This window comes from Malaclemys terrapin, chromosome 1 (genome assembly GCF_027887155.1).
Source record: "Malaclemys terrapin pileata isolate rMalTer1 chromosome 1, rMalTer1.hap1, whole genome shotgun sequence".
Classification (NCBI taxonomy): domain Eukaryota; kingdom Metazoa; phylum Chordata; order Testudines; family Emydidae; genus Malaclemys; species Malaclemys terrapin.
Genome location: NC_071505.1, coordinates 347,205,197 through 347,260,317, shown reverse-complemented (window position 1 = coordinate 347,260,317; position 55,121 = coordinate 347,205,197). Strand labels below are relative to the sequence as shown.

The window sequence follows — 55,121 nt, the reverse complement described above, 5'->3', positions numbered from 1 at the left end:
CAGCACCGGCAGCTGAGAAACGTTTATGGAGTGCTAATGGCTGTATTCTACACCCTGATCATCTTTGGCGTGCCCCAGCTGGTCGCCTGGTTGCACCGAAGATGCTAATGCCCTATCTTGCTCGTGTATACCACGGAATGGCTCACGTGAGCAAAGGGGGGATGGTTGCTGCGGTTAACCGAGATTGGTGTGCGTTCGGGTTCCCAGTCATTGCACATCACTACTGTCAACAATGTGTGATTTGTCAGCAGCATAACATTGGTAAAGCTGTTAAAGTTAGGCAGGCAGCTCACCCTCCCCCTTGGGGACCTTTTGTAAATATTCAGATTGATTTTATTCAACTGTCTAAATGTTGTGGCTATGAATATGTATTGGTTTTGGTGGATGTATTTTCAAATTGGGTTGAAGCTTTTCCCTGCAGGAAAGCAGATGCCAGGACTGTTGTGAAACTTCTGCTTAAAGATTTTGTACCACGATTTGGCATCCCTGTGAGTATCAACAGTGACCGTGGAACTCATTTTACTGGACAGATTGTAAAGGAGTTATGTGCAGCTTTGCAGACTCAACACAACCTTCACTGTCCCCACCATCCGCAGTCTGCTGGGACAGTGGAACGCCAGAATGGAATTCTGAAAAATAAACTGGCCAAGATTTGTGCTGAAACAAACTTGAAGTGGCCAGATGCCCTTCCTCTGGCACTAATGAGTATGAGGGCCACTCCCAATCGAAAGACTGGACTCAGCCCTCATGAGATTCTGACAGGGCGCCCGATGAGACTACCAACTGCGCCCCCACTGACCCTAGCTCAGATGGACATTCATTTAATGGATGACACAATGCTTAAGTATTGTCAGGCACTAATGAAATGTGTTAAGTCTTTCTATACACAGGTGAAAGAAGCACTACCCAAGGATCCTGTGCAGCCCTGCCACTCGCTGGAACCAGGAGACTGGGTCTACATAAAGGTCCATCAGCGAAAGACTGCCTTGGCTCCACGCTGGAAAGGCCCTTTCCAAGTCCTGTTAACCACTAACACTGCTGTGAAGTGCCAAGGACTGCCCACCTGGACCCATGCTTCGCACTGCAAAAAGACCCCTCCGCCTGGAGAGGATTCTCCAGCTGCTGATCAGCCTATTTCTCCTGCTAACTCTGCTGTGCCTCCTGGACAGCAGGGAAAGAGGACAAGGTGAAGTGCTAGTAACCTCTCCCTTGTCCACTGACAGATCTACTGTGCCTTTGAATTCTTTTACAGGAATCACACCAGTACAGGGTGAAGTGCTAGTAACCTCTCCCCGGTATTATGGTGAATCACAACTGCTTTTGAAGAAGAAAAGAAGAAACACTCGCTCTGCTGAAACCACCAAAGTCCAGAACTTTCTAACTACAAAAGACATTAAGAACTGGCCCTGGTGGAAGAAACGAAGTATTGTTTATTGGCAAGGAGGGAACTGTGGGGAACGTTCCTGGGAATGTGGGGTCCAGTGGTGGGGTGGATTCTTTCCAGGATCAGGGCTTTGTGCTTATGGACAGGTACCTTCAGGATGCACTGCCCTCCCTAATTGGCTTTCAGATGATGAATATCAAAAACGCCTTGCCACTACAAAGACTACACCTACCACTAGTCCCTTGACCCTTGCCACCACCACTGTAACTTATCCAGATACAAACAGTACTACACATTCCAATGAAACTCATTGGCCAAGACTTTCACATCTCAGTGATTTACTGAAATTTTGCTCAGAGAAATTATTCTTTAAAGTTCAAGATAATGTATATGAGCAAACAATTGAATGGAAAACAAATGGATCTGTAGAGATAAAAATACATGATATCACTACTAGTGAACCCCAAGAATTAATAACTGCAATTGATGGGTTCTATAGTGAAATAGATATGATGATTGTTCCTGGAATTTGTACTGTGTTAAATGAAAGAGGCCCTTATTGTTATTTGATCACCCAATTAGTGAACAATCGAACAAGCACTCAAAGAGTTTGTTCTGCCACTGGAAATTTTACCTGCATAGAAATGATTCCAGTGACTGATAATGTGACTTGTACCTTACTGCAATACACTCCATCTTATACCATTAATGTTAATGCCTCCCGGAAATACATAAAGGTGTTTGACCAACAGATGTGGTATAGTACTACACCAAAGAGAGATGTAGTAGGATATCGATGGACTGTGATTAACACCACACTGGGAACTGTTAAATTTTCATTGCCCTTATCCAGTTTCCAGATTACCTCTACATACCCGAACTGTTCACAAGGGGCTGCCATTAGATTAGCACAACAGAGGGCTTGGGTTATTTCTTCTAGAAAGAGAAGAGACTTGACCGGATCCCTGTGGGATGGGGCCAATAGTGCAGCAGCAGTTTGGAATATTTTTAAGAATCAGGAACATGATGAGAAATTGGGCCAACTAGAGAAGGCCATAGGCCTTGTTTCTGGAGCACAACTAACCCAGGTACAGGCTGGAGTTGGTGAGTTACATGTTATCTCCGCCCTTAGTTCTATGACCCAGAAGTTACTGACAGAGATGGTATTGAATATCACTGAGGCTGGGAAGGCATTGCAGTGGGATCTAGCATGCTCAGAGATTCAGGATTTCTTGAATGACCAGCTAATGGCCATTCGGAATGATCTAGAGCACCAGGCTTGGCCCACTGCCCTTACAGACACGTCAGGAGTGCCATCTGACCTGTGGCCATGGAGACATACTTGGAAACTTTCTGGGTGGAAGTGTGGACGTTCTCAGTGCTCCTTCCAAGCATATGGACCGGTACAGGGGGTGTGGGCTCCCACATACCGTATCCTGCCAGGTCCATGGGGAGGATGCATATGGGATTGGGTAATTCATCGAGACATCTGGGAAATTAGACCACCTGGTATGCCCAATCGATTTTTAGTTAGTGCTCCTAGGATTACACCTGACATTTGGATGGGGTTAGGTAACCTGTGGACATTCTGGCCATTAGAACCCCCACAGCTTCAGTGTACACGTAAACTGAAGCCAGGAGAAGTTGTCACTGTCTATGACTACGTTTGCTGGGAGGGTAGGGGACAAGGAACTACCCTGACAGGACACTTACTCTTCCAAGCTAATGGTAGCTGTGTGTATGTTAATGACACCATATCACAAGACATACATTTTAATCTCATTACCACTGCAGGCAATCATATCATTTACTGGCCTGCAGATAGAGTTTTTCAAGTAGCCCTTAGGTTCCAGATACCCTTTAATTGGACTAGCTTACTATCTGATAGATTTCAAAACTTGCTTTCATTGTTACCTGAGATTCAGAAAATCTCTGAGGTACAAGGGCAAATTCACATGCTTCAAAATGTATATCAAGTAGAAAAGTATGCCTTTCACACTGCTTATAGAGTAGCTACCTTATGTACTAAATATGATGTATTGTGCTTTATGACAAAGGCTGTACAACAACCCCATTATAGTATTGCTATGGGAATGTTATTGCTTGTATTGTTATTAGTTAGTTTAGGATTATGTTATTGTTGTTGTAAAAGACGTAATAATAGTAATACCTTTCATGTTCATGCTAATCATGCATTATCATTGCATCCAATCAAAACCCCTAAGGTTGAAGCATCTAATTTAGAATCTGAAGTCCAGGACTTGATGCAAATAGAGATTTGAGAATGTTTGTTGTACTAGAAGTACAAAAGGGGGGGGTTGTGGAAGCAGAGAAAAGAACTGACAGAAGGGAACTGCAATGCATGATGGTTGTTAGCAAGAGTCAGGCTTCGTTAGCAAGAGACAAGTCTTTGTTAGCAAGAGTCAAGCTAGCTGTGACCCTGATAACCCTGGCGAGATTTGTAGAAGCGAGGATTGTGTGAGGATTGTGTGAGACGGGTGAGAAAGAGCTGTGTAAGAAGTCATTGTGACCTCAGTATAGATAAGGTGTAGAAGACCTTGTGTAGATAAGGTATAGAAACTAATTGTATGTAGGCAAGAGTCAAAACAAGTAAGGAAATGAGATATCAAGATGGCCTATGTATAAACAAAATGCAGCTGTCCCTCATTATTTCTGTAATGAAAGGTATAAATGCTTGCTGTAATTAGTTACCAGAGAGAGACCTGCTTGCTCTCTCCTCTGCACATGTGAGAGTTAATAATAAAGCCTCTGACTTGCTGTACCTAAACAAAATAGTGAGAACTCAGTTTTTCTCCGACACTACCCACCCTGTGGAGGTGGGCCCGGGCCCTGCTATGCCCCGCCGGACGTTCCTCCATGCCCCCCCTGGGGAGCACGCCCCACAGTTTGGGGATCTCTGCTCTAACTGTAAACGTGATTATTAGAAACTGTAGGTTATAAATGTACAAACCAGTTGGTCAGACAGCAAATATGAGAAAAGTGTTTGTACAAGAACAACGTGTGACTCAAACATAGTGGGGGTGTCCCCTCCTTGAATTGGTACCAAAACAGTTATGATGAGTTACCCTCCCAGGCTTTGCTTCTCTATGCTCTAAACTATACTGACCTGGGATAAAATCACTTGTATTTCAACAGCTTAAAAACACCCCCTTTGCCCACTAAACACTGACACCAGCTTAACTCTAGAGGGCAGTGTCTGGTGGTACACGGTTCAATTATGTACAAAATGGCGTCTTCTCTTTTGAAAACAAACGAAGGGATTTCAGACCCGACGAGGCGTTTTTTATGGAACTCGGTAACGTCAGAACAACAAAACGCTGCTCTGAATTGTTCTGAGCGCCCGGCACTGAGACACTCTTCTGAGAGGCTCCTGGCTAATTTAGTGCATTCCCCAAATCTGCTCTTCTCTGGATTTCTGAATTCTGAAGCATGTTCTTCAGACAGAACCCTAAGGAAATCACCGGGCCTCAGTCAACGCATGCAACACGTGCTTTGTATTTCGCCAAGTTCAGGCAAAAATCCTGTGTCTCCGAATATATCTGGGAATTCATAAGTGACTGCGAATTCAGTGAGGTCTGGGTTTCCTGGTTCTACTGTTGTTCTGATTTTTACTGGCTGGCAGAGCAAATCACCTAAAACAAAGAGGTCAGTGCCGACCTGGATAATCCCCTGCAGAAATGGCCTCTTTTTCCTCCAGGTCACCTACCCACAGTGTGCTCACCGCGGCCTTCCCATGCTATCCCCCCGCATCCGCCCTGCAGTCTTTGTGTGTACTCAGTTGTGAGTACACAACTCAGTTGTGTGTACTCAGTTGATGTGTTTATTTCAAGGCTTTCGGCACCTGTTTCCCACCTTTGCGGGTCTACACACCAGTGGTTCTCCTCAATAATTCCAGGTTCAGCCACCCAGTCCCCCCGCATGTACATATCCTGCTAGCCAATTTCTACCTCCTCTTTCCTCCCATGATGAACCCCATTGTGTATGGTGCGAAAACCAAACAGATTCGTGACCGGGTGCTTCTCCTGTTCCGAGAAAAAAGCTTCTAGGCTGACCAGGAGGGGGCTGCTGAGCGATCAGGAAGCAGAGGATGCAGGAGAGGTTTTCTGAGTAACGTAGACAGCATGTTAGTGGGGGCTTTGTGTACGCTGGGATGGGAACTCCACCTCTGACTCACAGGGAGAAATACACCGTCTCCTGTACGAGCTTAGCGGTGCTGGCCAGAAGGTGATCTTGGCCATGACCTTGTCATCACTTGACCCTGTGTGTGGAGTGTGTAGGAGTGTGAAGGCTCCTTGCATGTTCTCTTGCTTCGCTGGAACATCTGGCCTTTATTATTGATACATCCAGCTACAGCCAAGGTTGTACATGCTGCAGGAACAAATGCTGTATCTGCCCCTGATGTTCCATCAGCTCTGAGATGCAGCAACACACCCAGGGCCATTTAGGCACCAGAATATGTGCTGAGTGCTGGGCTCTTCTGTCCCAAACGTGCCACCATGGAAGCTGCTGGTGCCAACCTTTTTTGTTGTTGTTGTAAATCTGGCCTCAATTGTGGTTTCTGAACATTTGAGAGTCTGTCCCCAGTGGTTTAACTCCACCACACATCAGCAGAATGCACCAGGTTGAGAGAGGGGGGCGAGGAAAGGCGTATCTACCTCAAAGAGCACTTCGAAAATCCCCGAATCCTCACAAGAGTGATCTCAGGCACAAAGTATTCAAAGTTCACTTTCTGATACTGACAATAAATATGAAACAGAGTAGTGTGTGTGTGTGTGTGTGTTGTGTGTGTGTGTGTGTGTGTGTGTGTGTGTGTGTGTGTATAAAATACTCAGGAAAAAGTCTTGCTCTACTTTGCTATCACCTTTGTTCCTGTTTTCTAATATATTCTCGATAGCATATAGATCTATATCACATTCATAATCTGTATTTTCTGCACCGTATATATATATACTAGTAGTACGCATTAAGTTCCAATAACATTAACCACAAACACAATAAAAAAGAACTAGATAAGTTAAAACAAGAACTAGGATAGGTCATGGAGGATAGGTCCATCAATGGCTATTAGCCAGGATGGACAGGGATGGTGTCCCTAGCCTCTGTTTGCCAGAAACTGGGAAGGGTGGCAGGGGATGGATCACTTACAATCATAGAATATTAGGGTTGGAAGAGACCTCAGGAGGTCTGTGACATTATTGACACCAACTGTGACAGTATAGACCATTGTTGCAACCAAGATCCTGTAGTGACACCAAATCTTGTACAAAGGAGGTCAAATAAGGTGTCTATGAGGAGGTTATGATTTGCTGGTTATGTTTATGCTATCTGGTTGCATGTATCATTTTTGTATTTAAAGTTATAAGTATTGGCTCTATACTGTCTGTAGTTCAAACTTGTGCTATGCTTCTGGATGACACCCCAGGCAATGTGGCGTCAGCACTGCCTAGCCTGCTGGATGGCCCATTAAGGACCATCAGCTATACAACTGACCCATTGAGAGAAGGCAAATACGCCTTGTGACTCAGCAAGGCATGCAGGGACATGCTTATGGACAGAACGCTAAGGGTTTTTCATGCCATGTGCTGGACAGCTTGTCCTTGGGACAAAGAAAGCAGAGGCCACATGGCAAGAAACTATAAAAGGCTGATGCCTCATCTTCATCTTATCTTCAATCCTGCTTCTTACTTCTGGAGGAACCTTGCTACAAACTGAAGCACTGAACAAAGGACTGAATGACCCATCCCAGCTGTGGATGTACTCCAGAGATTTGATTTAAACCTGCAGTTTATTCCATTACTGCTACAAGCCTGAACCAAGAACTTTGCCATTACTGTATGTTATTGACTCCATTTAACCAATTCTAGCTCTCATCTATATCTTTTTCCTTTCATGAATAAACCTTTAGATTTTAGGTTCTAAAGGATTGGCAACAGCGTGATTTGTGGGTCAGATCTGATTTGTATATTGACCTGGGTGTAGGGCTTGGTCCTTTGGGATCGGGAGAACCTTTTTCTTTTACTGGGGTGTTGGTTTTCATAACCATTTGTCCCCATAACGAGTGGCACTGGTGGTGATACTGGGAAACTGGAGTGTTTAAGGGAATTGCTTGTCAGACTTATGGTTAGCCAGTGGGATGAGACCCAAAGTCCTCTCTGTTTGGCTGCTTTGGTGTTCCTGAGAGGTGGAGAACCACCAGCCTGGGGCTGTAACTGCCCTGCTCTAAGCAATTTGTCCTGAATTGGTACTCTCAGTTGTGTCCCACCAGAGGCAGCATTGTTACAAGGTCATCTAGTCCAATCCCCTGCTCAAAGCAGGACTTGATGAACCTGTTCTGTTCATTCCCTCTGGGGCACCTGGCATTGGCCGCTGTTGGAAGACAGGATACTGGGATAGATGGACCTTTGTTCTGACTCAGCATGGCTGTTCTTATGTTCTTAACATTGATATCGCTGATACTGGCCCATACCATAATGCTGTTCATTCACTTATGCTAAGTATCCCATAACACCTTGCATTTGATTAACAAAACATTTCGCACAAGCAGATAGAAAACTTGTCAAAATCAAGATACATTAGTTTCTCTGTCTTAGTACAAGCCAGGGAAGTATCTTCACAGATCAGTACCTGGAATGCTAATATCTAAAACAAAGCTAAGGATGGAACAGAACATAACAAAATAATGAACCAAAGTGTGGTCAAACGATACAATTTATCAACAATTCCAGGTAGTTTGAATCACCACCCATAGATATCACTGCAGAGATCCTATGGCCCATTTTCCCTAGAAAACTTCTGATTTCTGGCACTCTGTGGAGTAGCATAACGAAAAATGGTCCCTCGGCCTCGATGACATAGCTCCCCCATGGCTCCCCACCCCTGGCTGAGGCCCTTTCCGCATACTGCAAGGGGGGAATGGGCGGAGTTTGGAGGACTATGGGGGTGCTGCCCCCCCAAACTGCATACATTGACAAGGTCATGGCCAAGATCATCTTCCGGCCAGCAGCGCTAAGCTCATGTAGGGGACTCTGTATGGCTTGCTGTGAGTCGGAGGTGGAGTTCCCATCCCAGCGTACACAAAGCCCCCAGAAACATGCTGTCTAAGTTACTCAGAAAACCTCTTCTGCATCCTCTGCTTCCTGATCACGCAGCAGCCCCCTCCTGGTCAGCCTAGAAGCTCTTCCCTCGGAACAAGAGAAGAACTCGGTCATGAATCTGTTGATCTTCACACCATACACAATGAGGTTCATAATGGGAGGAAAGAGGAGGTAGAAATTGGCCATGTATTGGTATGTGTGGGGCTACTGGGTGGCTGAACCTGTGAATTATTGAGGAGAGAACCACTGGTGTGTAGACCACTAAGATGGCGCAAAGGTGGGAAACAGGTGCCAAAAGCCTTGAAATAAACACATCAACTGAGTACACACGGAGACTGTAGGGCGGATGCGGGGGGATAGCATGGGAAGGCCGCGGTGAGCATACTGTGTGTAGGTGATCTGGAGGAAAAAGAGGCCATTTCTGCAGGGGATCATCCAGGTCGGCACTGATCTCTTTGTTTCAGGTGGTTTGCTCTGCCAGCCAGTAAAAATCAGAACAGTAGAACCAGAAAACCCAGACCTCACTGACTAGGCAGTTACATATGAATTCCCAGACATATTCGGAGACACAGGATTTTTGCCTGAACATGGTGAAATACAAAGCTCGTGTTGCATGCGTTGACTGAGGCCCGGTGATTTCCTTAGGGTTCTGTCTGAAGAACATGCTTCGGAATTCAGAAATCCAGAGAAGAGCGGATGTGGGGAATGCACTAAATTAGCCAGGAGCCTCTCAGAAGAGTGTCTCAGTGCCGGGCGCTCAGAACAATTCAGAGCAGCGTTTTGTTGTTCTGACGTTACCGAGTTCCATAAAAAACCCTCGTCGGGTCTGAAATCCCTTATTTCGTTTTCAAAAGAGAAGATGCCATTTTGTACATAATTGAACCGTGTACCACCAGACACTGCCCTCTAGAGTTAAGCTGGTGTCAGTGTTTAATGGGCACAAGGGGGTTGTAATAGTCTCTGCTGAGGTTCGGCCCTCAGCGGGGCTGTGGGGTCTCCCACCGCCTCGCTCTGGTCCGCCGTCAGTCCTGGTCCAGCGGCAGTCTGGGATAGCAAACACACGGTTAGGGGCTCAGGCCCCTAAGCAGGGGCTGAGTCAATGTTTATAGCAAGAGGTCCCAGCCTCTCTAGGCCAGGAGGAAGGGGGAGTCTGCCACCCAAAGAGTGGGTGGCAGGGGGGACGCAGGCCCTCCCACTCCACTGCATCCCAGCCTGGGGCCCTAGCAGCGGCAGAAACTCGCTGCTGTCAGTGGGGATCCTGGCTGTAACACACTGACATTGGGTCTGGCAGTGCAGCAGCCAGACTGGGGTCAGCTGCCCCCGGGCTACTTCCACACTCTCCCTCGTAGGGTACCTGGGCCGTACTAGTGTCCTCGGGGCTCTCTACCAGCATCGGTTCCTCCGGGTAGGTAGCGAAGGGCAGGCTCGGCCCCTCCTCGGGGTAGCTGGAAAGGGGCAGGCTCGGCCCCTCCTCAGGGTAGCTGGAAAGGGGCAGGCTTGGCCAGTCCTCCTCAGGGTACTGGGTGAGGGGTAGGCTCGGCTGGCCTGGTGAGTCAGCAGGCCGGTCGCGGCCTGCTGCTGTCTCCCAAGCGGGAGCTCGGCCACAGACGTCTGCTCTCTCCGGCGGCTTGTCCTCCACTGAGCTCTGCAGGCGGGCTTTTATACTTCCGGGTCGGCGCCGTGACCTCGGAGGGGTGGGGGCTGGACATTCGGTGGCTCCGCCCATGTTGGTGTTAGGGGAGGTTCGGCCCTCAGCGGGGCTGTGGGGTATCCCACCGCCTCGCTACTGGGGTGTTTTTAAGCTGTTGAGTTACAAGTGATTTTATCCCAGGTCAATATAGTTCAGAGTATAAAGAAGCAAAGTCTGGGAGGGTAACTCGTTATAACTGTTTCGGTACCAATTCAAGGAGGTGACTCCCCCACTATTTTGAGTCACACGTGATTCTTCTTGTACAAACACTTTTCTGATATTTCACTTCTGATCAACTGGTTTGTTCATTTATAACCTACAGTTTTTAATAACCACGTTTACAATTAGAGCAGAGATCCCCAAACTGTGGGGCGCACTCCCCTGGGGGGGCATGAAGGAACGTCCAGGAGGGCATGGCAGGGCCCAAGCCAGGCCCCACCGGGGGTGGAGAGGATGCACCACCCAGACTCTTCCTGCCCCCATGTCTGCCCTGGTACCACCCCCAGCCATGTCCCTGGCTCCCGGCCTTGCGCCTGGCCCCGTCCCTAGCTTCGGCAGGGGTCTGCACCCAGCTGAGGTCCCAGCTGCCGGCCCCCACCAAGGCCTGGTGGCTGCTCCACTCCTGGCCCTGCGCCAGCCCCCAGCCTCAGCCACTGGCTGTGGCTCCATTCTTGGCCTGGTGGCGAGGCCAGGTGTGGAGCTGCACCTGGCCATGGCTCCACTCCCAGCCCCAAACCCACCCCCAGCTGCGGCCCCAGTCTTAGCCCCCACACACCTGTTCACGTTGTCCCCCCACCCCCGAGCCACAGCCCTGCTCCCAGCCCAGCTCTGGGACGTGGGGAGGGACGTGGGGTGTGGACAGAGGTAAGGGGGGCATGACCCTCAAAATTTTGGGGACCACTGAATTAGAAACTTCTTTCAAATATTCTATGTCAGGCAGAAATCACCTGAATTCACATTTCTAGCTGTCTTTCACACATAATATAAAGAAAACTCTTATATATGTTTAGAAGCAAAGTAGAAGCTGTAAAACTACATTCCAAGATCTGTGTAAGCAAACAGGGAGATCATAGATGTTTTATAGCGAGAGAGGCGTCATTTTAGCCACACATGTTAGACTGGCATTCAGTTGCTGCTTAAAGTCAGAGGTTTCCTAAAGAGTTTATTGAACTAGCTTAAATCTTCATTTCATAAAGCAAGCAAGTAAAAGTGCTCACGTGGGGTATAGCCCTGGAGAGGAGAGACAGTAGCATTTATACGAATCCTATGCAGAGAGCCTGGAAGCAAGCGAACTTAGATTTCAAACGCTCTGATGCACAGAGATACTAGAAGGGTTCGGTTACGTGGCTTGTTTAAATATTTTAAGAGTCTTCTCTCTCCCGCTTCCTCTTGGAGACTTTTCTTTGGATTTTTTCTTGTTGTTTTTTCCCTCTAATATAAAATACAAATTATTTGACCACACCGCATTTTACTCTTTATTTCTGGAAATAGAAAGCAGCTCGGATCTCATATTATTTTAGCCCTATACACCCGGCTTGATGAGCAATTAGGGACCCTCCTTCAAAACACATAAGAACAAATACAAATCTTTGAAATATGAAGATTAGACATTCTCTGCTTCCCCGTCCCCATGCCCCTAACACGCACACAGACTTAAAATGAACTGATTCTCCAGACCCCGATGGCATAGGCCAGGTCTACACTAGAGAGGTTTGTTGGCACAGCTATTCCAGTCAGGAATGTGAAAAATACACACCCCTGATAGACATAGCCATGCCTGGAAAACCCCTGTGTAGACACAACTGTGACACTGCATCCCAAAGCACCCCACATTTACCATGGTGATGGAATTATGAAACGTTTTGTACAAAGTATGCCTTGTGAGGTATCATTCTAAAAGTCCTGATCTGCTAAACATTATATCTCGGTGGATTGTATGTGTGATCATTGTATATGAAGCTATGCAATCTTGTTATTTGAATTACTTAAATGTGATGTGAGGCTGGAAACACCCAAAACCAGCCTGTCAGTTACAACAATGGAGTAGCCAGACTGCGTTAAGCGCTGTCATCAACACCCATCTAGGGAAGATTTACTAGCACAGGAACTCTGTATAAGGAAAAAGTACATGCAGCCTGTGCCTCAAGACTCTGTAAGCCTGCTTGTATCATCAGTCAGGGTGAGATATTGCTGATTCAAATCCTATCTAGTTTGTATTAGGCTTAGATTGTGATTTTGTTTGATTTCCAAGGTAAGCTGCTTTGATGTGTTCGTTATCACTTATAATCTGTCTTTCTGTAGTTAATAAACTGATTTATGTTTTATCTTAATCAGTGTGTTTTTGAGTGAAGTGTTTGGGAATCTTAGCTCTGTTAGCAAAGGCCGGTGCAGATCTTCCCCACATCGAGGGGGGAGCGGGCTAATTAATGAGCATGCACCATACAGATCCCTCTGCAGTCTGATTCTGGGTTTATATTCCAGTAGGGGTGCAAGGCTGGGGAGCTGGGAAGTTGACTGGTGCCTCCAATGATGGTCCATGAGTGGCTTAGGTAAAATACTCAGGTAACTCAGTTGGGGGTGTGGAGCCACCTGCTCTTGTGTTGGGTGATAACAGGACCTGGATGGGCTGGCTATAGGTTATCAGCAGGGCACTGTAAGAGACCAACCTAACGGAATAGTTAGGGGACACAGCGGTTCCAACAGCTTCCAAGCTTCAACAACGGAGTACATCCCATCACAACAACTATATCCACAATAGAGTCCTTTGACAATATAGTTTATATCATTCAAAGAGGAGGTTTCCTTATACTAATAAAAGATCTCCTTTTGCTGGTATACAGAAGGTTCTGCTGGTGTAGTTATACCGGCAAAGGCTTTCTAGGGTAGCCTACACTAATATGTGATCTTACCCTGACAGATGGGGACCAATGAACTCCCACTGTAGCCAATGAGAATTGTGGGAGTTCATCACATCTGAGGACTAGCCTCACAGTTCTTACAGAACTTTTTGATCCTTCTGGCTGAAAGGGGCTAAAACAGGATCCTAATTCACACTCATTAACGACATGAGCCCATTGAAGCGAATGGATGGACTCCCATTGATCTAGAGAGACAAGGTGTGGGAGGTAATATCTTTTATTGGACCAATTTCTGCTGGTGAAAGACACAAGTTTTTGAGCTATACAGAGTTCTTCTTCAGGTCACTGATTTTGTAAGAATTGTGTTGGGCCTTATTTCAGCCAAAAATGAGGTGCTGAATTGTATTGAAGTTCTGTTCAAGATTCTTCAGTTAGATTGAAAGATAATAGGGTAGGGAACTGTCTATGAGCGAAACGCCATGTCATACGCATTGCAACCCAGGAAATCATCTTATTAAAATTGAAATAATCTCATTGTCATGGAGGCAGTAGGGTTTAGTGGATAGAGCACTGCCCCGGGATGCCAGAGACCTAGGATTAATTTTTAATTCAGTCATTGGGTGGCTGGGTGAGGTTAGGTAAGACACTTCACCTCCCTACATTAAAGGAGTGAGTCGGCCTAGCCCTCTTGCAAGTGATGCAGGACCACAGCCAAGTGTATCTTCCATGGTGACCACCACAGCTCAGGGAGAACATGGGGACTGTATGCTGCACCTCCTGCAAAGGTGACGGCATTCCCACACCAGCATACACAGACCTTTCACTCCATGGTTTGTGAAGAGCTTTAAAATTGTTCAGGATGCACGATGCTGCAGAACGATACATCAGAATTAACAATCCCTGTGCATTTAAGGGGATGGGGAACTTGCAGATGGGTTTCCCAGCACTAAACTCCACACAAGGTGCAGCCTAGAAGCTTTTGCCTCGGAACAGGAGACGGACTCTGTCACGAATCTGTTTGGTTTTCACACCATACACGATGGGGTTCATCATGGGAGGAAAGAGGATGTAGAAATTGGCCAGCAGGATGTGTACGTGTGGTGCGACTCCCTGGCCAAACCTATAAATTGTTGAGGAGAGAACCCCTGGTGTGTAGACCACTAAGATGGCGCAAAGGTGGGCAACACAGGTGCCGAAAGCCTTGAGCTGCTCTTCCTTGGATGCCAGGCTTAAAACAGTCCTCAGGATCTTGACATACGATAGGGAGATGAACATCAGATCCAGACCCACGATGAAGAGAGCTACGATGATCCCATAGATGTTATTGAACCTGGTGTTGGCACAAGCCAGCTCCAACACGGCCATGTGCTCACAGCAGCTATGGGAGATGACGTGGGACCGGCAGTAGGGCAGCCTCCTGAGGAGGAAGGGCAGAGGGAGCATTAGCAGAACAGCCCGGGCCAAAGCCGCCAGCCCTATCTTTGCTATCACTGAATTGGTCAGGATGGTGGCGTACCTCAGGGGGTTGCAGATGGCCACGTACCTGTCAAAGGCCATGGCCAGCAGCACAGCAGATTCCAGGATGGACAACGAGTGAATGAAAAACATCTGCACCAGGCAGCCGTTAAAGCTGATCTCCCTGGAATTAAACCAGAAGATGCTCAGTATTTTCGGTATGGTGGTTGCGGATAAAACAAGGTTGATGGCGGCCAGCATGGCAAGGAAATAGAACATGGGCTTGTGTAGGGAGGGCTCTGTCTTGATAACATACAAGAGGGTGGTGTTTCCTAGAAGGGTCACGATGAACACTGAGGAGAAGGGGATGGAGATCCAGAGGTGCAGTGCTTCCAGCCCCGGGATGCCTGTCAGGAAGAACACTGATGGATCAGCACCTGTGCCGTTGGAGCTTAACAGGTTGTCTTCTTGTGGCATCTTTTGCAAGTCTGACATCAATGTCTTTCCTTTCAATAAAACATAACACATGGAATGAACAGACCCTGTAAATGAAATACACGCTAGGGGCCAGTCTCAGCTCTGGAAGAAGTGGATTGACCTCTTGTGGAGTTCATCAGTCATGTTGCAATAACACTAATCACACAAAGCCTTATATTTTTTCTGTGCAAAATCATTTAGAGTTCTTAGAATGTCATTACAAGTCATGAGTTACGAACCCCACTTGGTTACAGGTATCCTACCTGGTGTACCTTGCTGCTAGAAGATGCACATTGTTTAGTGTGCATTCTGCCATGAAGTACCAAGTATATCTGGCCGCACGGCACATATTTTCAGCCTAGAAATACCTGGCATGTTAAGCTGCATGTAGCAAGATGTGCCTGGTACATTCAGCAGCACATTCTGGGTTTTCAGCCTGGATGTACGTAGTACATCGGGGAATATGCATGAGTAGTGCTATTTTGATCTCAGCGATGACCAAGGGTACATCTACAAAAGCAAGTGGCAGCCCCCAACAGCAAGTCTCAGAGCTCGGATCGACAGACTCGGGGCACCTCGCTAAAACAAGCTGAGTATAGATGCTGTAGCCCACCAACTTCAGAGCCCGAGCCCCAACATCTACACAGCTATTCTTAGCGCGGTACCCCGAGAAGCATGAGCCTGCATTAGGTGAATTGATGGAAACTATAGTTAAGAACAGAATTATCAGACACATAGATCAACAAGATTTGTTGGGGAAGAGTCAACCTGGTTTTTGTAAAGGGAAACCATGTCTCACCAGCCTAGTAGAACTCTTTGAAGAGGTCAACAAACATGTGGGGAAGGATGATCCAGTGACATAGTGTATTTAGATTTTCAGAAAGCCTTTGACAAGGTTCCTCACAAAAGGCTTTTAAGAAATGTAAGTTATGGGATAGGAGGGAAGGTCCTCTCCTGGGTCAATAACTGGTTAAAAGACAGGAAACAAAAGTAGGAATAAATATCAGTTTCCACAATGGAGAAAAATAAATAGCACTTCTCCCCAGGGATCTGTACTCAGAACCAGGGCCGGCTCCAGGGATTTGGCCGCCCCAAGGAGCCAAAAAAAAAAAAAAAAGCCACGATTGCGATCGTGATCTGCAGTGGCAATTCGGCGGGAGGTCCTTTGCGCCGAGTGGGAGTGAATTGCCAAATTGCCGCCGAATAGCTGGACGTGCCGCCCCTCCCCGAAGTGGCTGCCCCAAGCACCTGCTTGCCAAGCTGGTGCCTGGAGCAGGCCCTGCTCAGATCAGTGATGTTCAACATATTCGTAAATGATCGGGAAAAAGGAGTAAACAGTGAGTGAGGTGGCAACATTAGCAGATGATACAAAATTACTCAAGACAGTGAAGTCCAAACAAGACTGTGAAGAGTTACAAAGGGATCTCACAAAACTGGGTGACAGGCCAACAAAAGAGCAGATGAAATTCATCGTTGATAAATGCAAAGTAATTCCCATTGGAAAACATAATCCCAACTATACATAGAAAATGATGGGGTCTAAATTAGCTGTTACCACTCAAGAAAGATCTTGGAGTTATTGTGACTAGTGCTCTAAAAACATCCACACGATGTGCAGCGGCAGTCAAAAAAGCAAACAGAATGTTAGGAACCATTTGGAAAGGGATAGATAATAAAACTGAAAATATCATAATGGCACTGTATATTTGAATTGGAAAAGATGACTAAGGGGGGATATGATAGAGGTCTATAAAATCATGACTGGTGTGGAGAAAGTGAACAGGGACGTGCTATTTACTCCTTCTCATAATAAAAGAACCAGGGGTCACCCAATGAAATTAATAGGCAGCGGGTTTAAAACAAACAGGAGGAAGTACTTCACCCAGCACACAGTCAACCAGGGGAACTTGTTGCCAGGGGATGCTGTGAAGGCCAAAAGTCTAACTGGGTTCAAAAAACAATGAGGTCCGTTCCTGGAGGATAGGTCCATCAATGGCCATCAGTCCAGATGGTCAGAGATGCAACTCCATGATCTGGGTGTCCTAAGCCTCTAACTGGCAGAAGCTGGGACTGGATGACAGAAAAAGGATCACTCAATTATTACCCTGTTCTTTGCCTCTGAAGCATCATTGCCTCTGAAGCATCTGGCATTGGCCACTGTCGAAGACAGGACACTGGGCTAGTCAGGCCAATGGTCTCACCCAGTATGACCATTCGTATATAGCATGTTGTACAATACTTGTCAGAGGGCTCAAAACTAGTCAGTCACACAGCGAAAACTCCCTGCTCCCAGGCCTAGAAAGCACTCCAGCCCCATCCACTGAAATACTGCAGGAGTGTCAGGCTACGCTTACACTGTTTCTGGCTTGGGGAAAACTAGAAATGTCACACCGAGAAAGTCTGACTTATGCATTGTCTTCTTGAAGCTTTGTCTACACTTGGCATGTAGGTCTGTGTAGCTACACACTGCACTGAAAAGCAGGTGTGTAGCTACACATGGCAGTGAAGGGCTCTGGCAGTGGGGAGGCAGCGGGGAAAGGGTCCTCACTTCCAGAGCCTTTCCCCACTGCTGGAGCCTTTCATTGCAATGGGGAAAGGCTCCGGCAGCAGGGAGGCAGTGGGACACTCAATGGTGGATATGGGAGCACGGCGTGGGTGTGTGGAGAATTGTATAGGGCAGGCCTGCACAACATGCGGCCCGGGGGCCGCATGCGGCCCATGTGGGCTCACTGTGCGGCCCACGGGGGGTGAGTAGGTGGGCCCACTGTGCGGCCCGCGGGGGGTCAGTAGGCAAGCTGGAGGGGTGGGGGGCTGAGGAGACAAGCGGGCGGGCAGTGGCGGGGGGGCAGGTGAGTCGGCGGTGGGGGAGAGGGGCTGAGTGGGTGAGCCGGGGCGGTGGGGGGCTGAGGAGGTGAGTGGCAAGTCGGTGGCTGACCTGTTCTACTGATCTGGTCTGGCTCCCATCCCCTCTCCAAGGGTTGCAGCTGTCTGGAGGTGCTGCCTTCCACCTCATTCATTCTTCATTGAGGTGCTTCTTCATTCACACCTCATTCATTCAACAGGGCAATTGATTACAAAGTGGGGGGAAGATCTTATTTTACTTCTAGCAAAAAGACATTTTTCTTTTACCTTGATTATACTACCTTAGGGGCCTGCTATAACATATTACCAAGGTTCCCAAGCTGACGCTGGGGAAGGAGGGTTTTTTTCCATGGGGCAGGCAGCGCTGGGGGGGGGTTGTTTTGGGGGGGCTGGGCGGCACTGGGGGGTGTTTCGGCAGCGCGGGAGGGGTTGTTTCTGTGGGGCAGGCGGCGCTGGGAGGGGGTGCTGTGTTTCGGGGGTGGCTGGGTGATGCTGGGGGGGGGTCGGTGGCGCTGGGGGGGGGGGTTCGGCGCGGCCCGGGGGGGTTCGGCCCTCAGCTGTTTTCTTTGGAGTAATATGGCCCTCGCCACTTTACGAGTTGTGCAGGCCTGGTATAGGGTGTAGACCTTAAAGTTCCGCCAGACCCGTACTCTACGTGTCTAAGCAGGGCCTCTCCATCCACACGGCTATTCATCCCCATGCTAGCTGGGAATGCAGTGTCAGCACTCCACATGCTGCTGTAAAGGTGGACATACCATCAGTTCCAGAAGCAAAGAGATTCAGATGAATCCCTTTCTGCCTATTCATATTGCAGCAGGAGGGTTGTAGTGTGGTACATGGCTGCGGCACACATGTATTCAAAACAGACTTTGGAGAGAAGAAATCTTATGATATAGTCCAAATCAACAGAGATGCAGAGACTATTTTGAGACAGGGAAAAAATATTACAAGATGCTACAGCCCCTATTTATCTAAGGTGGTAGAAAAAAATAATTATTTCATTAACTGAGAAAAAATTGTGATCAAATAATTATGGAGCCATAGATTTTAAGGCAAGAAGGGACCATTCTGAGCACCTGCTCTGACCTCCTGAATAACACAGACCACAGAATTTCACCAGGTGAGTTCTGCCTCAAGCCCATAACGTCTCTGGGAGCTAGAGCGTATCACTGAGAAAGGCGTCAAGTCTTGATTTAAAGACTTCAGGCGATGGCGATCCAACCACATCCCTAGCTAAGTTGTTTCAAATGTTAGTTCGCCTTCCTCTTCGAATGTGCACCTTGTTTCTAGTCTCAATTTGTCTAGTCTCAGTTCCCAGCCACTGGATCTCATTCTGTCTTTGTCTGCTAGATTAAAGAACCTTCTGCAGTCAGAAATCTCTTCCCTTCTATGGACTTAGAGACTGTGATCAAGTCACCTCTTAACCGTCTCTCGGATAAACTAAATAGCCTGAGCTTCTTTAGGTATCAGAGGGGTAGACGTGTTAGTCTGAATCTGTAAAAAGCAACAGAGGATCCTGTGGCACCTTTAAGACTAACAGAAGTATTGGGAGCATAAGCTTTCGTGGGTAAGAATCTCACTTCTTCAGATGCAAGTCATAGTCTCTGGCTATAACCCACATTTTCCAGATCTGAAATCATTCTTGTAGCTCTTTCCTCCTGGGTGGCTGTTCATATCGACATCTACATGAAAAAGTGCGGGCCAAACCCTCAGCAGAGTGCATGGAAGTGTAGGCTATATTGTACTCGTCCACAAAAAGTGTGCAAATCCCCCCAACCGATGTGTGCACCAGGGGATTTACATACCTAAATTGGGCAGGTACAAAAATGCTCACACAGTGTGCAGGACTTCACCCTGTGTGTAAGGGCTCTGCTTGGACTTGATTATGAAGACAAGTGAAAACTGATTTGGGAAAGAGATGGATAATGACATCTTACATGCCTCTTTTATCCAGAAGAATCCCCCAAACCTCATTCTAGACAGACCCACTCACCCATTGCAGACATGCAGCCAGCTCTGGGGTGGAACATAAGCAGCAACACTACACAATTGCAGCTGCTACCACTTCCTCTTTGGGTAGGAAGAAGGGCCTCCCTGCATAGGCATATTTCAGGGGCAGCTCCAGCCAGGACAACGGGGCCACACTTGGGGGACAAATTCCGCCCCTCCCCCAGGCTTGCAGTGCTGCGCCCACTGTGGGGTCGCTGCTGGCCCGTGGTGCCAGGCACTTGCCCTGGTGTCTGTTCAGTTCTTCCATATGGACCCAGCGGGGGGTGGGGGATTTAACCATGGCCACACGGTGGCTAATGTGCAGTGTCCACAGCCAGGGGCCCTTGGAAGCCATGGCTGCAAAGCACCCAGCCTCCAGGAGCTCGGGGTGGAGCCAGGGCTGCCCCACTCCTGCGTGTGGGTTTCCTGATGACTCAGAGCCAGCCCCGTGCTCGGTCACATGGTGCCGCCGGGCCCCTTCCCTGTGAGGCAGCTGGCCGGAGCCAGGCCAGTCAAGTGAGCGCAGAGGCCAGGAGAACTGCATGCTGCATCCCGTGGGGAGAGGCAGGAGCTACAGCTGGGCACGGCAGGGCGAGGGACGCCTCTTTCCGGGGGTGGGGCCTGCCCGGGAGTGGCGTGATCAACCTATTTGGGGGGTGGCCAGACCTTTACATTGTGCCCCCCCCCACTACAAATATATGCAGGTTGATAGTGCCCCCTCCTGCCTCGCCCACCAGGCCGGCAACCTGTCCCCCCCTCAGATGGACCAAATGGGAAATCAGGCCAGGGGCTGTGAGCATCAGCCTGGCCTCCCCGGGCCGCCTTGCATCCATCAGGGATGGGGCACTGCAGGGCGTGCACGGCCCCTCGCCTGAGCAGGGACCAGGGCCAGCGAGAGGGCGACGGGACCAGGCAGGTGCCACAGCCTGACCCCACCAACACCCTGTGCCTCAGCAGCTCGCTGTGTGCCTGGATCTCATCACCGGGGGTTGGCAACTTTCTAATGCCTGAGAACCGAACGTCTCTGCCACACCCCTTCCCCTGAGGCCCCGCCCCTGCCACGCCCCTTCCCCTGAGGCCCGCCCCTCCCACACCTCTTCCCCTGAAGCCCCCCCACCTTTTCCTCTGAGGCCCCACCCCTATGCCATCCCTCCCCCAGAGGCCCCGCCCCCTGCCCACCTGTACCCTCCCCATCGCTCACTCCCCCATCCCCCGGGACTCACCTCTTGCCTGCAGAGCTGGGCTGGGAGGAGCTGACGTGGAGCCTGCCCAATCGGGGCACAGCAGGACATGGCAGGGTCAGTCCCCAGACCGAGGGGCTGGGGTGGGGAAATCGGGGCACACTGGGGGCTGGTACCTACTTTGGAGCCCGGTCCAGGAGCAGCCAGTTCTGTCCATCAGGCTGGGTGCCGGGAAGAGCAGCAGCTTCTAACCAATGCCGTTCTCCGGGTTCCAACAGCAGCGGCTGCTCTTCCCACCCCCTGGGGGCGGAGGCTCATTACTGCAGGTGTAACCCTTCTGCCAGGCAAAGCCAGCCGCAACCAGGGCCCGGTTCAGTATCTGGGGGTTCCTTTCCATCGATACAACAGAAAACCACCCAGTAACCTGGGAAAATTACACACCACCCCCGGGCACCTCTGAGAGGCAAAACTTCCCCTCTTGCAAGCACAGAGTCTGAGTGTAAGATAGAAACTTTTAATAAAAGGATTAATTTGGGAAAACATCACAAACAGGGTTCATAAACATAAATCCTGAGGAACAGACCCACCCCCAAGTAAGTTGGGCAGTGGCCTTTTCTCCTCAGGTTCTTAAGTCCAGCAGCCCAAAAGTCCCTTTAGCGTGCCCATCCCTTCTCTGCGCCCCACTCACAGCTGCTGTCCTTGGTCAGGGCAGACCCAGAGTTCAAAGGTGCGTCTGCAGAGTTCAAGGAGGCACCTTACTCACTCCGCTGCTCGGGCACTCGTCCATCGCCCCTCTCCACCAGCCAAACCGCTGCCCGCTCGCTGCGCCTCTCCGCTAGCCACCCTGGAGGCTGCTCACCAGCCACTCATTCACCCGCTGACTGTCTGTCATCTTCTGCTGCCCCCGCCCCAATCTCTGCACATCAGTCTCTTATTCATTTTCAGCTCTTTGCAGGCTAGGCAGAGACACTGCCCCATCTCAAGTGATTTCAGCGCTCAGCGATGGAGCATTTAAAATAACAAAAGAGGATCCTAATGAAGCCTACTTAGCTCTTTCTTTGAACAGTGAGGAGGAACAGGTCAAACCAGACTTGGGACTCCTCGGGAGAGTCCACACCTCCTCTCTGGGATATCTGTCCCCACTCCTCTTACTTTCACAGGGCTCTGGCAGCCGGGGCTCTGGCTTAACGAGGTCCTTTCAGCTGACGGTGACCCCACACTCTTTTGGGACAGGTTGAGCACAGTCCTGCTTCCCTGTATTCCTATGCTAATTACAACATTTTGGTAACAGCATTTCACTACCGCTGCATTCAGCACTAAAGTGATTTGCACCCAACACCAGCCAAAATGTACGACTTTGACACCTCTCAATCTGCTCAATATCTAAGCAGAGCAGGAGCAAACTGTATTTACATAAACACACCCAAAGTCTCTCCCCCTCCCAGCTAGCTGTCAGACCCTGCTTCCACAGGAATTCTAGTGTCTGGTCAGGGGACAGTTTCCCTTCTTGACCGGACATTCTGGTCAAAAACTGGACACCAGAAAACCCTGTCATCACCTGGCAGCCCTGCCGCAGGCACCCCCCAGTAACCTGGTGCACCTCACAGGCACCCCCCACCCGGGAACGATGCAGGGGCCACCAGTGCTGGGCAGAGGGACACACTTGTGCCAGGCCTGGCTGTTACCTATGTTGGTCCAGATCACGGCATTGTCCAGCTGGAAACAGAGTGTCACTGCCCAGCCCCAGCCCCTGGGGGGCAGCAGGGCCGATACTCCAGGGGGTCCAACAGCCACGGATCATGGGGTGGGGCGGCTCGGAGCAGGAACAGCCATGAACCCTCCTGCCACCTGGCAACCACCTCCTCTTGGGGCCGGCCCCTTCTCCTCGCCCACCCCCGGCAGCTCCGCTTTGCCGTCTGCCACCTGCCGGAGTCGCTGGGCTCCTCTGGCCCTGGGCGGGGACCATCACCGGACACCACCCCACCAGCAGGGGGTCTGGGGCCGGCTCCTGGCACAGGACTCCTCACCGCTGTCCCCTTCCCAGGTGTACATGGCGGTGCCGGGTGCCTTGTGGCTAGGAGGGGCCTGCCCGGGATGGGGGCTGTGACTCGAGCTGTTCAGGGGGGCAGCTGAACCTTTAAATTGTGCCCCCCCACTAGCAACATATCCAGTTTGGGGGGCAGCACCCCTCATAGTCCTCCAAACTTCGCCCATGCCCCCTGGCACTCTGGGGAAAGGGCCTCAGACAGGGGAGGGGAGCCACGGCGGAGCTATGCGCTGGAGGCCGAGGGACCATTTCTCTTTATGCTATAGTTAAGTCCAAAGCAGACTGTGAAGAACTTCAAAAAGATCTCACAAAACTAAGTGATTGGGCAACAAAATGGCAAATGAAATTTAATGTGGATAAATGTAAAGTAATGCACATTGGAAAAAAATAACCCCAACTATACATACAATATGATGGGGGCTAATTTAGCTACAACAAGTCAGGAAAAAGATCTTGGAGTCATTGTGGATAGTTCTCTGAAAATGTCCACGCAGTGTGCAGAGGCGGTCAAAAAAGCAAACAGGATGTTAGGAATAATTAAAAAGGGGATAGAGAATAAGACTGAGAATATATTATTGTCCTTATATAAATCAATGGGACGCCCTCATCTCGAATACTGCGTGCAGATGTGGTCTCCTCATCTCAAAAAAGATATACTGGCACTAGAAAAGGTTCAGAGAAGGGAAACTAAAATGATTAGGGGTTTGGAACGGGTCCCATATGAGGAGAGATTAAAGAGGCTAGGACTCTTCAGCTTGGAAGAGAGGAGACTAAGGGGGGATATGATAGAGGTATATAAAATCATGAGTGATGTGGAGAAACTGGATAAGGAAAAGTTATTTACTTATTCCCATAATACAAGAACTAGGGGTCATCAAATGAAATGAATAGGCAGCAGGTTTAAAACAAATACAAGGAAGTTCTTCTTCACGCAGCGCACAGTCAACTTGTGGAACTCCTTACCTGAGAAGGTTGTGAAGGCTAGGACTATAACAAAGTTTAAAAGAGAACTGGATAAATTCATGGTGGTTAAATCCATTAATGGCTATTAGCCAGGACGGGTAAGCAATGGTGTCCCTAGCCTCTGTCAGAGGATGGAGATGGATCGTAGGAGAGAGATCACTTGATCATTGCCTGTTCTGTTCACTCCCTCTGGGGCACCTGGCATTGGCCACTGTCAGTAGACAGGATACTGGGCTCGATGGACCTTTGGTCTGACCTGGTACAGCCTTTCTTATGTTCTTATGTTCTTACTCCACAGGGTGCCAGAAATCAGAAGTTTTCCAGGGAAAATGGGCCATAGGATCTCTGCAGTGATATCTATGGGTGGTGATTCAAACTGTCTGGAATTGTTGATAAATTGTATCGTTTGACCACACTTTGGTTCATTATTTTGTTATGAAATATACTCAAGATCCCAAATAACCAATGTCAGGCAGGTTGATTAATATGGCGCAGGAACAAGGTTCGATCTGATACCAGTCTCCACAGAGCCGTCCCACGCAGGGATACTGCATTCACCTTACACAGACGGTGCGCTCCCCCCATTACAAATTTCAGCTGCTATTCTTTATATGATTTTACAAGTGACACATTTTGACAAGTTTCCTATCTACTTGTGCCAAATGTTTAGTTAAGGTAATGCAAGGTATTATGGGATATTAAGCATAAGTGAATGAACAGGATTATGGTACAGGCCAGTTTCCGCTATATCACTCTTAAGAACATAAGAACAGCCATGGTGAATCAGAACAAAGGTCCATCTATCCCAGTATCCTGTCTTCCAACAGCGGCCAATGTCAAGTGCCCCAGAGGGAATGAACAGAACAGGTTCATCAAGTCCTGCTTTGAGCAGGGGATTGGACTAGATGAACTTGTAACAATGCTGCCTCTGGTGGGACACAACTGAGAGAACCAATTCGGGACAAATTGCTTAGAGCAGGGCTGTCACAGCCCCAGGCTGATGGTTCTCCACCTCTCAGGCACACCAAAGCAGCCAAACAGAGAGGACTTCGGTCTCATCCCACTGGCTAACCATAAGTCTGACAAGCAATTCCCTTAGACACTCCAGTTTCCCAGTATCACCACCAGTGCCTTCATTATGGGGATGAATGGTTATGAAAACCAACACCCCAGTAAAGGAAAAGGTTCTCCTGATCCCAAAGGACCAAGCCCCAGACCCAGGTCAATATACAAATCAGATCTTACTCATAAATCACGCTGTTGCCAATCCTTTAGAACCTAAAATCTAAAGGTTTATTCATGAAAGGAAAAAGATAGAGATGAGAGCTAGAATTGGTTAAATGGAGTCAATAACATACAGTAATGGCAAAGTTATTGGTTCAGGCTTGTAGCAGTGATGGAATAAACTGCAGGTTTAAATCAAGTCTCTGGGATACATCCCCAGCTGGGATGGGTCATTCAGTCCTTTGTTCAGTGCTTCAGTTTGTAGCTAAGTTCCTCCAGAAGTAAGAAGCAGGATTGAAGACAAGATGGAGATGAGGCATCAGCCTTTTATAGTTTCTTGCCATGTGGCCTCTGCTTTGTTTGTCCCAAAGACAAGCCGTCCAGCACATGGCATGAAAAACCCTTACGTTCTGTCCATAGGCATGTCCCTGCATGCCTTGCTGAGTCACAAGGTGTCTCTGTCTTCTCTCAGTGGGTCAGTTGTATAGCTGATGGTCCTTAATCCATCCATCCAGCAGGCTAGGCAGTGCTGACGCCACATTGCCTGGGGTGTCACCCAGAAGCATAGCACAAGTTTGAACTACAGACAGTATAGAACTTTATACTTTAAATACAATACTTATAACTTTAAATACAAAAATGATACATGCAACCAGATAGCATAAACATAACCAGCAAATCATAACCTCCTCATAGACACCTTATTTGACCTCCTTTGTACAAGATTTGGTGTCACTACAGGATCTTGGTTGCAACAATGGTCTATACTGTCACAGTTGGTGTCAATAATGTCACAGACCTCCTGAGGTCTCTTCCAACCCTAATATTCTATGATGCTAAGTGATCCATCCCCTGCCGCCCATTCCCAGCTTCTAGCAAACAGAGGCTAGGGACACCATCCCTGCCCATCCTGGCTAATAGCCACTGATGGACCTATGCTCCATGAACTTATCTATTTTTTTTAAACTTATCTAGTTCTTTTGCTACAATATTTCTGGTTAATGTTATTGGTACTTAATGCCTACTACTAGTATGTATATATATATGGTGCAGAAAATACATATTACGAATGTGATATATATCTATATGCTATCCAGCATATATTAGGCAACAGGAACAAAGGTGACAGCAAAGTAGAGCAAGACTTTTTCCCAAGTATTTCATTAACACACACACACACACACACACACACACACACACCACTCTGTTTCATTAATTTATTGTCAGTATCAGAAAGTGAACTGTGAATACTTTGTGCCTCAGATCACTCTGGTAAGGATTTGGGGAGTTTCGAAGTGCTCTTAGAAGCAGATACAGCTTTCCTCGCCCCCCTCTCTTGACCTGGTACATTGTGCTGATGTGTGGTGGAATTAAACCACTGGGGATAGACTCTGAAATGTTCAGACACCACAACTAAGGCCAGATTTACAAAAAAAAAAGAAAAAGAAAAAAAAGTTGGCACCCAGCAATGGTGGCCCGTTTGGGACAGAAGAGCCTAGCACTCAGCACTTATTCTGGTGCCTAAATGGCCCTTGCTGTGTTGCTGCATCTCAGAGCGGACGGAACGTCAGGGGCAGATACAGTTCCCAACCCAGCGTACACAAAGCCCCCACAAACATGCTGTCTAAGTTGTTCAGAAAACCTCTCCTGCATCCTCTGCTTCCTGATCACTCAGCAGCCCCCTCCTGCTCACCCTAGAAGCTCTTCCCTCGGAACAGGAGAAGCACCCGGTCACGAATCTGTTTGGTTTTCACACCGTACACGATGGGGTTCATCATAGGAGGAAAGAGGAGGTAGAAATTGGCCAGCAGGATGTGTACGTACGGGGTGACATGGCGCCCAAACCTGTGTATTGTTGAGGAGAGGACCACGGGGATGTAGAATACTAAGATGGCACAAAGGTGGGAAACACAGGTGCCGAAAGACTTGAGCTGCTCTTCCTTGGATGCCAGGCTTAAGACAGCCCTTAGGATCTTGACATATGATAGGGAGATGAACATCAGATCCAGCCCCACAATGAAGACAGTTACGATGATCCCATAGACATTATTGAACCTGGTGTCAGCACAGGCCAGCTTCACCACGGCCATGTGCTCACAGTAGCAATGGGAGATGACGTGGGACCCGCAGTAGGGCAGCCTCCTGACGAGGAAGGGCAGAGGGAACGTTAGCAGAACAGCCCGGGCCAAAGTCGCCAGCCCGATCTTTGCTATCACTGAATTGGTCAGGATGGTGGCGTACCTCAGGGGGTTGCAGATGGCCACGTACCTGTCGAAGGCCATGGCCAGCAGCAGAGTAGACTCCAGAGTGGAGAACGAGTGAAGAAAAAACATCTGCACCAGGCAGGCGTTAAAGCTGATCTCCCTGGAATTAAACCAGAAGATGCTCAGTATTTTCGGCACGGTGGTGGTGGATAAAACCAGGTCGATGACGGCCAGTATGGCGAGGAAATAGAACATGGGCTTGTGTAGGGAGGGCTCTGTCTTGATAACATACAAGAGGGTGCAGTTTCCTACAAGGGCCATGGTGAACATCGAGCAGAAGGGGATGGAGATCCAGGGGTGCAGAGCTTCCAGCCCCGGGATGCCCGTCAGGAAGAACACGGACGGATCAGAGCCTGTGCCATTGGGAGCTGACAGGTTGCCCTGCAGGAGCATCCTCCAAAAGTTTCACATCAACGTCTGTCCTGTCAATAAAATATATGAGATGGGTGAACAGACACGACACACGTGAGATGCCGCACTCCACTCTGGCTCACCGGGTGCAACTCCTTTGGGAATGGATGACAAGGTCTGGAGCTGATAGAAACATTGGTTGGGTGGTAAATATCGATGAGTTCAAATTAACGAAAGCCTGGATCCAGGGGTGTAAGTACAAAATGGTAAGATATCACCTACTGGAGGGCTCTTTAATCTGGCAGGCAAAGGCAGAACAAGTTCTAGTGACTGGAAGTTGAAGCCTTTAGAATGCAAACTGTAAATAAGATGCAACCATGCAACTGGAACTAAGCTGGAATTAACCAGTTCAAGAGAACCATCAGTAGCTGTAGTAAGTTCTCCATGGCTTAGGGTCTCTCAATAGAGATTGGATGTTCCCAGAGAGATGTTCTAGCTCAACCACACGTTACTGGGCTGCATGCAGGAATCATTGGGTGGGATCTGTGGCCTGTGATATGCAGGAGGTCAGGCTAGATGGCCATAATGGACCCTTCTTGCCTTAAAAATCTACCACTCTATTATTTCAACAGGCACTGGGTCCACTTCTGTCACATCTGGAGTTGGCTCTACACATCAGATCTGTGACACCAACCCTTTTCTTCAGAAGACTTTCCAATTTTCCCTACATGCCCTTGCATTACCTTTTGTGTTATCATGAGCCGTCACCATGGTACCTGAGTTCTTGTGGGAGACACGATGAACTTCATACTCCATTTTCATCTGTAGCTTTCAGATTTCAAATGATTTATTTTGCTATTTTGGAGCATTAGGCACTTGTGCAAGATCAACCCGGATTGGCCCCAGCCCACAAAACATATCAAGCAAATCAGCCAATCTAGAAATTAGCAAAACCCTTTCCTCCCTCAGACAGCGACCACTACACTTGCCCAGTTGTGAAGTTAGGACGGTAGATATGGGCTTTGCAGCATGGTTAGGGTATTTCTGACCAAGGTTGAGTAGGGACTGAATTCCAAGGGAAGCCCCCTGACCCCAGCCTACCCTCTCTTACGCTGGGGAATAGGGAGGGGAGGGGGGTGAACTCATTGCCTTTGTTACCAAGCCCTCTCCTCTGCCCGATCTTTATCACTGCTGACAACACCTCCAGCCTCGCAGTCACTCAGGGCTACAACCTGGTAGACGTCTTTGACCCCTCTGACCTGCGTGTGCAGGGCGTGTCCAAGTCCTGTCACGTCACTCTCCATCATGTTCCTAAGATCCGACCCTTCTATCTACACAACAAAAACTCTCCTCCATCTCCAGCCCCTCGTCATCTCCAGCCTTGGTTCCGGCAACCTCCTCCACTCTGGTCCACATGCCCCTTCTCGCACACCCAAAGACCGAAATCCCTCCACAGGCTCCTTGTCCTCATCCTCAGGGCCCTTCACAGCTCCACCTCCTTACTGATCCACTCAGTTCTCTTCTCGTGTTGTCCCCTCTCCCCTCCACTCTGCCAGGGATGGAGCACCCACCTGTCTGCGTCTCCCATGCTGCATCCCTAGTATAGAACAGCCCCCCTGAACCGGCCCGTTCCCCATTCCTGCTTCGTAGCCATCCTCAAGACCCACTCGGCCAAGGAACAATGGACCATCAGGTAGATTTGATGTGCATGTATTTAACATAACAGATGCATATCATGGCAGGAAAAAAATGGTCCATATTTTGGTTTGAATTCCTTTATCTCCCCCTCCGTATGTTACAGAGAGCTTAATGTTAATACAGAAAAGTATCTGTGTGTGCACGTGTGCGTGTGTGTGTGTGTGGGTACAGTGCCTTGCACATTGTGAGTGCTATCTGAAGATCAATAATTCTCAGTATCTAGAGAATGTACAAAATCCCCCCAAACTTGCCAATCATTTGGTGGACAAATTTTAACACATGGATCCTGGCTCCATCCCATCATTAGCTCTTAGGGATTTCCACCTTTGTTTGCACCCACAAGGATCTGCCAGCAGGAATGTGGGCACGGAGGCTGCTACACACCTGATTTGTGGGGACAGTTATTTCCAGGTGCAAATTATGCCTTCAGCAAGGGAGGCCAGTTTTTTTTAAAAAGCAAGACTCAAACGTAATACACATAGTCTCTTGCACATAAACTGCATTCCACAACCCCTTTCAGAATCCAGGCACCTTAACAGAAAGGAATTAGGACCAATGCTGAAGTCAAGAGAGGTCATCTGCCTGTGAAACGTCTAAAGAGCCACTCAGCACCACATCCTCAGTCTTGGGTGTTGAAAGTATTTGCCTTCATCCATGCTTGGGCACAGAGCTTGATTCTTAGGAGGTGCTGAACACCCATCAGCTCCCATTGAAAACCAGATCACTCGTTTAGGTGAAAACCAGATCATTCATTCTAAATATAGACCATCGCTGCCCAGCGCTAGGCACCCAAGTGTGATCAGTTGGGACACAATACGAATCCGCAGATGAAACAGGAAATTCAAATATACAGCAGCAGAATTTGGATCAGGTTTTGAACTTGCCCAGAATGTGGGTGTGTTTGGATCTGAGGTTCTGCTTCAGACCCGTCTCTGGCTACAGAACTGCATAATTCCTTTGCCCACACGAATCGGACTCCGTGGGCGAACTCACCAGAATCCTGCAGTGCTCCCTTCCTTTCCTCGGGCCTCGCTCTGCCTCACGGGCTGTGTGAGGTCCACAGGCTCACCCACAGCTGCCTGCATTTGGTGGATTTATAGCCACGGTGAGAGAACTTGGCTCCTCCCCGCAGGGGGGTCTCGCAGTTCAGCTGGGAATCTCTGCTTCCACTTTGTCCTCCCCGCCCATCCCTGGCAGACAGAGTTAACTCTTTCTCTTCAGACTTGGGAGAAAAGAAACTGTTCCTGCGTCGTGGGAATGAGAGATAGAAAAGCCATTTTCGGTCCCTTCTAGACCAAGATCCCTCAGCCACTGCAGAACTGATCACTACGGTACATTCCTCACTGCTCGGCCCAGTCTCGTTTTAAACAACCCAAGCAATGAACCCTCCACTACTTTCCTTAGGAGGCTGTATCCACCCTGGGGAGTCCATTAGTGCCCAGAGTACCTTCACCGGCTACGCAACAGGGTCACCCTGGCCAGACAAGTCAACTTCACCTGCTTTCTGGTTGAATATTTAACAGTCTGCAGTCACTACGAATACAAGCTAGCTACTGAACGCCACTCACGGGGAGAGGCCTTAGGAGTGCAAAAAGGCAATACAGCCTCACAGATATTTACTCCGCAGCCGGGCGCCTTAGGTTATTATTTTTAGTTTGCATTGGGAAAGTGCTGAGAGACCTCAGCCTGGAAACCAAGCCCCCTTGTGCCAGGTGCTGTACACACGTGTAAGGAAAAGGTGCCCTACAGAGTTTCCCATCTGTGTCGGTGTTTCAGTTCCCGGGTGCGGTAAACTTGCTGAGGAGATGAAATCTCACCTCATTCAGCCCCACACTCCCCTGAGGCATTCAGTAACCCTGTGAACAACGCAGACCAATGGGCAGACATTCGGCACAAGTGCATCCTCTTGAGTATAACTAGGTCTACACTGAAAAAAACCCCCAAACCATGGCAGTATCTCAGAGCCCAGGTCAATTGACTCCGGCTCGCGGGATTCAGGCTGCGGCACACAAAAGAGAAGTGAAGATGTTCCCGCTCAGGGTGAAGTCCGGGCTCCAGGCCTTCCCCGTTCACCAGCTTTCAGAGCCCAGGTTCCAGCCCGAGCAGAAATGGCTACTATCTTTAGCCCTGTACTGTGAGCCCGAGTAAGTTCACCCAGACTCTAAGACTTGCTCCGTGGGAGAGGCGGGTTTGCGGTGTAGACATAACCTAAGAAGGGGCAGTTTCATGGCAGTGCTGGCACTTCCTGACCACAGTCCACCTGCCAATATGGCGAGGCAGCCATTCTGGTGAGATTTCAGCTCTTCCGCTTCCATTTCTAGCTGGACCTCAAAACGGATGAGGAGCAGTGAAAACAAAAAACAATTCAGTGGGGTGGAGTTCCCTTGGCTTTTCAAAACCTTCATAAAAGCACGCTTACTTGTATCAATCTTTCATCAGCCAGAAGCGCTGTGTTCCCACTGATTTATTCCGGACACCGCCTGGAGTGAAGCAGTTAAGTCACCACTGTTTTGGGTTCTGAAACCCCTGGGTAACACCCTCTTAACCAGACAGGGCACTGATGACTTCAGATTCAAACCTAAACAGAGCCCTGAACATGCAGGGACAAGTCTTCAAATGTCATAGACACTTCTGCACATGCAGCCCTCAGTTGTGCAGGTCCCCTCATGCAGACATGCCTTTTGGGGTATTTGCACATTTAAACTAGGCGCGCACATGCACACACACACACACGCACACACACACACACACACCCTAGCACATCCTCTCTTGAAGATCAATCCCATACTATTGAATAGCGATGTAGCTATCAAGTCAAGGGCCTATAATATAGGAATGGATTAATTTACTGTTACTATTTGTGGCTATTCCCTATGCCTGATAGCAGATTTTCCTCTGTGATGAAGAAAGGCTCCGAATTCCCAGCTGGGGGAGTAAAGAGGATTTCTTTCAGAGTAACAGCCGTGTTAGTCTGTATCCGCAAAAAGAAGAACAGGAGTACTTGTGGCACCTTAGAGACTAACAAATTTATTAGAGCATAAGCTTTCGTGGACTATAGCATCCGAAGAAGTGGGCTATAGTCCACGAAAGCTTATGCTCTAATAAATTTGTTAGTCTCTAAGGTGCCACAAGTACTCCTGTTCTTCTTTTTGAGGATTTCTTTAAGATGTATAAATACTCTCACGTGGGTTGTCCTGGCAGACTGGAGAATCACGCAGACTGGGTGTGACTGTAGCATTCACTGAGGGTGAAGAAGATACAGACAGATCGAGGTGAGTTGGGGCAGTACTGATTTAATCAGGGGCCCTGTTAATGCATCATTTTAAAATGCAATGGGAAACTTTGGGCCAAATCCTGTTCTCAGTCACGCTGGTGTAAATATAAAATGGTCCCACTGATTAACGCAGAGCTACTCTGGATTTACAGCAGTGTAACTGGGCAGAATTTGGCTCTTTATGAATGAGCTATTTAATAACATGGAAAAAAGACCTTATGAGAATGTGAAGTACTCCAAGTTCCAGAAATGCCAATGAAAACAGAACCTGAATTCTGCTCTCTGTGAATGAATTTGTTAGTCTTTAATGATTTGATTGCAAACTATTCCTCATTTTACACAACCACAAAGGTTCTGTTCTACAGCAGACCCATTTCAAGTGATGTCAGCTCTTAGTGATGGAGCACCTAAAATAACAAAAGAGGCTCCCCATAAAACCTGTTTAGCTCTTTTGTTCAACAGTGGGGAGGAACAGATCAAACCACTCTCAGGCATTCTAGGGAGAGTCCCAGAATAGGATAGCTGTTCTTCCTCATCCGTACTGTCATAGGGCTCTGGCAATCGATCCCCTGGCTTAATGAAGTTCTTTCATGTGAGGGTGACCGCCCCACTCCTTTGGGAGAGGTTAAGCACCGTCCTGCTTCCCTGTATTCCTATAACAATTACAACATTTTGGTAACAGCATTTCACTACCGCTGCATTCAGCTAAAGTGATTTGTACCCAACACCAGCCAAAATGTACGCCTTTGACACCGCTCTATCTGCTCAATATCTAAGCAGAGCAGGAGCAAACTGTATTTACATAAACACACCCAAAGTCTCTCCCCCTCCCAGCTAGCTGTCAGGGGAGCATTCATTCAGACCCTGCTTACACAGGTAACTGGAGTTCTAGCGTCTGGTCAGCTGACAGTTTTCCTCTTCAACCGGACGTTCTGGTCAAAAAACGGACACCCGGCAAAAACCCTGTCATCACCTGGCAGCCCTGCCGCAAGCACCACCTAGTAAACTGGTGCACCTCACAGGCCCCCCCCCCCGCCCGGGAACAAAGGAAGGGCTCGGGGGCCACCAGTGCTGGGCAGAGGGACACACTCGTGCATGGCCCAGCTATTACCAATGTTGGTCCGGATCACAATATTGTCCAGATGGGAACAGAGTGGCACCACCCAGCCGCAGTCCCTGGGGGGCAGCAGGGATGATACTCCAGGGGGCCCAACAGCCACAAATCATGGGGTGCGGCGGCTCGGAGCAGGAACAGCCATGAACCCTCCAGCCACCTGGCAGCCACCTCCTCTCGGGGCCGACCCCTTCTCTTCACCCACCCCCGGCAGCTCCACTTTGCCCTCTGTCACCTGCCGGAGACGCTGGGCTACTCTGGACACCACCCCACCAGCAGCGGGGCTGGTGGCCAGCTCCCGATACATGACTTTTCATCACTGTCCCCTTCCCAGGTGTTCATGGCAGTGTCGGGTGCCTTGCGGCTGGAAGGGGCCTGCCCAGGGTGGGGGCTGTGACTCACGCTGTTCGGGGGGGGGCTGAACCTTTAAATTGTGCCTCCCACTAGCAACATATCCAGTTTGGGGGGCAGCGCCCCCCATAGTCGTCCAAACTCCGCCCATGCCCCCCTGCACTATGGGGAAAGGGCCTCAGGCAGGGGTGGGGAGCCATGGCAGAGCTATGTCGTGGAGGCCGAGGGACCATTTCTCTTTAAGCTACTCCACAGGGTGCCAGAAATCAGAAGTTTTCCGGGGAAAATGGGCCATAGGATCTCTGCAGCGATATCTATGGGTGGAGATTCAAACTATCTGGAATTGTGGATAAATTGCATCGTTTGACCACACTTTGGTTCATTATTGTGTTATGAAATATACTCAAGAGCCCAAATAACCAGTGTCAAGTAGGTTTATTAATATGGTGCAGGAAAAAGGTTCGGTATGATACCAGTCTCCAAAGAGCCGTCCCGTCACCTTATACTGATGGTGTCCTCCCCCAGTTACTAAATGCATACTAGTATCTATATGGTGCCTATAATCCATATTATGAATGTGATACATATCTATATGCTATCCAGTATATATTAGGCAACAGGAACAAAGGTGATAGCAAAGTAGAGCAAGACTTTTTCCTGAGTATTTTATTAACACACACACACACACACACAGAGACAATACTCTGTTTCATTTATTTGTTGCCAGTATCAGACAGTGAACTTTGAACACTTTGTGCCTAATGTTAGAGGGCTTTCCCTTCACCCCCTCCCCTGGTTCTTGTCACGCAGACAGAAAGCAGAAGACCAGAAGTCCAAAGTGCAGGTAATTTGGTGTTTATGGGGGTTAGTTCCAAGCAAACATATCCATAAGTCTACATGCCGGCAGAGTCTGTTTTCCAGTGTTCTGTTCTTCCCCATTCCCTGCTTCCATTCCCCATTCCCTATTCCCCATTCCCCCCTGCTCCTCCTTAGCAGGTCCAAATATACCTGCAGTGCATGCCCCTAGTCACACCCCCTACAACTTATGGTCATGTTCCGTTTTGGAGGGTTGTGAGTCTGCGATCTTCACCCGAACTCTTTTCTACCCCATGGGAGGGGTAAGGAGTGAGGTTGTGATTCTTTGGCTTTTAGTGTTCTTATGCCTCTCCCCTCCCCCCCCCCCCCCCGCCACCTCTCTTTCCCCTCCTAACTGCTTCCATGACCTTGCCTTGAGATAAAGAGTTGAGGCAGTCTTCAAGTGGGCGCTCATATTTGACATTCCCACCATGCCCAGTAACCCTTTAGTTGTATCCCTTATCTTTTCCCATTGTACTAAAAGCCCCATCTGGTTCTGGGAAATGCAACACACAGTGTCTTTGTTCATTGTTCTTTATACATACTAGTATAAGATATTAGTATCAAAAAGTCAACCCCAAAATTCTATCTCAGGCTGACAAACAAGCCTAGAGACTAACACCAGAGATCACTCTGGTAAGGATTTGGGGAGTATCAAAGTGCACTTTGAAGCAGATGCACCTTCCTCACCCCCCTCCCTCGACCTGGTGCATTGTGCTGCTGTGTGGCAGGGTTAAACCACTGGGGACAGACTCAAATGTTCAAGTTTTCCAGGGAAAATGGGCCATAGGATCTCTGCAGTGATATCTATGGGTGGTGATTCAAACTATCTGGAATTCTCGATAAATTGTATCGTTTGACCACACTTTGGTTCATTATTTTGTTATGAAATATACTCAAGAGCCCAAATAACCAATGTCAGGCAGGATCACTGTTAAGAACATAAGAACAGCCATGCTGAGTCAGACCAATGCTCCATCTATCCCAGTATCCTGTCTTCTGACAGCAACCAATGTCAGATGCCACAAAGGGAATGAACAGAACAAGGAATCATTAAGTGATCCATTCCCTGTCCCCCATTCCCAGCTTCTAGCAAACAAAGGCTAGGGACACCATCCCTGCCCATCCTGGCTAATAGCCAATGATGGACCTATCCTCCATGAACGTACCTAGTTCTTTTTTTAACTTATCTAGTTCTTTTATTACAATATTTGTGGCTAATGTTATTGGTACTTAATGCATACAACTAGTACATAGATATGGTGCAGAAAGTAAATATTATCAATGTGATATATATATATATGCTGTCCAGCTTATATTAGGCAACAGGAACAAAGGTGATAGCAGAGCAGAGCAAGACTTTCTCCCGAGTATTTTATTAACACACACACACACAGAGACAATACTCTATTTCATTTATTTATGGTCAGTATCAGAACGTGAACTTTGAACACGTTGTGCCTGAGATCACTCTGGTAAGGATTTGGGGAGTTTCAAAGTGTTCTTTGAGGCAGACACACCTTTCCTCGCCCCCCTCTCTCTTGACCTGGTGCATTGTGCTGCTGTGTAGTAGGGTTAAACCACTGGGGACAGACTCTCAAATGTTCAGACACCACAACTAAGGCCAGATTTCCCCAGTTGGCACCAAGCAGCTTCCATGGTGGCACGTTTGGGACAGAAAAGCCCAGCACTCAGCACTTAGTCTGGTACCTAAATGGCCCCAGGTGTATTGCTGCATCTCAGAGGTGACTGAACTTCTGGGGCAGACACAGCATTTGTTCCTGCAGCATGCATGTCCATGGCTGTGGCTGGGTGTGTCAGTAATAAAGGCCAGATGTTCCAGCAAAGAAGGTGCAAGGTGCCTTCACACTCCTCCATACTCCACACACGTGGCAAAGTGAGGACAAGGTCATGGCCAAGATCACCTTCCAGCCAGCAGTGCTAAGCTCGTATAGGGGTCGGTGTATTGCTCCCTGTGAGTCGGAGGTGGAGTTCCCATCCCAGCGCACACAAAGCCCCCAGAAACATGCTGTCCAAGTTACTCAGAAAACCTCTCCTGCATCCTCTGCTTCCTGATCACTCAGCAGCCCCCTCCTGGTCAGCCTAGAAGCTTTTCCCTCGGAACAGGAGAAGCACTCGGATGCGAATCTGTTTGGTTTTCACACCGTACACGATGGGGTTCATCATGGGAGGAAAAAGGAGGTAGAAATTGGCCAGCAGGATGTGTACGTGTGGGGCGACATGGCGCCCGAACCTGTGTACTGTTGAGGAGAGGACCACGGGGATGTAGAATACTAAGATGGCACAAAGGTGGGAGCCACAGGTGCTGAAAGCCTTGAGCTGCTCTTCCTTGGATGCCAGGCTTAAGACAGCCCTTAGGATCTTGACATACGATAGGGAGATGAACATCAGATCCAGCCCCACGATGAAGACAGTTACGATGATCCCATAGACGTTATTGAACCTAGTGTCAGCACAGGCCAGCTTCACCATGGCCATGTGCTCACAGTAGCAATGGGAGATGACGTGGGACCTGCAGTAGGGCAACCTCCTGAGGAGGAAGGGCAGAGGGAGCATTAGCAGAACAGCCCGGGACAAAGCCGCCAGCCCGATCTTTGCTATCACTGAATTGGTCAGGATGGTGGCATACCGCAGGGGGTTGCAAATGGCCACGTACCTGTCGAAGGCCATGGCCAGCAGCAGAGCAGACTCGAGGATGGAGAACGAGTGAAGGAAAAACATCTGCACCAGGCAGCCGTTAAAGCTGATCTCCCTGGAATTAAACCAGAAGATGCTCAGTATTTTCGGCACGGTGGTGGTGGATAAAACCAGGTCGATGACGGCCAGCATGGCAAGGAAATAGAACATGGGCTTGTGTAGGGAGGGCTCTGTCTTGATAACATACAAGAGGGTGCAGTTTCCTAGAAGGGCCATGGTGAACATAGAGCAGAAGGGGAGGGAGATCCAGGGGTGCAGAGCTTCCAGCCCCGGGATGCCCGTCAGGAAGAACACGGACGGATCAGAGCCTGAGCCATTGGGAGCTGACAGGTTGCCCTGCAGGAGCATCCTCCAAAAGTTTCACATCAATGTCTGTCCTGTCAATAAAACATATGAGATGGTGAACAGACACGACACACGTGAGATGCCGCACTCCATTCTGCCTCACGGGGTGCAACTCCTTTGGGAATGGATGACAAGGTCTGGAGCTGATAGAAACATTGGTTGGGTGGTAAATATCGAGGAGCTCAAATTAAGGAAAGCCTGGATCCAGGGGTGTAAGTACAAAGTGATAATATATCAGCTACTGGAGGGTTCTTTAATCTGGCAGGCAAAGGCAGAACAAGTTCTAGTGACTGGAAGTTGAAGCCTTCAGAGTGCAAACTGTAAATAAGATGCAACCATGCAACTGGAACTAAGCTGGAATTAACCAGTTCAAGAGAACCATCAGTAGCTGTAGTAAGTTCTCCATGGCTTAGGGTCTCTCAATAGAGATTGGATGTTCCCAGAGAGATGTTCTAGCTCAACCACACGTTACTGGGCTGCATGCAGGAATCATCGGGTGGGATCTTTGGCCTGTGATATGCAGGAGGTCAGGCTAGATGGCCATAATGGACCCTTCTTGCCTTAAAAATCTACCACTCTATTATTTCAACAGGCACTGGGTCCACTTCTGTCACATCTGGAGTTGGCTCTACACATCAGATCTGTGACGCCAACCCTTTTCTTCAGAAGACTTTCCAATTTTCCCTACATGCCATTGCATTACCTTTTGTGTTATGACGAGCATTTCTTTCAGTGCCGTCACCATAGTACCTGAGTGCTTGGGGGAGACACGATGAACTTCATACTCCATTTTCATCTGTAGCTTTCAGATTTCAAATGATTTATTTTGCTATTTTGGAGCATTAGGCACTTGTGTGAGATCAACCCGGATTGGCCCCAGCCCACAAAACATATCAAGCCAAAACCAGATAGTCTAGAAATTAGCTAAACCCTTTCCTCCCTCAGACAGCGACTGCCCCATGACTCCTACACTTGGCCAGGTGAGAAGTTAGGACGGTAGATATGGGCTTTGCAGCATGGTTAGGGTATTTCTGACCAAGGTTGAGTAGAGACTGAATTCCAAGGGAAGCCCCTGACCACAGCCTACCCTCTCTTACTCTGGGGAGTAGGGAGGGGAGGGGGGTGAACTCATTGCCTTTGTTACCAAGCCCTCTCCTCTGCCCGATCTCTATCACTGCTGACAACACCTCCAGCCTCGCAGTCACTCAGGGCTACAACCTGGTAGACGTCTTTGACCCCTCTGACCTGCGTGTGCAGGGCATGTCCAAGTCCTGTCACGTCACTCTCCATCATGTTCCTAAGATCCGACCCTTCTATCTACACAACAAAAACTCTCCTCCATCTCCAGCCCCTCGTCATCTCCAGCCTTGGTTCCGGCAACCTCCTCCACTCTGGTCCACATGCCCCTTCTCGCACACCCAAAGCACGAAATCCCTCCACAAGCTCCTTGTCTACATCCTCAGGGCCCTTCACAGCTCCACCTCCTTACTGATCCACTCAGTTCTCTTCTTGTGTTGTCCCCTCTCCCCTCCACTCTGCCAGGGATGGAGCACCCACCTGTCTGCATCTTTCATGCTGCGTTCCTAGTATAGAACAGCCCCCCTGAACCGTCCCATTCCCCATTCCTGCTTCATAGCCATCCTCAAGACCCATTTGGCCAAGGAACAATGGACCATAGGATAGATTTGATGTGCATGTATTTAACATAACAGATGCATATAATGGTAGGAAAAAATGGTCCATATTTTGGTTTGTATTCCTTTATCTCTGTGTGCATGTGTGAGTGTGTGTGTGTGAGAGAGAGAGTGTATGTGTGTTTGTACAGTGCCTTGCACATTCTGAGTGCTATCTGAAGATCAATAATTCTCAATATCTAGAGAATGTACAAAATCACCGCAAACTTCCCAAACATTTGGTAGAGGAATTTTAACACGTGATTCCTGGCTCCATCCCATCATTAGCTCTTTGGGCTTCCCACCTTTATTTGCACCCACAAGATATGCCAACAGGAATGTGGGCATGGAAGCCGCTACGCACCTGATTTTGGGGGCAGCTATTTCCAGGTGTAAATTATGCCTTCACAAAGGAAGGCCAGTTTTTTTTAAAAAGTGAGCCTCAAATGTAATCCACATAGTCTCTTTCACATAAACTGCATTCCACTACCCCTTTCAGAATCCAGGCACCTTAACAGAAAGGAACTAAGACCAAAGTTGAAGTCAACAGAGGTCATCTGCCTGTGAAACATCTAAAGAGCCACTCAGCACCACATTCTCAGTCTTGGGTGTTGAAAATATTTGCCTTCATCCATGCTTGGGCACAGAACTTGATTTTTAGGAGGTGCTGAACACCCATCAGCTCCCATTGAAAACCAGATCACTCATTTAGGTGAAAACCAGATCATTCATTCTAAATATCGACTATAGATGGTTAGCCATAGGCAACCAAGCTGGATCACGATACAAATCCGCAGATGAAACAGGAAATTAAAATATACAGCAGCAGAATTTGGATCAGGTTTTGAACTTGCCCACAATGTGGGTGTGTTTGGATCTGAGGTTCTGCTTCAGACCCGTCTATGGCTACAGTACAGCACAATTCCTTTCCGCATACCAGTCGGACTCCGTAGGCGAACTCACCAGAATCCTGCAGTGCTCCCTTCCTTTTCTAGGGCCTCGCTCTCCCACACGCTCACACGCAGCTGCCTGAATTTGGTGGATTTATAGCCACGGTGAGAGAACTCGCCTCCTCCCTGCAGGGGGGTCTCACAGTTCAGCTGGGAATCTCTGCTTCCACTTTCTCCTCCCGCCCATCGCTGGCAGACAGAGTTAACTCTTTCTCTTCAGACTTGGGAGATAAGAAACTGTTCCTGCGTCGTGGGAATGAGAGATAGAAAAGCCATTTTCGGTCCCTTCTAGACCAAGATCCCTCAGCCACTGCAGAACTGATCACTACGGTACATTCCCCACTGCTTGGCCCAGCCTCGTTTTAAACAACCCAAGCAATGAACCCTCCACTACTTCCCTTAGGAGGCTGTATCCACCCCGGGGAGTCCATTAGTGCCTGGAGTACCTTCACCGGCTACACAACAGGGTCACCCTGGCCAGACAAGTCAACTTCACCTGCTTTCTGGTTGAATATGGAACAGTCCGCAGTCACTACGAATACAAGCTAGCTACTGAACGCCACTCACGGGGAGAGGCCTTAGGAGTGCGAAAAGGCAATACAGCCTCACAGATATTTACTACGCAGCCGGGCGCCTTAGGTTATTATTTTTAGTTTGCATTGGGATAGTGCTGAGAGGCCTCAGCCTGGAAACCGAGCCCCATTGTGCCAGGTGCTGTACACACGTGTAAGGAAAAGGTGCCCTACAGAGTTTCACATCCGTGTCGGTGTTTCAGTTCCTAGGTGCGGTAAACTTGCTGAGGAGACGAAATCTCACCTCATTCAGCCCCACACTCCCCTGAGGCATTCAGTAACCCTGTGAACAACGCAGACCAATGGGGAGACATTCAGTGCAATGAGTGGATCCTCTTGAGTATAAATAGGTCTACACTGAAAAAAAACCCCAAAACATGGCAGCATCTCAGAGGTTCAGGCTAGTGGGGTTCAGGCTGCGGTTCTCAAAATAGCACTGAACGTGTTCCCACTCAGGGTGAAGTCTGGGCTCTGGGCCTTCCCCCTTCACTGGCTTTCAGAGCCCAGGTTCCAGCCCGAGCAGAAATGGCTACACTGCTATCTTTAGCCCTGTACCATGAGCCTGAGTAAGTTCATCCATACTCTAAGGGCAGGTCTTCACTATGGTGGGGTCGATTTAAGATACGAAAATTCAGCTACGCGAATAGCGTAGCTGAATTCGATGTATCGGAGCCGACTTACCCCGCTGTGAGGACGGCGGCAAAATCGACCTCCGCGGCTCCCCGTCGACGGCGCTTACTCCTACCTCCGCTGGTGGAGTAAGCGCGTCGATTCAGGGATCGATTTCTACCCGCCGATTCAGGCGGGTAGTGTAGACCTAGCCTAAGACTTGCTCCGTGGGAGAGGGTGGTTTGTGGTGTAGACATAACCTAAGAAGAGGCAGTTTCACCGCAGTGCTGGCACTTCCTGACCACAGTCCACCTGCCAATATGGCGAGGCAGCCATTCTGGTGAGATTTCAGCTCTTCCATTTCCATTTCTAGCTGGACCTCAACACGGATGAGGAGCAGTGAAAACAAAAAACAATTCAGTGGGGTGGAGTTCCCTTGGCTTTTCAAAACCTTCATAAAAGCACGCTTACTTGTATCAATCTTTCATCAGCCAGAAGCGCTGTGTTCCCACTGATTTATTCCTGACCCCGCCTGGAGTGAAGCAGTTAAGTCACCACTGTTTTGGGTTCTGAAACCCCTGGGTAACACCCTCCTAACCAGACAGGGCACTGATGACCTCATAGTCCAACCTACACAGAGCCCTGAACATGCAGGGACAAGTCTTCAAACGTCATAGACACTTTTGCACATGCACCCGTTCAGTTGTGCAGATCCCCTCATGCAGACGCCTTAGGGGGTATTTGCACAATTAAACTAAATTAAAATTACACACACGCGCACACACACACACACACTAGCACGTCCTCTCTTGAAGCTCAATCACATATTATTGAATAGAGAAGTAGCCATTAAGCCAAGGGCCTGTAAAATATGAATGGGTTAATTTACTTTTACTATTTGTGGCTATAAATACCCCCAGGCGGGTTGTCCCGGCAGACTGGAGAATCACACAGATTGTGTGTGACTGTAGCATTCACTGAGGGTGAAGAAGATACAGCCGGATCCAGGTGAGTTGGGGCAGTACGGATTTAATCAGGGGCTCTGATAATGCATCATTTTTAAATGTACTGGAAAAATTGGGGCCAAATCCTGTTCTCAGTCACGCTGGTGTAAATATAAAATGGTCCCACTGATTAACGCAGAGCTACTCTGGATTTACAGCAGTGTAACTGAGCAGAATTTGGCTCTTTATGAATGAACTATTTAATAACACGGGGAAAAGACATTGTGAGAATGGGAAGGACTCAGAACTCAAGAAATGCCAACGATAACGCAACCTGAATTCCGCCCCCTTTGTATGAATTTCTTAGTCTTTAACGATTCAATTCAAATTATTCCTCAATTAACACAACCTCAAATGTTCTTTTCTACAACCTTAGACACACACCCGTGTGGTAACACCGTGTAATCCTCTGGTCTCCCGTGTTTACTTGCACTACTTTTGGCATCACAACCGTCCAGGCTGCAGCTCTTTGGTGACTCAGACTTTTTTGTATAAATTCACTTCTCCGCAAGGTCTGGTTTTACATACATTTCAGCCGCAGCAGCCATGGTCCCTGATTTCTTTTCAACCAGCAGCACGGCTTCCCGCTCTAATATTGAAGCAGGGAAGCTTTCCTCAGGCAAATGACTGGGAATCGAATGCTGCAGCCTCATCTGCACCGGCCTCTACCGCAATTCATGTATTACCAAGTGGGTTTCCATTTCCGGGGACTTTTTAAAATCTCCAACCGGTTTTGCATTTTAAACAAAATGGCAATTATTTTGCACACAAAGTGAATGAGATGCAGTTAGCTACGTGCGGGTCCAAAGAGTTGTCTGTGGGGAGCTAGTGGAACCCACAGTCAAACCTGTCTAAACTGTGCGCAGAGAGACAAGGTGGGGGCGGGAATCTCTTTTTTTTGCCCAACTTCTGTGGGTGAGAGAGGCCAAGTTCTGGGCCACACAGTGTCACGTGGCCTTTAGTGTAAATGACAGTCAGGCCCTCTGATGTCTGTCAGGTGCTCAGCTGTGGTGGTGATGGAGACGAATAAGCGCCTGGGGTGAGCTGGTAACGGAAGACGATAGGGAGGCAGAGCTGCTCAATGTCTACTTTGCTTCAGTCTCCACACAAAAAATAACATGTGACCGGACAACTAGAGAAGTTACCACAGACAATAAAGGGGAAAGGATGGAGATGAGGATAAGTAAGGGTACATCTACACTACAGGGGGGAGTCAATTTAAGATACGCAAATTCAGCTACGTGAATAGTGTAGCTGAATTCGGCGTATCGTAGCCGACTTACCCCGTTGTGAGGACGGTGGCAAAATCGACTTCTGCCGCTTTCTGTTGGCGGCGCTTACTACCACCTCCGCTGGTGGAGTAAGAGCGCCAATTGGGGGATCGATTGTCGCGTCCCAACGGGACGCGATAAATCGATCCCCGAGAGGTCGATTTCTACCCGCCGATTCAGGCGGGTAGTATAGACCTAGCCTAAAGAACACGTCAGAGATCTGACCAATTTGAATGAGTTCAGGTCAGCAGGGCCAGATGCTATTCACCCCAGGGTACTGAAGAAATTAGCTGAAGAAATCTCGGAGCCACCGGCAATAATATTTGCAAACTCATGGATGACAGGAGAGGTCTCGGAAGACCGGAGAAGGGCTAACATGTGGCCCATCTTTAAAAAGGGGGGAAAGGAGGAGCCGGGGAACAATAGACCAGTCAGCCGGACTTCGATACCTGGGAAGCTACTAGAGCAATGTCTAAAACGTTCAATGTGCGAATACCTGGAGGATGAAGGGGTGACCACTAGCAGCCAGCATGGATTTACCAAGACCAAATCATACCAAACCCGTTTGATTTCCTTCTTTGACAGGGTAACTGGTTTGGTGGATGGGGGAATGCAGTGGACATAATATACCTGGACTTCAGCAAGGCTTTTGACACAGTCCCACATGACATTCTAAGCTGGAGAAATGTGGTCTTGGCAGAACTACCGTTAAGCAGATACATAATTGGTTAAACAACCACAAACAAAGTGTAACTATTACTGGAATGATGTCAGATTGGAAGGAGGTTTCTAGTGGGGTTCCACAGGGATCTGGATCCGGTGTGGTAGGAATAGAGAGCGTCCAGATCAAATTTGCAGATGACACAAAGCTAGAGGGTTGCTAACACTTAGGAGGATAGAGCTAAAATACAGCGGGATCGTGATAAATTGGAGAACTGAGTTTTTGACAACAAAATGAAATTCAACAAAGACAAACGTAAGGAGCTACATTTAGGGAAGAAAAATTGAATGCACAAATACAGAATGGGGGATAACTGGCATGGCAGCAGCACTGCTGGGAAGGATCTGGGAGTTGTGGTGGATCACAACCTCAACGTAAGTCAGCAATTTGATGCCGTTAAAAAAAAGCAAAAACAATTTTGTGTTGCATTAACAGAGGCATAGCATGCAAGTCACAGGAGGTGATAGCACCGCTCTACTTGGCGTTGGCTAGGCCTCAACTGGAGTACTGTGTCCCGTTCTGGTCATCAATGTATAGAAAGGATGTAGAGAAACTGGAAAGGATCCAGAGGTGAGCGACAAAGATGACCAAAGGGATGGAATACAAACCATATGAGAAAGGCTGAAGGAACTGTGTATGTTTAGTTTGGAAAGAGGAGCTTAAGATGGGACAGGACCAGCGTTCCCTCTAATTTTTTACGTCCATGTGCGGAATGAATTTTGTTCTGTGCACCAATATGGAGGTGATATGGTGGGGCTGAGGGGTTCAGAGTGTGGGAGGGGGCTGGGGCAGAGGGTTGGGGAGTGGGGGGCTGAGGGCTCTGGCTGGGGATGCTGGCTCTGGGGTTGGGATGGGGCAGAGGGATTTGGGGTGAGGGAGGGGGCCCAGGGCTGGGGCAGAGGGTTGGGTGTAGGGGGTGAGGGCTCCGGTTAAGGGAGAAGGCTCTGGCTAGGGGTGCAGGCTCTGGGGCGGGGCTGGGGATGAGGGGTTTGGGGGTGCAGGCTGCCCCGGTGCTGCGGTGGAGAGAGAATACTCCCTTCAGCCCTCTCTCACCGTAGCAGCTTGGGGCAGGGGGAGGGGCTCCTCTCCCCCGGACAGGGCAGGTCGACGCTGGGGCTGGCGGGGAGGGGCGCCTTTCCCTGACGCAGCCCTGAGCCCCTGCGGGGGCTTAATAGGTGGCTTAGAGGGAACTTAGGACATGATAGGGGTCTTCAGATACTTGAAAAGCTCCCATAAAAAAGGTGGGGAAAAGTTGTTCTCTCTTGGCACAGAGGGCAGGACAGGAAACAGTGGGTTCAAACTACAGCAGAGCAGATTTGGATTAAATCTCAGGAAAAACTTCCTCCCTGTAAGAACAGGAGGACAATGGAGCAGACGCCTTGGGAGGTCGTGGAAGCTCCTTCACTGGAGGTTTTCCAAAGGGGGCTGGAGCCGTCTGTCCTGGACGGTTTAGACACAACGAACCCTGCATCTTGGCAGGGGGCTAGACCAGCTGACCCGTGCGGTCCCTTCTCACCCGGAGGGTCTATGATTCTACGATTCTCAGACAATTCCAGCATTGCATCGTGGAGGGGAGGATGCGGTCGTTTTCCGTGGGTCCCTTCATGGGGAGCTCAGGACATTATCAATTGTTCTGGAAACCTTTCTGCAGAGACAAATGGAGCCGAAGCGGCCCAGAGCCTCAGCTCAAAGTGCTTAGCTGCCCCAGCCTGGAGGATCTAGTTCCTCTTTCATCCATATTACCGACATGCCTGACAATAGAAACGATGTTCAAAAACCAGAAAGGCCGAGTCCCGCTGTGCTGGATGATACAGGGGAAAGGGCTCTTGGTGGGGTGTGCGTTGGGGGGCTAGTGTAGCCCCATCCTGTCCGTTACAGTCACCTTCTAAGGCACCGGCCATCCGTTTATCCTCTTAGCATGTGTCTCTCTGTGTGTCGCTGTTCGGGGCTAATTGAGCAGCAGGACACGGCCCTGAATGGTGTAGAACTGCCCAGCCCCCAGACAGGAATCCAGGCACCATTCCTGCCCTGCTCCCCGGCAGGCACTGACGGACGGTAGCGCGTTATAGGATCCTCTTGACTTCCCCACTCATCCCATCTCAGCTCCGCTTCCCCCTTCCCCCGTTCTGCCTGCTCACTCGCGAGGTGGGTCATGGCTGCACAGCGCCTGCTTCCATCCCATGGTTCGGGGGCTCGGCGGCTGTGCCTCCCCCCCACAGCCATGCTGGACCCACTCACAATCGGGCCTTTAGCATGTAGATTCTCCTCTGTTGTGCTGGGGGCTCCCACCCCTCTCAGCCTATGTATGGGGGGTTGTGTGAGCGTTACAGTCTTAGGATTTAAGTGGACCACTCACTGGGACTGAAGTGGGGGAGGGGATTCTGGGAGCAAGGGGACGGGAGGTAAACTGAAGGCCAGGGGAGTCGAAAGGCAAAAGGGGTGGGGTAGGCAGGGGGCAATTGGAGGTGGGCGTCTCAGGGACGGTGTGCATAGGGGAGGGGGCCAACGGCCAACGGCAATAGAGCAAGTGAGAATAGAGCAAATATCCAGTGTCCGGGGGTCAGAGCTGAATGACTGATGGCGTCAGGAGCCTGCCAAGGTCCGTCTGGGTCCAGCGAGGAGGGACTGACCTACCTCCCCCTGCTCCTGCTACTAGCAGGCGTGGGGAGCTTTGGACAGGAACCCTGGATACTGGGGCTTTCCAAAATCCACCCTTGCGAGCTCCTGAGGAGGGGAGGCCGCTGGACCCAGTGCTCCAGGCACGTCCCTCTGGGCTGGGGGTTGGGAGCAACTAAGTCCTGATTTATTCCAGTGGTCTCAGCTGTTGCTGGCTGGTTGACAAAACAGCTCCAGGAGCAGGACCGGGCCCCACAACACCACACAGGGCCCAGCGCTGACTCAGAGGAGTGGATCAGATCCCACCTGCATTACAGCCTGCGTCTCTGCCTACAAACCGCTGGGTCAGCCCGGCTCCTGTGGGACAGGGCAAAGCCCCAGACGAGGCCCGGGAGAGCGCTGTCAGCCGAGGGGATCCACCTGGGAACAAGCCCCCAGCAGAGACGAAATGAATGCAGAGTCCAGCCAACTTTCAGAAATGCTGTCATGGGATAAGAGGGAAGGTCCAATCATGGGTCAGTGTCTGCTTAATCGACAGGTGTTACGATGCTGCCTTTGGTGGGACACTTCCGAGAGTATCAATTCAGGACAAATTGCTTAAAGCAGGATAGTTACAGCCCCAAGCTGGGGTTTCTCCACCTCTAAGGCAAACCAAACCAGCCAGACAGAGAGAGAGAACTTTGGTCTCACCCCACTGGCTAAACATAAGTCACACAAGCAATTTCCTTACACACTCCAGTTTCCCAGTATCACCACCAATGCCACTTATTATGGGAATGAATGGTTATGAAAACCAAAACCCCAGTAACAGAAAAAAGGTTCTCCCGATCCCAAAGGATCAAGCCCCAGACCCAGGTCAATATACAAATCAGATCTTACTCACAAATCACGCTGTTGCCAGTCCTTTAGAATCTAAAATCTAAAGGTTTATTCATAAAAGGAAAAAGACAGAGATGAGAGTTAAAATCGGTTACATGGAATCAAATACATACAACAATTGCAAATGGAATCAAATACATACAACAATAGTTAAGGCTTGATGGGATTGCTGTTGATTTAAACCAATCAAGCCTCTGGAGTACATCCCCAGCTGGGATGGGTCATTCAGTCCTTTGTTCAGAGCTTCTGTTTGCAGCAAGGTTCCTCCAGAGGTCAGAAGCAGGACTGAAGACAAGATGGAGGAGATGCAGCAGCCTTTGATAGTCTCTTGCCATGTGGCCTCTGCTTTCTTTGTCCCCAAGACAAGCTGTCCAGCACATGGCACAGAAAAACCTTAGAGTTCTGTCCATAGGCATGTCCCTGCACGCCTTGCTGAGTCACAAGGTGTATCTACCTTCTCTCAATGGGTCAGCTGTATAGTTGATGGTCCTTAATGGGCCATCCAGCAGGCTAGGCAGAGCTGATGCCACATTGCCTGGGGTGTCACCCAGAAGCATAGCACAAGTTTGAACTACAGACAGTATAGAACTTTATACTTTAAATACAATACTTATAACTTTAAATACAAAAATGATACATGCAACCAGATAGCATAAACATAACCAGCAAATCATAACCTCCTCATAGACACCTTACTTGACCTCCTTTGTACAAGATTTGGTGCCACTATAGTGGCAACAATGGTCTATACTGTCACAGTTGGTGTCAATAATGTCACAGACCTCCTGAGGTCTCTTCCAACCCTAATATTCTATTATCCTAAGTGATTCATCCTCTGCTGCCCATTCTCAGCTTCTGGCAAACAGAGGCTAGGGACACCATCCCTGTCCATCCTGGCTAATAGCCATTGATGGACCTATCCTCCATGAACTTATCTAGTTCTTATTTTAACTTATATAGTTCTTTTTTATCATGTTTGTGGTTAATGTTATTTGTACTTAATGCGTACTACTAGTATATATATGGTGCAGAAAATACAGATTATGAATGTGATATAGATCTATATGCTATCCAGCATATATTAAGCAACAGGGACAGAGGTGATAGCAAAGTAGAGCAAGACTTTTTCCTGAGTATTTTATACAGAGAGAGAGAGAGAGAGAGAGAGAGAGAGAGAGAGAGAGAGAGAGAGAGAGAGAGAGGGACAATACTCTGTTTCATTTATTTATTGTCAGTATCAGAAAGTGAACTTTGAACACTTTGTGCCTGAGATCACTCTGGTAAGGATTTGGAGATTTTCGAAGTGCTCTTTGAGGCAGATACACCCTTCCTTGCCCCGTCTCTCGACCTGGTGCACTGTGCTGCTGTGTGGTACGGTTAAACCACTGGGGACAGACTCTCAAATGTTCAGAAACCACAACTAAGGCCAGATTTACAACAACAACAACAACAAAAAGGTTGTCACCCAGCAGCTTCCATCGTGGCACGTTTGGCACAGAAGAGCCCAGCACTCAGCTTATTCTGGTGCTTAAATGACCCCAGGTGTGTTGCTACATTTCAGAGGTGACTGAATTTGAGGGGCAGATACAGTATTTGTTCCTGCAGTATGCACCTCCGTGGCTGTGGCTGGGTCCGTCAGTAATAAAGGCCAGATGTTCCAGCAAAGAAAGAGGAGTTGAAAGGAGCCTTCACACTCCTCTTCACACTCCTTCACACTCCACACACGGGGCCAAGGGAGGACAAGGTCATGGCCAAGATCACCTTCTGGCCAGCAGCGCTACGCTCGTGTAGGGGTCGGTGTATTGCTCCCTGTGAGTCGGAGGTGGAGTTCCCATCCCAGCATACACAAAGCCCCCACTAACATGCTGTCTAAGTTACTCAGAAAACCTCTCCTGCTTCCTCTGCTTCCTGATGTCTCCACAGCCCCTCCTGCTCAGCCTAGATGCTCTTCCCTCAGAACAGGAGAAGCACTCGGATGCGAATCTGTTTGGTTTTCACACCGTACACGATGGGGTTCATCATGGGAGGAAAGAGGATGTAGAAATTGGACAGCAGGATGTGTACGTACGGGGCGACATGGCGCCCGAACCTGTGTACTGTTGAGGAGAGGACCACGGGGATGTAGAATACTAAGATGGCGCAAAGATGGGAGCCACAGGTGCTGAAAGCCTTGAGCTGCTCTTCCTTGGACGCCAGGCTTAAGACAGCCCTTAGAACCTTGATGTATGACAGGACGATGAACATCAGATCCAGCCCCACGATGAAGACAGTTACGATGATCCCATAGATGTTATTGAACCTGGTTTCGGCACAGGCCAGCTTCACCACGGCCATGTGCTCACAGTAGCAATGGGAGATGACGTGGGACTGGCAGAAGGGCAGCCTCCTCATGAGGAAGGGCAAAGGGACTGCTGGCAGAACAGCCCGAGCCAAAGCCACCAGCCCGATCTTTGCTATCACTGAATTGGTCAGGATGGTGGCGTACCTCAGGGGGTTGCAGATGGCCACGTACCTGTCAAAGGCCATGGCCAGCAGCAGACCAGACTCCAGGGTGCAGAACGAGAGAATGAAAAACATCTGTACCAGGCAGCCGTTAAAGCTGATCTCCCTGGAATTAAACCAGAAGATGCTCAGTATTTTCGGCACGGTGGTTGTGGATAAAACCAGGTCGATGACGGCCAGCATGGCGAGGAAATAGAACATGGGCTTGTGTAGGGAGGGCTCTGTCTTGATAACATACAAGAGGGTGCAGTTTCCTAGAAGGGCCACGGTGAACATCGAGCAGAAGGGGATGGAGATCCAGGGGTGCAGAGCTTCCAGCCCCGGGATGCCCGTCAGGAAGAACACGGACGGATCAGAGCCTGTGCCATTGGGAGCTGACAGGTTGCCCTGCAGGAGCATCCTCCGAAAGTTTCCCAGCAACGTTTGTCCTGTCAATAAAACATATGAGATGGTGAACAGACACGACACACGTGAGATGCCGCACTCCACTCTGGCTCACGGGGTGCAACCCCTTTGGGAATGGATGACAAGGTCTGGAGCTGATAGAAACATTGGTTGGGTGGTAAATATCGATGAGTTCAAATTAACGAAAGCCTGGATCCAGGGGTGTAAGTACAAAGTGATAATATATCACCTACTGGAGGGCTCTTCAATCTGGCAGGCAAAGGCAGAACAAGTTCTAGTGACTGGAAGTTGAAGCCTTCAGAGTGCAAACTGTGAATAAGATGCAACTGCATCCAGTTCTGTCACGTCTGGAGTTGGCTCTGCACATCAGATCTGTGACGCCAACTCTTTTCTTCAGAAGACTTTCCGATTTTCCCTGCATGCCTTTGCATTACCTTTTGTGTTATCATGAGTGTTTCTTTCAGTGCCATCACCATGGTACCTGAGTGCTTGGGGGAGACACGATGAACTTCGTACTCCATTTACATCTGCAGCTTTCAGATTTCAATTTATTTATTTTGCTATTTTGGAGCATTAGGCACTTGTGCAAGATCAACCCGGATTGGCCCCAGCCCAAAAACATATCAAGCAAATCAGCTGAAACCAGATAGTCTAGAAATTAGCAAAGCCCTTCCCTCCCTCAGACAGCGACCACCCCATGACTCCTACACTTGGCCAGGTGAGAAGTTAGGACGGTAGATATGGGCTTTGCAGCATGGTTAGGGTATTTCTGACCAAGGTTGAGTAGGGACTGAATTCCAAGGGAAGCCCCTGACCACAGCCTACCCTCTCTTACGCTGGGGAGTAGGGAGGGGAGGGGGGTGAACTCATTGACTCATTGACCAAGCCCTCTCCTCTGCCCGATCTCCATCACTGCTGACAACACCTCCAGCCTCGCAGTCACTCAGGGCTACAACCTCGTAGACGTCTTTGACCCCTCTGACCTGCGTGTGCAGGGCGTGTCCAAGTCCTGTCACGTCACTCTCCATCTTGTTCCTAAGATCCGACCCTACTACCTACACTCTCCTGCATCTCCAGCCCCTCGTCATCTCCAGCCTTGGTTCCGGCAACCTCCTCCACTCTGGTCCACATTCCCCTTCTCCCACACCGAAAGCACGAAATCCCTCCACAGGCTCCTTATCCTCATCCTCAGCGCCCTTCACAGCTCTGTCTCCTTACTGATCCACTCAGTTCTCTTCTTGTGTTGTCCCCTCTCCCCTCCACTCTGCCAGGGATGGAGCACCCACCTGTCTGCGTCTCCCATGCTGCCTCTCTAGTATAGAACAGCCCCCCTGAACCGGCCCACTCCCCATTCCTGCTTTGTACCCATCCTCAACACCCACTTGGCCAAGGAACAATGGACCATTGGGTAGAGCTAATGTACATGTATTTAACATAACAGATGCATATAATGGTAGGAAAAAATGGTGCATATTTTGGTTTGTATTCCTTAATCTCCCCCTCCGTATGTTACAGAGGGCTTATTGTTGATGAAGAAAAGTATCTGTGTGTGTGTGTGCATGTGTGCATGCATGTGTGTGTGCATGTGTGTGTGCATGTGTGTGAGAGAGAGTGTGTGTCTGTGTGGGTACAGTGCCTTGCACATTGTGAGTGCTATCTGAAGGTCAATAATTCTCAATATCTAGAGAATGTACAAAATCCCCCTATACTTCCCAATCATTTTGTGGAGGAATTTCAACAAGTGGCTCCTGGCTCCATCCCATCATTAGCTTTTAGGGCTTTCCGCCTTTGTTTGCACCCACAAGGATCTGCCAACAGGAATGTGGGCATGGAAGCCGCTACACACCTGATTTGTGGGGGCAGCTATTTCCAGGTTCAAATTATGCCTTCAGAAAGGAAGGCCAGGATTTTTAAAAAAGCAAACCTCAAATGTAATCCACATAGTCTCTTTCACATAAACTGCATTCCACTACCCCTTTCAGAATCCAGGCACCTTAACAGAAAGGAACTAAGACCAACATTGAAGTCAAGAGAGGTCATCTGCCTGTGAAACGTCTAAAGAGCCACTCAGCACCACATCCTCAGTCTTGGCTGTTGAAAGTATTGGCCTTCATCCACGCTTGGGCACAGAGCTTGATTCTTTGGAGGTGCTGAACACCCATCAGCTCCCATTGAAAACCAGATCACTCGTTTAGGTGAAAACCAGATCATTCATTCTAAATATAGACCATAGCTGCCTAGCGCTAGGCACCCAAGTGTGATCAGGTGGGGCACAATACGAATCCACAGATGAAACAGGAAATTCAAATATACAGCAGCAGAATTTGGATCAGGTTTTGAACTTGCCCAGAATGTGGGTGTCTTTGGATCTGAGGTTCTGCTTCAGACCCATCTCTGGCTGAAGTACAGTACAATTCCTTTGCCCACACGAATCGGATTCCGTGGGCGAACTCACCAGAATCCTGCAGTGCTCCCTTCCTTTCCTCGGGCCTCGCTCTCCCACACGCTCACCAGCAGCTGCCTGCCCTTTGGTGGATTTATAGCCATGTTGAGAGAACTTGCCTCCTCCCTGCAGGGGGGTCTCACAGTTCAGCTGGGAATCTCTGTTTCCACTTTGTCCTCCCCGCCCATCGCTGGCAGACAGAGTTAACTCTTTCTCTTCAGACTTGGGAGAAAAGAAACTGTTCCTGCGTCGTGGGAATGAGAGATAGAAAAGCCATTTTCAGTCCCTCCTAGACCAAGATCCCTCAGCCACTGCAGAACTGATCACTACGGTACATTTCCCACTGCTTGGCCCAGCCTCGTTTTAAACAACCCAAGCAATGAACCCTCCACTACTTCCCTTTGGAGGCTGTATCCACCCCGGGGAGTCCATTAGTGCCCAGAGTACCTTCACCGGCTACACAACAGGGTCACCCTGGCCAGACAAGTCAACTTCACCTGCTTTCTGTCTGAATATGGAACAGTGCACAGTCACTACGAATACCAGCTAGCTACTGAACGCCACTCACGGGGAGAGGCCTTAGGAGTGCGAAAAGGCAATACAGCCTCACAGATATTTACTCCGCAGCCGGCCGCCTTAGGTTATTATTTTTAGTTTGCATTGGGATAGTGCTGAGAGGCCTCAGCCTGGAAACCGAGCCCCATTGTGCCAGGTGCTGTACACACCTGTAAGGAAATGGTGCCCTACAGAGCTTTACATCTGTGTTGGTGTTTCAGTTCCCAGGTACAGTAAACTTCCCAAGGAGAAGAAATCTCACCTCATTTCAGCACCACACTCCTCTGAGGCATTCAGTAACCCTGTGAACAACGCAGACCAATGGGGAGACATTCAGTGCAATGAGTGGATCCTCTTGACTATAAATTTGTCTACACTGAAAAAAACCCCAAACCATGGCAGCATCTCAGAGCCCAGGTCAATTGACTCTGGCTCGTGGGGTTCAGGCTGTGGTGCTCAAAAGAGCAGAGAAGATTTTCCTACTCAGGGTGAAGTCCGGGCTCTGGGCCTTCCCCCTTCACCGGTTTTCAGAGCCTCAGTTCCAGCCCGAGCAGAAATGGCTACACTGCTATCTTTAGCCCTGTACCGTGAGGCCGAGTAAGTTCACCCAGACTCTAAGACTTGCTCCCCAGGGGAGGGGGGTTTGCGGTGTAGACGTACCCTAAGAAGAGGCGGTTTAATGACAGTGCTGGCACTTCCTGACCAC

At 49.0% G+C, this 55,121-nt stretch overlaps 4 protein-coding genes across 4 annotated transcripts; all 4 read right to left on the bottom strand.

Moving 5' to 3' along the window:
- Positions 1-14,016: 14,016 nt before the first annotated feature.
- Positions 14,017-14,979, bottom strand: LOC128832193 (olfactory receptor 52K1-like). The gene has a single exon (XM_054019323.1). It carries the CDS (start codon positions 14,977-14,979, stop codon positions 14,017-14,019), a length of 963 nt encoding a protein of 320 aa, XP_053875298.1.
- An 11,960-nt stretch (positions 14,980-26,939) lies between these two features.
- On the bottom strand, positions 26,940-27,902 carry LOC128832187 (olfactory receptor 52K1-like). Its single transcript, XM_054019312.1, has one exon. It carries the CDS (start codon positions 27,900-27,902, stop codon positions 26,940-26,942), a length of 963 nt encoding a protein of 320 aa, XP_053875287.1.
- A 9,353-nt stretch (positions 27,903-37,255) lies between these two features.
- LOC128832179 (olfactory receptor 52K1-like) lies at positions 37,256-38,218 on the bottom strand. The gene has a single exon (XM_054019300.1). It carries the CDS (start codon positions 38,216-38,218, stop codon positions 37,256-37,258), a length of 963 nt encoding a protein of 320 aa, XP_053875275.1.
- A 12,245-nt stretch (positions 38,219-50,463) lies between these two features.
- Positions 50,464-51,411, bottom strand: LOC128832174 (olfactory receptor 52K1-like). The gene has a single exon (XM_054019287.1). The coding sequence runs from the start codon at positions 51,409-51,411 to the stop codon at positions 50,464-50,466; it is 948 nt and encodes a 315-aa protein (XP_053875262.1).
- Positions 51,412-55,121: the final 3,710 nt, after the last annotated feature.

Bases quoted from the DNA above. Each gene is read 5' to 3' on its own strand.
- LOC128832179 (XM_054019300.1), bottom strand. From the start codon at position 38,218: ATGCTCCTGCAGGGCAACCTGTCAGCTCCCAATGGCTCAGGCTCTGAT.
- LOC128832174 (XM_054019287.1), bottom strand. From the start codon at position 51,411: ATGCTCCTGCAGGGCAACCTGTCAGCTCCCAATGGCACAGGCTCTGAT.
- LOC128832193 (XM_054019323.1), bottom strand. From the start codon at position 14,979: ATGCCACAAGAAGACAACCTGTTAAGCTCCAACGGCACAGGTGCTGAT.
- LOC128832187 (XM_054019312.1), bottom strand. From the start codon at position 27,902: ATGCTCCTGCAGGGCAACCTGTCAGCTCCCAATGGCACAGGCTCTGAT.